Source organism: Camellia sinensis, chromosome 2 (assembly GCF_055761805.1).
Source record: "Camellia sinensis isolate YWXY chromosome 2, ASM5576180v1, whole genome shotgun sequence".
Lineage (NCBI taxonomy): Eukaryota > Viridiplantae > Streptophyta > Magnoliopsida > Ericales > Theaceae > Camellia > Camellia sinensis.
In genome coordinates, this window is record NC_138962.1 from 184,103,641 (window position 1) to 184,175,729 (window position 72,089).

A 72,089-nucleotide genomic window follows, 5' to 3' on the forward strand; every position below is an offset into this window, starting at 1 on the left:
TGGAATTATGTATAATATTGCTCTAATTTTAAGAATAATAATTAAAAAAATTCATAGTTTAATTTGATCCCAAATATCATGAAATCATAAATAATTATTTAATTCTACTTTATTTTTAAATTGAACTAATTCGAACCATGCTCACCTAAACACCCTTTTTTTTCTCTGTTTCTTTTTTATCAATAGAAATTTCCATTAAGATAGAAAAGGCAAACGACACTTGCAAAGAAATTTATCCAACAAATAAAAATTTACACTATAAAAAGAAAACATCTCAAAAGAAAACACCAAGAGATTCTTAAATATATCAAGATGCAAGAGAAAGCACCTAGGGGAGCAAAGACATTGGTAGGGAAAGAAATCACACAAGTGCATATATACGAAGAAAGTGCAAAGAAAATGCAAAGTCATCCTGCTAGTCAATAGAGAAAAAATGGAGCAACAAAAATTGTCAAACATTCCATGCAAATATTCAAGCCACTAGTCTCTAGCTAAAGTCTGATGTGATGGACAATTTTGTATATTCTGTATATATACAAAATTCTGTATATTTTTGCTCATAAAATATTATATAAAAAAATTAATGTTTAGCTCACATTTATTCTGAATATAATCCTCACGCAAGACAAAATGAATCGGATTTATATATACTCTTCGTTTGGTAATGACTTTTTTAGTTGATTTTTTAATTTTTTTGACTTTTTTAACCTGAAACTTTTTTGTTCATCTGGTATTCTTAATTGACTTTTTTGGCTTTTTAGCTTTGGAATTGTGGATTTTTTTTGTCTTTTTGTGATTTTTTGACTTTTTTTTTTTTTTTGTTCTTTTGTGATTATTTAGTCCAGCACAAAAACCAAACAACCCCTAATTTTTGTATTTTTTGCTAATGGGTTTTGTTTCTATGATGACAGTTATGTAACGTGACTAATTTGGCGATATATTATGTTTAAAAGGTGTGTATCATATGTCTTAATTATGAATTGTTTTTAAATGTTGACACATTTCTTATTTATTAAAATGATCACCAAATAATAAACTTCTGTGCAATAATCATCCAACAATTAAGGTTTCGTTTGAGATGTGGGTTGGTTTTTTGGCTATTGTAGCCTGGGGCTAAAAAATCTTGTTTGAGATAAATTTTTTGACTTTTTAAGCTTTTGTAAGAGAAAAAATGAAATAATTATGATTTTGATGTGATATTTTATCTTATTGAGTTAAAAAGCCTATTTTATTTTTTTGTGACTATCTTAATCCCAACCTACTCCCATCCATTATGCCAAACAAGTGCCATGGATTAATCCGTGAACATCAATGTTGTGATCGATATCTTACATTTTTTTAACTGTACATTCAATTTATTGTAAAGAGCCTTTTTTTGCTGGATATAGATGGTTGAGGTCATTAGGCTAAGGTTTTTTTACGTGAGAGTGATTTTGATCTCCTCTCTTTCTGGACATAGGCATATTGTTGAATCATGTATTCTTGAATTATATGCAATTTTTTTTTTAATTCTTTATAATGTTTTGTGGATTGAAACTATTCAATTTGTACAAAACAATAAAGAATGGAGAATTTTGTTATACACATTTTATACCATATACATCATTTGTTATATTGTTTTTTTTAGTTATGACCAATTTTTTTCTTTAATTATGACATTATTTTGAGATACTTAGTTATATATATATATATTTTTTCTATTTGATTATAACTTTTTTTATTATTATTATGATTCAAAAAATATGAAATTATACCGCACACCTTTACCGGGGCGTGTACCACAATCTTTCCCATAAAGAATATCTGAAACAATTCCCTTTCTTTCAACATTGAGGCTTTTGGCTAATGCTTGAACAATTTATGATGGTGTTTGAGAAGTGAGTTTTTATGTAGATTTTATTAGATGTAGGTTTTTATGAGATAAAAAATGTTTGGTGTTTGGAAAGATAGTTGGGTTTTTATGTGGTTGGATGTGATGTTTGTGAGAGAAAAAGTGAAATGATTATGGGGTTGGATGTGATAGTTTGTTTGGATGTGTTTTTTTTGGTTTTGCAAAACTTTTGTCTTTTAGTGAAAAAAATGAGAAAAAAATTTGGATGTGATAATTCATGGGTAAAGTGCACTGACCTCTCATGAGTTTCGGAAAAAATACAATAAGTTTTATAATTTTAATATAATTATTTTCAATAAAGTTAAATGAATCAAAATTAATACAAAAAGTGTGAAAATACAAGGATAAGACAAATATATATTTCAATATAAAAGAGATGACAATATTATTTTTTTATCCATTTGGCTAACAAATTATTGATAAAAAATAGTCTGCATAATATAAATTAAAACTTTAAAAAAGATCAAAAAAGTGTCCGGTGAATGGGTCATTAGTTCAATCGTTGGTAAATCGGAATTGAATCGTGATATCATTATTATGTCATAAATATATTAAAATTTATAAATATAAAAAATATATATTAAAATTACAAAAATAATAAATAATAAACAATTACAAAAAAAATTATTTCTTAGAATTTATTTTACATTTTTTGTATGTTGATTTTTAGTAAAAATAATTAAGATAATATTGAATATATAGTAAATATATTTATTACATCCTCAACAATTGTATTAATAGCTTAGTAGTTAGAGTGCTTATTTCTTATGCAACTCTCCCCGCAACATAGTTTTGGAATAATTTTCGATTTTTCAAGATTTCTTCAAACTCGGTAGATTATAATGACCCGATACCAGTTTGACTGGTTCAACCGGTGAGTTTCCCGGTTTTGACAAATAAGGTCAATTTTTGAGATCAAACGGTTTTAGACGTTCATCAAGACGGAAATTATGTCCGGTCACCGATTCAACCGGTTGGTTCGGTATAGTTTTCTAAACACTCTATTCAAAGGGTTGGACAACCACCCCACACTTTCATAAATTCACGGACTAATTTAGATTAATCACTAATTAGCTCTCCAATTAACCATAAACTTTGGAAAACTAACAACTCACTCCTAAGAACAAATAGACACTTGACCCTAGACTACAAATTTAAACAGAACACATTATTCTAAATAACTTAATTAAATTTCAGATTATTTCCAAAAGACTCTACTCTAAGGTTGTAATTCCTCTCCCAAATGTGGCAACTAGTTTTATCTACAATCTTCTTCTTCCCAACAACTTTATATTCTTCACGTGAGCTCACCAACCCACTTTAATTGGCCTCCTCTGAATTGGTAATTCACCAACTTGACTTTCCTTGCCAATCACCACACTATACCACACAAATTAGAGCAAGGATCTTCTAGAGTGATTTTTCCCTAAAGTTTTCTAAAGTGCTACAGTGTATGGTTGAGATTTACTGGCAAGTCACATCAATTTTTCTGATGTGACTTGCCAGTAAATCTCAACCACACAATATAGCACTCTAGGAGTTTTCTAAAGTGCTACAGTGTATGGTTGAGATTTACTGGCAAGTCACATCAATTTTTCTGATGTGACTTGCCAGTAAATCTCAACCACACAATATAGCACTCTAGGAAACTTTAAGAAAATTTCACTCTAGAGGATCCTTGGTGCACAAATTAACAACCAACATTTTTTTTTCCTTTTTTGATCAATAAAAACAAATCAATATTTAATTAATGATTCAAAAAACATTACAAAAGAGAGAGAGAAATTATCAAAAAGCATCAAAATATTATTTGAAAACAAATGTTTTCTGATTTTCAACTTCATAATTATCTTGTGCACCAGAGTCAAGAAAATAAATAATAAAAAAATAGGGGTAAAAAATAAAGAAAAATTTGAAGGTATATACATACATATACTAATTGGAAGTTAAGAAATGGATACAATACATCATTGCAAGGAGGAAAGCAACAAATAAATAAAATAATTCTAGAAAATATACCTAAAGTTCTCAGACAAAGGTGTGGCTATCTCATGGTCATCATTAAGAAGATTACTCATTTTTGTGAGGGTACTATGAGAAAATGAAAGAAAACAAGATAAAATACTAGTGTGTTGTTGGTGCTGAGGAAGATGATGATGATGGACTTGGCTTCTGCAAATCGGGCACGTTGGATGAGATTGCAATTTAAACCATTCATCGATGCAATCGACGTGGAAGCAGTGGTTGCATTGGGGCAGTTTTCGGTACCTCTCACCGCCAATTAGGTCATGAAGGCACACTGCACAGTAAAGGGTTTCCTTGTTTATAGGGTTAGGGTTAAAAGTGAAGATAGAAAGGTGTTTTTCACCACGAAACCGCTTGAAAAGGAGACGAATGACAAAGAAAACAATCACGAAGAAGACTGTGTAGCTGCTTATTGCAGTGATGAGTGTAGAATCAAAAAATTTGGGTATGAACTCTTGGTAATTTTCCATAGTTACGATGATGGACAAAATCTTGCGCTCTCTCTATCTCTGTCTCTCTCGAAACACCTTTGGATATGTAGAGATATGATTAGTCTTATATAGACTGGGTTGTAGTCTTTATTATCAATGTTGTTTATTTGTGGGTTGAAGAATTTCAAGCTTTTTGTTGAAGGTATAATTTAACAATACAAAGGTTGAGTCTTAACTATTATCTTTTTTTTATTATCAGTTCTTAACTATTACATGTTGTCATGTATAGCTAAACAATGAAGTGTAGTTCAAGGCAGTGTAGAATGACTGAAGGTTGGAGTTCAAGGCTGTGTAGTTCAAGGCACTGGTTTCTGCTGATGTTGCTCTGGTTTGTGGTTGTCTAAGCTGGTCTTTCCTTGCCTTTGCTCTGTTTTGTTTGCTCTGTTTGTTGGTCTCTCACCAACTAGGCGGTTGGTGCTTAATTTAGCTCCAAGCTGCTTTTTATTGATGTATTTTATTATATTTTGTATGTGTTTCATCAATAAAGTCTTATTTTTACCGATCAAAAAAAAAAAAAAACAATGATAATAAGTGAAGTCTTAAACATTGATTTATGGGCAAATCACATCGATAATTTCTATATTTTAGTTCTTGTGTCATTTTAATCCCTATAATTTTAATTAGCTTAATTTTGAGCCTGCATTTATAATTTATCTCAATTTGATCCAATTGAATACAATTGCTATTTTCATAAAAAAAATACGCATATGAACAACATGTATTATGTTTTTATAGAAAAAATTATAAATTTGGTTAATTCAGTGAATTAATCTCAACTAATTCAATGATTATTTCCCTTCAAAAATCCTAAATGGCATTATCAATTAGATCAAATTAAGACATATTCTAAAATTAAGGATTAAAATTGAATTAATTAAAATTATCGGAATCAAAATAATACAAGACAAAAAATATGGATCACCGATATAATTTGTTCTTTATTTTATTTACTTTGATGGAACGTTAGCATGGCCAAAAAGAAGACCAACAAGCATGAAATGTTGGGGGAATAAGGCTATGAGCTCACAAAAATGAGAAAACAGAAATAAAAGAATGAAGATCGAATAGGAATGGGATTTTTAGATTATCAATTTTTTTGGATTACATATCATATTTTAAGCTTAAAATGCCTATCTATTAGGAGGGGACTACTAGAATCTTATATTATCACTATGTTTGACTGGTATCACTAGACATAAACTATATGGTGTAATGATCCTAATTTGAGGTATTAGAGCAGGCTGTTGTGCTCTCTTATGAAGTGTCGTCCCGAGCCTCTTTCGATAATCTGAACTGTTCATATTGTAAAATTCGTCGAGTAGATCATCCATGCAAAAAATCAAGTTGATTGGATATCTGTAACTCTATAATCAAAGCACATTTGTTTTATAAAACTTAACAGTTAACATAACTTTCATAAATTTTTATAAACAATTAATTCCTAATCATGAAGTTATGAATATCCAATTAACTTGATTTTTTACATAAGCAATATTTTTGATGAACTCTACAATATAAACGGTTCAGATTATCGGAAAACATTCGGGACAAACTCTCACAAAGGGGCACAACAGCACCCCCAAGTCTGTATCACTAAACATAAATTGTCCTGTTACTTCCTATAGTTTAGAAGAAAAAAATTATTTTGATTTCTATAGTTTCAATTGCATCAATTTTAATTTTACACATTTATTAATATTTCAATATAGTCCTACTGTCAAAACTGTTGAAAACTTCAACAGAAAGAAAATGATACATAGACTAACGGTATAATTCACCTATATATATAATAAAAATAATCAACCATTTAAAAATGGTGGATGGTTATCCACTCAATTGATTAACTTCATAATTTGGTTGAAGCAATCCATATGTATCCCATGGTACCCTCTAAATGGGTCCATGGGTTTGTTTTTAGAAGAATAGAAAGGCTATGGCCAACTTTCAAGGCTTTTAATGCTTGCATTCTTAAACAATAACTTGCAAGCAAAAGTAAATTTGTGTGTGATGTAAATAAAACCGAAAGGGTAAGCCTCGTCTCCAGTACGGTTTTGAACTGGATTGTACTGTTGAGTTTTTTTTAATTTATCATGAAACTCATATCGATAATTTAAACCGTTAATATATTTGATTTATCGAGTACTTCATTCCTGTAAAAAATCACATTATTCGGATATCGATTGCTACTTGATCAGATCACATTTTGTTTAACAATTTTTTTTAAATCATACTAAATATCGATAGAAATATGTTCTGATCAAATGACTATCGATATTCGATCAATATAATTTTTCACAGAGATAAAATACTCGATAAGCCCTGTATATCCAACGGTTCAGATTATCGATATGAATTCCATGATGAGCTCATAAAACCTAAAAGTATGATCTAATCCGTATTACAGACTAGATACCAGCCCCACCTAAAGCAAAAATGCTTTTTACTGTACTTCTTCTTAAACAATAACTTGCAAGCAAAAGTAGGTATGTTAGGTATGTGAGGTTTATTAAGCAAAAGACCTTTTAATGTACTTCAAAATCTATGTATGACCTTTTAATGTACTTCAAAATCTATGTATGTTAGGCTTATTTTGGTGGTTTACTTACAAACTATGTTAGCCTCTAGAGAAGGAAAGTGCGCTTTTTGTAGATTTATATTATTTTAACAGGAAATTTTCTAATAATTCCACCAAATTGTTAAGGGGTTGTTTGGGATAACCTAAATAAGTGTATTTTTTGTCTTTTTATGAAAAGATGTGCAGAAAAGTAGAGAGATGATGTGATGAAAAAAAGATAAAAAGTGTATATTTATTTAGGATAGCCAAACTTAACCTAAGAAAGAAACCCAATATGAGCTATTGCTAAAGATTAATTATCAACATTCAACTACAATCCCATCTCACAAATTAGTATTTTAATTAGTTTCAAGTTTTTTCTATTAATGGAGAGATTCTTTTTGTGTGATCCTATTTTTGATTTTGGTAGTGTTTTGGTGGATAACTATACCCTTTTATTAATGTTATAGGTATGATGTGATACTCCAATGTGACAGACATTAATATAACACTTCAACGATGTGACACTCTAAAAAAAATTAAAAACTTCTTAGTGTACTTTTTCTAAATGTGACAACGTGACGGATATGATGTGACACTCCAAAACTTTTACTCAAAAAAAAATAAAAACTCCTTAGTATACTTTTCACAAATGTGACAGCGTGTCGTGTATGACGTGACATTTCAAAAAAAATAAAAACTCCTTAGTGTACTTTTCTCAAACGTAACAGCGTGGCTAGTATGATATGACACTCTAAAAAAATTAAAAACTCCTTAGTGTGCTTTTCTCAAACGTGACATGTGACACTCTAACATGGTAGGTATGATAAAACTCTTTAGTATACTTTTCCTAAATATGACAACATGGCGGGTATGATGTGACACTCCAAAACTTACTCCCAAAAAAAAAAAAATAAAAAAAATAAAAAAAATCCTTAATGTACTTTCTCAAATGTGACAATGTGGCAATGTACTTTTATCAAACGTGACAACATGACGGGTATGATGTGACACTAAAAAGAATTAAAAATTGCTTAGTGTACTTTTTCCAAACATGACATGTGGCACTCCAACGTGGCAGGTATGATGTGATACTCTGAAAAAATTAAAAACTCTTTAATATACTTTTTTCAAATGTAATACTCCAACGTGACGGATATGATGTGATACTAAAAAACTCTTTAGTGTACTTTTTTCAAATGTAATATTCTAATATGGTGAGCAAATGAGTTATTACACATCTAAAAAGCCTAAATGAGTTACAATAAAAAAATATAAGACTATATGGATTAGAAGTTCAAAATATGGGACTTATTGGTCAATCTCTCTAAATTTATGCAAGTCAAATAACAATACAATATCATGAACAAATTATACTCATAATTCTTATAATTTGCCTAGTTTCAATTGTTTTAATTAATTTTGCCTTATAATTTTTTACGTGTCAAGTACAATTGATAAAATTAGTTAAGAAATTAGGTAAAAATCAACGAAAAAATTATTTATTCAAAATGGGATGAATTATTTTAAATTAGATGTTAGCCTCTTAATTAATTTAAAGAGAGCGAATAAATTATTTTATCCCTTAATTTCAATTCAATTTCTAAAAGAGACTATCAATTAGATTAAATTGAAAATGTAAAAAAAAAAAATTTAAATTAAAAAAAATAATACTAATAAAATTAAAAGGATTAAACTAACATAAAAATCAATTACAAGAACTACCTAGGTAATTTATTCATCCCTATCAATCTGGGAAACTGGGACTGCATGATCATGTGCATGTAAGATGGATTAGTTTGTTTGTTTTTTTGGTTGGGGGGGGGTTGAAAAAAATCATCGTTTTTAACAACTTTTTCTTCAATTTTTAATGAAATAAAATTCTGATTAATACAAGTCAAGGAATGACCCCCTGGCCTTGGATTTTCACAGGGGACTCACTTGACAGAGTGCCGAGCATTGTTGGTCGTGACCTAAACTTAGAAATAACCTAGTTCATGTTATTCTACAACATTGACTATTGATAACCTAAACTTAGAAATAACCTAGTTCATGTTATTCTACAACATTGACTGTTGATAACCTAAACTTAGAAATAACCTAGTTCATGTTATTCTACAACATTGACTATTGATAACCTAAACTTAGAAATAACCTAAACGTATTTCCACAACATTGACTATTGATAACCTAAACTTAGAAATAACCTAGTTCATGTTATTCTACAACATTGACTATTTATAATCCTTTTTTGTGCAAGGATCCTCTGTTCCAAATAATTTTGTTCCCTTATTCCAATTCACTCACAATCATTGGATCATATAAGAATCCCAAGATGTAAAAATCTCAAGACATATCTAATGGTTGTGAGTGAATTGGGACAGGAAGACATGATTATTTGGGGACAGAGGATCTTTGCACCCCTTTTTCAATTAGTGTGATAAAATATATGATAAATTACAAATACACTCCATGAGGTTTGATTAAAATACGAATCGTCCCCTGTGCTTCTGGAAATTATATTCCACCCCCTGAGATTTTTAATTTCATAACAAATGGTCTCTTCTATTAATAAATCATCAAGTCAATTAATAGTTTTTAACGATGTTAGAAATATGTTTCAATTAATAATTTAAGTAATTTTATTATTGTATAAAGAGCAATTATGAATTTTATTTTTTTAGTTAATTCTGTTAAATAAAAAATTCTAACAAGGGGGTATTTGTAATTTTTCAAATTACAGGGAACAATCTGTATTTTAAGCAAACTTTAAGGGATGTATTTGTAATTTACCCTAAAATATATGTGGACAGCTCACAATTCTATACTTAAGATTTGAATCATAATATTCTTATATATATATATATATATATTAGTTCATTCAAAACATATAAAAATGTATGGTAAGTCGAAAATCAAGAAAACAATCAAATGTAGGATTTTCTAGTCTACGGATTTTGAAAATGTTCATGTTATTTTGTCCCCATTCAGGGATTAGGACTTCCATATCATTTTTTATTTTTATTTTTTTGAATTAGTCCAAAATTAGAGTCAAAGTGTCTATTGAATGAGATTATAAGCCGATCGTTGAGAGTGATTTAATCAATGGATTGTGATGAGGTATCTGTTCCCAGGTGGGTGGGTCGGACCGGCCCAGGCTCTTCAGGCTCCGGCTCAAGAAGGAGACTCCGTCAGATGACCTGCATACAAGTTCGGGGGGGAACGGGGTAGTCCCCCAGTGAACCCTCCGGTGCAAGAATTAGTAGAGCAGAGTATGAAAAACTGTATATCGAGAAATCAAGAGAGAGATCACCTTGCCTTTTTCTTTCCTCTTATCCTTGCTTATATCCTTTTGTCATCATTTTTCCTGTCTCCTGTGACGTGCTTTTTCTCGCCGAAAGCCTGTGCCATAGCCCATTTTGTTTAGGGTGATGGAGGCTCTGTTCCGGCGGGGAGTGCTGTTGTAATAAATGCTGTGATGGGTCGCATTAATGGTGATGTGTTGTGATAATAACTCTGCAGATCTTTGTCTGCTGATGTGGCCCGTGTCCCACCTGCCGTGTGCCTAAATACCGTTGGCCCTTCATGTCTAGGTGGCCTCCAGCTGTTCTGGGCCTTGTCAACCGGGTTGTGCCATTGGCCCCAAGCGATGGGTTCGGGGTGGTTTGCCGTGGGCCGTATGCCTTGTGGGCCTATCCATGTCAGTAGTCCCCCATTTCCGAGTGCAGCTTTAGACCAACGAAGGGAATAGTAAGAAGGGAGAGAAGTGTGAAACGAGTGGAGAGGCCGACCGTGAGGCGGGCCGACCACGAGGGGGGCGGGGGTGACCGGGCGGGAGGGGTCGACCAAGAGGCGTGCCGACCGTGAGGGTGACCGAGCGGGAGAGGTCGACCAAGAGGCGTGCCGACCACGAGGGTGACCGAGCGGGAGAGGTCGACCAAGAGGCGTGCCGACCACGAGGGTGACCGAGCGGGAGAGGTCGACCGTGAGACGTGCCGACCACGAGGGTAGCCGAGCGGGAGGGGTCGGCCGTGAGGTGTGCCGACCAGGGCGGCGTGGAGTTCGAAAAGGTGCTGATGTGAAAATGGAAAAGACAGGGTAAGGGGAGGGGACAGTGCATCGTGGCCACACACGTGGCAGTGTCGTGGGGGAAGATGAAGCGTTGGGGCAGGAAATGAAGCGATAGGTCACGGGGGGTTTTGAAAAGGCGGTTTTGGCGGTTGATTTGAAAGGTTTTGAAACGGGCGAAAATTAATGTGGATCCGTGGAATACGGGCAAAACCGTAGGTTTTAGGTATAATGCGTTTGAAATATCCAACTCCTTCACCGCGTGCGACATATCTGTGTAGCATTCTCTCAACTTTCTTGTGTCTGCGTCAGAAGTGTTTTGTGAGCAAGCCCTAGAAATGGCACAAGAAGGAATAGTTAACGTGAGGGTAGACCCGTTGGGGGACGATGATGGGGAGGAGTTAGCAGCGCAGTACAGGACAGAGGCATCGGCCGTGATATTGGCCCCAAAGCCATTAAACCAGGTGGAGTCGGGGCAGTGGCACACTAAGGCGGACAGATCCACACTCACGGTGGCGGATTTGGAGGCGATTAGGGAGCGATACCAGATTCCGGCGGAGGTAGATTTACGGTTGCCGACGCCAGAGGAAAGGCCGTCTATGGTGAAGCCAGGGGAGTTTTCCCTGTACGAGGAGGCGCTGAAAGGGGGGCTGAGGCTGCCATTGCCTCAAGTGGTGGTTGATGTGCTAAATCGCCTGGAGGTAGCGCCGGGGCAGTTGATGCCCAATGCGTGGAAGATTCTGATGGCTTGTGCGAGTGCGTGGCCTAAGGCGAATGGAGGAGAGGCCATGACGATCGACGAGTTCTTCTCATGTTACAAAGCGTCGGGGCAGCAAGAAACGTGGGTCACCCTACAGGCGGTGATGGGCAGGGGGTTGGTAGCAGGGCTGCCTACGTCGATCAAGGGGTGGCGGCCACGGTGGTTTTTCGTGTCAGTTAATGGGGGGATGGGTGTGCGCACCATCTGGAAGGTGCCAAATCGGTCGATGGAGTCTAGGCTGGGGGTGGTGGCGGAAGAGAGGGTGAAGAAAGTGAGGGAGTGGAGAGAGAGAGAGAAAGCCAGATGGGACGATCTTGTCCAGCCGTCTGCATTGTTTGAGGCGGGGTTGGGACCGCAGCCGAAAGGTGGAGACCTTGGCCGGGGGGAGTTGGAAGAGAGGAGAAGAGTACAGGAGATGGAGGATCGAGCCATTATGGCCAAGGCTGCGAAGTTGATAGAGGCGCAGAGGGACCGACCGGCTGAGCCGCTTTCGCGGGAGAGGATCCGACCGCGCCCTAGGCCTTTGGGGGAGAAAGACTTGGGCAGCTTTGAGCCGCTTCCGCCGCCTGTAGACCCTGTAAAGGAAAAGGCCAGAGGGGGGGTGACGGTCATGAAGAAAAAGAAGGAGAAGAGGAAGAGGGGGGCCCCAGAGGAGGCTGCAGAGGAATCTGGGGCCAAGAGGGCGAAGGTGGCCCCAACGGATGCAGAGGTCCCTGCGGCAAAGGACGCCCCAGAGGAAGTGGAGATCATCCCAACGGTGGAGGTTGTGGAGGTGGGTCCACCAGTACAAGCGGAGGCTGGGGTGGGGGAGGCGGCGCTGAGCGGGAGGGAACAGGTTCAAAGGAGGCCCGACCCCCAGGAAGGGGGGGTTCGTGTGGCCACGGCTATTTATCATGCGCGCGCGGTAGCTGGGAGGATGGAGGGAGAAGAAGGCCCAGCCAGGGCGGGAGCCGACCGCCTGGTGAAGATTGTGGACGAAGGAGCTCTGCGCGCGGCATCTGGGTATGGTGAGGCCGACCTGCTGAGGGGGTTATGCTCCGCCCAAATGGAGGTGACTACCTTGGCGGGGGCTCTTCTCAGGAAAGCTGGGGCCGCCAAGTTGAAGGCTGAGGAGGCCAGAACCCAGCTGGCCAAGTTAAGGAAGGACAGTGCCGACTGGGAGACTGCCTATGCCGACCTGCCAGCAGTTAAGTTGGAACTGGAGGACACACGCCGTAAGGTTGTGTCGCTGGAGTTCCAACTGGCTGGTGAGCAGAAAAAATTGGAAGAGTCCGAGAAGGCCTGCGCGGTGGCGGTCGAGAGGCACGAGGAGGCTATGACCAGCAATGAAGAGCTGGTCAGGCAGAAGGATGAAGCGGACTCCAGAATTGGAGACCTGCTGAAGGAGCTGAGGGAGGAGCGCACCAGAGCAGAGGAGGACAAGGGGAGGCTTCTGAGGGAATGGGAGAGGGAGAAGGCGAAGATGGCGGCGGAGCTAGAGAGTCTGAGGAAGGGGATGGAAGAGGAGAGGGCGACGGCAGCTGCTGGAAGGGTGGCTCTGCAAAGGGAGCTGGACGAGGAGAGGGCGAAGGCGGCGTCTGAAAAGGCGGCCTACCCTGATCTATGCGTCGCAGCAGTGGAGCAGTATAAAGGGTCCTCCGAATTTCAAATGGTGGTGGATGCTGCTGTCGCCAGGAGTCTGGCTGGTCAAGAGCCTGGGGGGGTGGGCCCGTCAAGGAAGACTGCTGGAGGTAGGACAGAATCAGAGGTGATTGAAAGCTTCCAGCAGTCCGACTTCTATAAGCATGAAATGGCCGAGTACTGGGACAGCGGTTGGAAAATGTTCAAGCGTAGAGCTGAGGAGCTGTTTCCAGACTTGGACCTGAGTAGTGTGACAATAGGCGAGGATGATGTGGCCCAGACCCCCCTGGACGAAGGCGTTGAAGAAGAGGATCTGGCATCCAGCGAGGAAGAGTAGCCAAGGAGAAGAAGGGCTGGGCGTGCTTTGTGGGGTTTGGTTAAGTGTACACATTGTAATTTTTGTTCATTGTTTTTTTTTTTTTTTTTTTTTTTTTTTACATTGTAATTCGATGAGTGAATGAGTAAATAAATGAAGGGTTTGGTTAAGATGAATTTGTGTACGAATGTTATTTTGTGTCTGTTGGCAGCTGACTGTTTGTGCAGCAAAAATGAATAAAAACCTTGTGCAGTAAAAATGAGTAAGAAATTTTGTGCAGTAAAAGTCCACAAATGAGGATAAAGGGTAAGTTACAGTTAAGGGTAAATTTGAAAGTGAATGTGAAAAATGTAAGTGTTATGAGGAGGTTTGGAAACGGACGAGTGAGAGTGTAAACATGAAAGTGAGAGTAAGTAAGTGTTATGGGGAAGTTTGAAAATGTGACCAAGTGTGAAAAATGTAGCCTTGTTTGGTTTTGGAGTGCTCGGTCGAGTGTTCAGTCTAGCTGGGGCTTTGAAGTGCTTGGTCTGGTCGAGGCCTTTAAGTGCTCGGTCTGGCCGAGGCTTTTGAGTGCTCGGTCTGGCCGAGGCTTTGAAGTGCTCAGTCTGGCCGAGGCTTTGAAGTGCTTGGTCTGGCCGAGGCCTTGAAGCGCTCGGTCTGGCCGAGGCTTTTGAGTGCTGGGTCTGGCCGAGGCCTTGAAGTGCTCGGTCTGGCCGAGGCTTTTGAGTGCTCGGTCTGGCCGAGGCGTTGAAGTGCTCGGTCTGGCCGAGGCTTTGAAGTGCTCGGTCTGGCCGAGGCTTTTGAGTGCTGGGTCTGGCCGAGGCCTTGACGTGCTCGGTCTGGCCGAGGCCTTTGAGTGCTCGGTCTGGCCGAGGTTTTGAAGTGCTTGGTCTGGCCGAGGCCTTGAAGTGCTCGGTCTGGCCGAGGCTTTTGAGTGCTCGGTCTGGCCGAGGCTTTTGAAGTGCTCCGGCTGGCTGAGGTTGTGAAGTTTTGAATTGCTGTCGGTGGCAATGTTATGGGATCGTCATACAAACATTTGAATTATGAAAGTGTAGATCTGCAATCGGAATTTGCGTTATATATAAAGAAAAGGGGAATACAACAATATTGGTAGTACAAAAATATGAACTTATTGATAGTAACGCTTCAAATGTTCTGCATTCCAGGGATGGGGCAGGTCTCGGCCTTCCATGTCTTGGAGTCGGTAAGTGCCTGGTCGTGGTCGGGCTTTGACGATGTAGGGGCCCTCCCATTTGGCTGCCAGTTTGCCCTCGGCTGGATTCTTTGTGGCGAGAGTCACTTCTCGTAGGACAAGATCCCCCACAGAGAACTCTCGAGGTCGGACTCGGCGGTTGTAGTGTGTTCTCATTTTCTGCTGGTAAGAAGCCAATCTGACAGCAGCGGTTTCTCTGAGCTCTTCGACTAGATCGAGGTGTGTCCGATGGAGCTCTTCAGCTGAGGCTAGATCCGGATGTAGAACCCTAGGAGTGGGGAGGCCGACCTCTACCGGGATAACCGCCTCAGCGCCATATGTTAAGCGAAAAGGGGTTTCACCGGTGGGGGTGCGAGCTGTGGTTCGGTAAGCCCAGAGTACATTGGGCAGTTCCTCGGCCCAAAGGCCTTTAGCAGCTTCGAGCTTGGTTTTGATGATTTTGAGAAGGGAGCGATTGGTGACTTCAACTTGGCCGTTTGCCTGGGGGTGACCGGGGGAGGAGAAGCACGGTTGGATCTGGAGATCTGCACAAAATTTTCTGTACTTCGCGTTATCGAATTGTTTGCCATTGTCAGAGATGATGGCTTGAGGGATGCCAAATCGGCAAATGATCGATTGCCAGATAAACCTGGTTGTGTTCCGCTCGGTGATTGTGGCAAGGGGTTCAGCTTCGACCCACTTGGTGAAGTAATCGATGGCAACGATTGCGAATTTGGTCTGACCTCGACCGGTGGGAAGGGGACCGACCAGGTCAATCCCCCATTTGGCAAACGGATAAGGACTGCAGAGTGTGATTAACTCTGTAGGAGGAGCATGAGGGATGTTGGCGAAGCGTTGGCATTTGTCGCATTTGAGCACGAAATCATTCGTATCCTGACTGAGTGTGGGCCAGAAATACCCAGTACGGAGTACCTTCTGGGCAAGGGATCTGCCTCCTGAGTGATTGCCACAAATCCCCTCATGGATCTCCTGCATTACGTAAGTTGCTTGCGCTGGATTGAGGCAGCGTAGGTATGGTCGGGAGAAACCGCGTTTGTACAATATGTCGTCGATAATGACGTAATTGGACGCTCGGGATCGGACTTTGGAAGCCTGCTGCTGGTCCTCTGGGAGTGCTCCTGTGGTCAGGAATAGGAGGATGTCGGATGCCCATGGGATAGGTTCATTATGAATGTATTGTATAGCTTGTAGACTCGGTGAAACGGCTGGGTGGTGTAGGTATTCTATGCGGACATCATGGCTGAGAGTAGGATGGTCAGCTGAAGCCAACTGAGCCATCTCGTCTGCTTTGGAGTTGTCTGCCCGAGGAATATGTCTGATGTGGAAGGTATTGAAGAGGCGAGCAAGGGGGAGTGCCAGGTCTCTGTAGGCTCGCATCGTATCGTCCTTGGCGTCAAAGTCCCCCGTCATTTGACCGACGACGAGTTGGGAGTCGCTGAAAACTCGGAGATGGCTGACCCCTATGTCCTTGGCGAGGCGGAGTCCTGCTATTAATGCCTCATACTCGGCTTCATTGTTGCTTGCTTCAAACAGGAAACGGAGGGCACATTTGAAGTGACCGCCCTCAGGAGAGGTGAGGATGATGCCGGCACCGCTTCCTTCTCTTCGGGACGACCCATCAACATTGAGAGTCCAGGAATGAGGATCTTCTGGCTCTGTTGGAGTTGGTAAGGGCGGGGGTGTGGTGGTCGGGGTCGGTTTAGTGAATTCCATGATGAAATCAGCTATAGCTTGCCCTTTGATTGCTGTCCGAGGGCGGTAAGAGATGTCAAACTGGCTGAGTTCTACTGACCACTGCATCAATCTGCCTGAGAGTTCCGGTTGCTGCATGACCTTCTTCAGGGGCTGGTCGGTGAGGACCACTATGGAGTGGGCTTGGAAGTATGGGCGGAGTCGTCTAGAGGCGATGACCAAGGCCAGGGATAGTTTTTCCAGCAAGGGGTAGTTCTGTTCCGCGCCCCTTAGGGCTCGGCTAATGTAATAGACCGGTCGTTGGACTGAGCCATCTTCTCGGAGGAGAGCCGCACTGACTGCGGTTTCTGATACTGCTAGGTAGAGAAAGAGAGGCTCACCCGTGATTGCTTGAGAGAGAAGGGGGGGGTTAGCCATGCATTGCTTTAACTGTTGGAAGGCCTCTTCGGACTCAGTTGTCCATTCAAAGGTCTGCCGAAGGACTTTGAAGAAGGGCAAGCACTTATCTGTCGCGCGGGAGATGAAGCGGTTAAGGGCCGCCACTCGGCCGGTGAGCCTCTGAACTTCTTTGACCGTCCGAGGTGACTGCATCTCGACCAAGGCTTTGATCTTCTCAGGGTTAGCTTCGATGCCGCGTTGGCTGACCATAAAGCCCAAAAATTTGCCAGATCCTACGCCGAACGCGCACTTTTCTGGGTTGAGCTTCATCTGGTACTTGCGCAGGGTGGTGAAGGTTTCTCGTAAATCAGTGAGGTGGTCGGAGGAATATTTGCTTTTGACTAGCATGTCGTCGACGTAGACTTCCATATTCCGGCCTATTTGGTGATGGAAAATGGTGTTAACCAGCCGCTGATAAGTGGCCCCAGCATTCTTCAATCCGAACGGCATTACCCGGTAATGGTAAGTACCTCGGTCGGTAATAAATGATGTGTCCTCCTGGTCGGATGTGTGCATTAGGATTTGGTTGTACCCAGAGAAGGCATCCATGAAGCTGAGCATTTGATGACCGGCGGTGGCGTCGACCAGCAGATCTATGAGAGGGAGGGGGTAACTGTCTTTAGGACATGCTCGGTTCAAGTCAGAGTAGTCGACACAGAGCCGCCATTTGCCATTGTGTTTTCGGACGAGGACCACATTGGACAACCACCTAGGATAGTCCACATTTCTGATGAATTGGGCTTCGAGGAGTTTGTTAACTTCGGCGGCTATAAGGGTGTTGCGCTCCGGATGGAAGATGCGCTGCTTTTGGCGGTGGGGTCGGAAATGGGGTTCGATGCTAAGGCGATGGGTTATGAAGGAGGGGTCGATGCCTGGCATGTCAGAATGAGTCCAGGCGAATACGTCTCTGTGCTCGGTTAAGAGGGCAGTAAGGTCGGCCTTGGCTTGAGCGGGTAATTGGCTGCCGATCTTGGCGGTTCTGATTGGATTGGTGGGATCAATGTTGACTTCAACAAGTTCCTCTACAGGTTCACCTCTGACCAGCTCGTCCTCGTCTCGGACGTCAAGCCCTTCGATGATCATGGCCTCTTTTAGCTTGACTTCTTTGAGAGAGGCGACATAACACTCCCTGGCTGTGGTTTGTTCGCCTTTGACGGTTCCGACGCCGAGGTCGGTGGAAAATTTCATGGCCAGATGGTATGTGGAAGTGATGGCTTGGAAAGTATTTAGGGCTGTGCGGCCAAGGATGATGTTGTAAGCGGAGGGGCAGTCGACCACGAGGAAGGTGAGCAGCTTAGTGGTCTGCCGCGGGTGCTCACCGATGGTGATAGGCAGATCGATGGAGCCGATGGAGGTCACTCGGTCTCCGGTGAAGCCGACCAGAGGGGTTTGGAGAGGGGACAGGCTCTCTTCCCCAACCTTGAGTTGGCAGAAGCAATTGAGGAAGATGATGTCTGAAGAGCTGCCGTTGTCTATGAGGACTCGTCTGACTTTGTAGTTGGAGAGGATGGCGGAAATGACAAGGGGGTCGTCATGTGGGTAGCGGACTCCGGCACAGTCGGTATCAGTGAAGGTGATGGGTTCGATCCATTGTTTTGACTGTTTGGGGGGTCGGTCCACCGTCGTTACTGCTTTGTCTGAGCCTTGTCTGATTTTTCTGAGTTCTGCCTTCTGGGCTGAGCGGGATGGCCCCCCGCAAGCAAGGCCTCCTGAAATGACTCTAATTTCGCCGACTGGTGGGGGGGGATTGCCCGGAGGCCGAGGCTGTGGAGGGGGGCGATGGTGGCCTTCGTTTGGTGGGGCTGGATTGCGGGGCGGTGTGCGTCGGCGATTGTTCCTGGGATGGTCAGTTCTTTGTCTCTGTGGGGGACGGGGGTCTGTGAATCGGCTGAGACGGCCCTGGCGGATGAAGGTCTCGATCTGGTCTTTGAGGTTAATGCACTCATCGGTGGTATGGCCATGGTCTTGGTGGAAACGGCAGCATTTGGACTGATCTTTCCGGATGGAAGGGTTTCGGGACGGTAGGGGCCATTTGAGGGGGTAGTCCCGCTGGATCTGGTGGAGGACGTGATCCATAGGGGAGTTGAGAGGGGTGTACCGCTCGAACCGACCGGGCGGTCTTGTCGGAATCGATCGGTCAGTTCGGGGGGGGCGGTCATTATACTGGGCGGTTCTGGGCTCGGAGTCTTTCCTCTTCTCTCTGGGAGTCGGATTTTTAGGGGTCGGCTCTTGTCGAGCGGCCAGGGAATCTTCTGCATTCATGTATTTCTGAGCTTTGGACAGTAGGGCTGCCATGGTGGTTGGGGGGTTTTTGGAGAGGGAGAAGAGGAAGTCAGACGACCGCAGGCCGGCCATAAAGGCGGTGAGGATGACCTTGTCGTCATTTTCCGCTACTTGAAGGGCTTCGGTATTGAAACGGGTGACAAAGCTGCGGAGCGACTCCCCCTCAGTCTGACGAATGTTAAGGAGCTGGGTGGCCGGGCGCCTCTGACGCTGGGCTCCAATAAAATGGCTCAGGAAGGAGTCACTGAGGTGTTGAAAGGCGGAGACGGATTCCGCCGGTAGCTGGCTAAACCACAGCCGAGCTGATCCCTTTAGTGTCACTGGAAAAGCTCGGCACATGATCTCATCAGGGAAGGCATGGAGGACCATGAGGGTGCGGTAGGTTTCCAGATGGTCGACTGGGTCCGTCGTGCCATCGAAGGAGTCAATGGTAGGCATCTTGAACTTGGCAGGCAATGGTTTGTCGCGGATGGAGGCAACAAAAGGTGAGTTGGCGGTGGCCGAGGGCTTGTGCTGGATGTTCTGCATGACCCCTTGTAGTTGGAGTTTCATAGCTCGGATTTCAGCGTCCCAGAGGGGGGTGTTGTCGCCATGGTCGGCCAATGGAGGCTGGACGCTGCTAGCTTCCCCCTCAGGAGGCAGTACTGCAACCGGCGGGCGTGGAGGTGGTATGTTTTCATGTTGGGGAGGAAGGTGCTGCGAACCTTCTGGGTTAGGTGGAGGGGGCTGTGGAGCGAGATGGTCTGGGGCTGTTCCTTGGTTGGGTGGAACGTTTGGAGGTAGAACGGGGGGGTTTGTTTGGAGTAACGCATTGATCAGGGCTTGGTTTTGCTCGGCCATGCGGTTAATGCTGTTGGTGAGCTCAATGATGTATTGTGGTGGATTGATTGGGTGGGAGGGGTCTGTTTGGTGACCGGAGGCGTTGTGGTGAGAAGCCATGGACCTAGTCGTGACCATACACCTAGATGGGCAAAAAGGAGAGGTGATAGTGAGGAGGGAGGGCTCCGGCGGTAGTGAACACAACTACCGCGCGAATAAACCAGTACCTTCCCACAGACGGCGCCAACTGATGAGGTATCTGTTCCCAGGTGGGTGGGTCGGACCGGCCCAGGCTCTTCAGGCTCCGGCTCAAGAAGGAGACTCCGTCAGATGACCTGCATACAAGTTCGGGGGGGAACGGGGTAGTCCCCCAGTGAACCCTCCGGTGCAAGAATTAGTAGAGCAGAGTATGAAAAACTGTATATCGAGAAATCAAGAGAGAGATCACCTTGCCTTTTTCTTTCCTCTTATCCTTGCTTATATCCTTTTGTCATCATTTTTCCTGTCTCCTGTGACGTGCTTTTTCTCGCCGAAAGCCTGTGCCATAGCCCATTTTGTTTAGGGTGATGGAGGCTCTGTTCCGGCGGGGAGTGCTGTTGTAATAAATGCTGTGATGGGTTGCATTAATGGTGATGTGTTGTGATAATAACTCTGCAGATCTTTGTCTGCTGATGTGGCCCGTGTCCCACCTGCCGTGTGCCTAAATGCCGTTGGCCCTTCATGTCTAGGTGGCCTCCAGCTGTTCTGGGCCTTGTCAACCGGGTTGTGCCATTGGCCCCAAGCGATGGGTTCGGGGTGGTTTGCCGTGGGCCGTATGCCTTGTGGGCCTATCCATGTCAGATTGAATATGTCTAGCCCATATTGCATGGCTTACAAGAAATTATTTGGTGGTACTGGGTATGGCTATGTGATTTTTCAATTGTGTTGTGATTGATAGAAGTGAGATTTATAATTTTATATTGAGTGATTAAAAAATATAAGAGCATATGATAATTTATAATTAACCAAAAATATGGCCATGTGATACTTAGACCAACAAATAATTTTTCATGGGTTACCCACTAGTATGTAGCACTGGTTAAACAAGAATAAATGTTGGGCTCCACATGTTTATTAGTCTAATCTCTTTCTAATTTTTTCAAATAAGCATGGTGTAAATTGAAGGATCTATAATAAATTACAAAATAATTTTAGTCATACACATTAATTCTAAGCCCACAATTAAAAAGATTATGTTACTCATATTGTTCGGTTGTTTTTTAGAAATTTGGTATCCCTAAAAAAAATTATCTTTGGAGAAGGATGTTACAATTGATTTTAATGTCTAAGGTTTTTAGTTCAATATTTTTTGAAATCTAAAATGAAAGGACCTAATTTGGGATAGCGCTAAATGTACCTGAATAATTTGGTTGGATATCTCATTCCTTTGTACACCTCAAGTGAAATTTGTAATTTTTTCTTCTTTTGTTGAACACCTCATTTAATTCCAACCTTACTCACTTGTCACTAGAACTCTTATCGGGTGGGCCGGTGAGAGTTGGGAGAGAGGTGATGACGACGACGAGAAGAGCATTGGGAAATGCTTGCCAACGCTGGGAGGGTTACCGGAGTTGAAGAAGGGATGCCGGAGTTAGAGTTAAGATTTGAATATTTTAATAATTTAATTGAGAAATAAAATGGTATTAAAAAAAATTGAAGTTGAGGTGTCCAACCAAAAAGATGGGGTGCATTTAGAACCACCGCTAATTTATGCATGCGTTAAAGTTGTCGACCATTTTACCCTTACAAATGTTGGCACTAGTGTGCTTCAACGATGATGAGTGACCGAGAAAAAAAATAGAACATCAAAATCTATGATTGTCTTCTCTCTCTCCCCATGTTGTTGACAATCCCATCATCTTATTCTCTCTTTTCCCTCTTATGCAACCACAATCACAATTCCTCTATGTATAGGTCCCCATCTACTCTGGTTTCTTGTTCGTCTTTGTCCCTCCTTTCATGGTGCCGTCACTCATTCTTGAGTAATAAAGACAACTCTAATAAGGATTATAAAACTAATCAAATTGTACAACTACGACTCACATTCAACTGGTTAAAAACTCATTTAAATTTGACTTGTTATATAAATATGTCAAAATTAAATACATTTTAAAATCAAGCTTACACAATTTATTAGTAAGCTCGACTCATATATATTAAAATTGAAAATACTTAAGCTCAACTTGGTTAAAGTTGGTATATTAGAAAAGTAAATAATTAACGTTTAGACACACTTTAAAATTTATTAAATTTAAAATCAAGCTCAAACAATCTTAGGCCATGTTTGGGAAGAGAGATTTTTAGTCAAAAAATTATTATAAATTGTCAATTATTTTCTTTATTTTTTTACATATATATTTTTTTTTTATAAAAAATGTATATAAAAAAAAAAAACAATCTAATCTATTAATATCCGATCAACATAATGTTTTGCAGAGATGAAGTACTCGACGAGTCTTATATATTGAATGATTCAAATTATCGATATAAGTTCTGTGATAAACCCATGAGACCTAAAAATACGATCTAATTCCTATTACAGACTAGACACAAGCCACACCAAGCAAAAATGCTTTTTACCGTACTTCTTCTTCAACAATAACTTGCAAGCAAGAGTTGGTATGTGACGTTTATTACGCAAAAGACCTTTTAACGTACTTCGGAATCTATGTATGTTAGTCTTATTTTGGTGGTTTACTAAGGGGTTGTTTGGGGTGTCCTAAATAAGTGTACTTTTTGTCTTTTTGGACTAAAAAGTTGAGGAAAAAAATATGGATGTTTGGGTTAACTTTTTGACTTTTATGAAAAAATGTGTAATAAAAAAATGTAAAAATTGATTTGTAGGGAAAAATTAGGATTGGGAGTTGTGCAGCTGTAATTGTTGACTTTTGGTGAATAGTGTTAACTTTTTAACTTTTTGAATAACTTTTTGACTTTTTAGATTTTTTCATACTACCCAAACTTGGCCTAAGTTTCAAACTATGTTAGCCTCCAGAGATGGAAAGTGCGCTTTTTGTAGATTTAGGCCTCGTTTGGGAACAGGTTAATTTAGTAATTTTTTGACTAATTGGCTAAAAAGGTAGGTAAAAAAAACTTGTATGTTTGGGATGACTTTTTGACTAATTACAAAAAGCTGTGCAAAAAGTAGAGAGAAGCCGTAATTGTTGACTTTTTGGTATGACTAATTGGCTAATTGGCTAATTTAGTAACATCCCAAACGAGGCCTTATATTATTTTAACAGGAAATTTTCTAATAATTCCACCAAATAGTTAAGAAAGAAACACAATACGAGTTATTGCTAAAGATTAATTATCAACATTCAAGTAGAATAAATTTATGCAAGTCAAATAACAATACAATATTATGAACAAATTATACTCATAATTCCTGTAATTTGCCTAGTTTTAATTGTTTTAATTAATTTTGCCTTATAATTTTTTACATATCAATTTAGTACAATTGATAAAATGAGTTAAGAAATTGGATAAAAATCAACGACAAAATTATTTATTCGAAATGGGATGAATTATTTTAAATAAATGTTAGCCTCTTAATTTATTTAAAGAGAGCGAATAAATTATTTTATCCCTTAATTTCAATTGAATTTCTAAAAGAGACTATCAATTAGATTAAATTTAAATTGTAAAAAAAATATAAAAAAATAATACTAATAAAATTGAAAGGATGAAACTAACATAAAAATCAATTACAAGAACTACCTAGGTAATTTATTCATCACTATCAATCTGGGAAACTGGGACTGCACGATCATGTGCATGTAAGATGGATTAGTGTGTATTTTTTTGTTGGGGATTACTTCAAAAAAATCATCTTTTTTAACAACTCTTTCTTCAATTTTTAATGAAATAAAATTCTGATTAATACAAGTCAAGGAATGACCCCCGGGCCTCGGATTTCCATAGGGTGGGAGAAGGGGACTCACTTGACAGAGTGCCGAGCATTGTCGGTCGTGCAGAAAATAACGTATTTCTACAGCATTGACTATCGATAACCTAAAATTAGAGGAGTTGTTTGGCATTGATTAATATAGTCAATTTTTTTAGTTTAGTTTTTTTAGTCTCATTTGATTTTTGTTTTGAGACTTTTTAACTTTTATGAGAGAAAAAATGTAATGATTAGAGGTAAAAAGTGATATTTTATCTTATTAACTTATATAACTTATTTTGTCTTTTTATGCTTTTTTTTAATTCCAAAATCTTAACCAAATGAGCACAGAAACAACCTAGTTCATGTTATTCTACAACATTGATTATTGATCACCCTTTTTTAATTAGCGTGATAAAATATATGGCAAATTATAAATAGACTTTTGAGATTTGATTAAAATATAAATCGTTCCATGTGATTTTAAAAATTACATTCCACCCTTGAGCTTTCTAATTTTATAATAAATCGCCTCTTCTATTAATAAATCATCAAGTCAATTAACAGTTTTTAACGATGTTAGAAATATGTTTCAATTAATACTTTAGGTAATTTTATTATTATATAAGAGAATAATTATGAATTTTATTTTTTTAATTAATTTTGTTAAATAAAAAATTCTAATAAGGGAGTATTTATAATTTTTTAAACTATAAGGGACAATTTATATTTTAAGCAAACCTCAATGGATGTATTTGTAATTTATCCTAAAATATATGTGGACAGCACACAATTCTATATTTAAGATTTGAATCATAATATTCTTAATTTATACATACATACATACATACATATATATATATATATATATATAATAGTTCATTCAAAACATATAAAAATGTATGGTATGTCTAAAATCAGGAAAACAATCAAACGTAGGATTTTCTAGTCTACAGATTTTGATAATGTTCACGTTATTTTGTCCCCATGCAGGTATTAGGACTTCCATATCATTTTTTATTTTTATTTGAATTAGTCCAAAATTAGAGTCAAAGTACCTCTATTGAATGAGATTATAAGCCCATGGTTGAGAGTGATTTAATCAATTGATTGAACATGCCTAGCCCATATTGCATGGCTTACGAGAAATTATTTGGTGGTACTGGATATGGCTATGTGATTCTTTAGTTGTGTTGTAATTAATAGGAGTGAGATTCATAATATTATATTGAGTGATTGAAAAATATAATAAAATATAATAATTTATAATTAACCAAGAACATGGCCATGTGATACCTAGACCAACAATAATTTTTCATGGGTTAGCCACTAGTATGTAGCACTAGTCAAACAAGAATAAATGTTGGGCGCCACATGTCTATTAGTCTAATCGCTTTCTAACTTTTTCAAATAAACATGGTGTAAATTGAAGGATCTATAATAAATAACAAAATAATTTTAGTCATACACATTAATTCTAAGCCCACAATTAAAAAGATTATGTTACTCATATTGCTCAGTTGTTTTTTAGAAATTTGGTATCCCTAAAAAAAATTATCTTTGGAGAAGGTTTTTAGTTCAATGTTTTTTGAAATCTAAAATGAAAGGACCTAATTTGGGGTAGCGCTAAATATACCTGAATAATTTGGTTGGACACCATATCCACTTGTCATTAGAACTCTCATCGGATGGGCCACTAAGAGTTGGGATAGAGGTGACGACAACGATGAGAAGAGGGTTGGAAAATGCTTGCCAACGCTAGGAGGACTACCGTAGCTAGAGAGGGGATGCCAGAGTTAGAGTTAAGATTTGAATATTTTAATAATTTAATTGAGAAATAAAATGATATTAAAAAAAATTGAAAGTAGAGGTGTCCAACTAAAAAGATGGGGTGCATTTAGAACCACCCCCTGATTTATGCATGAGTTAAAGTTGTGGACCATTTTACTCTTACAAATGTTGACACTAGTGTGCTTCAACGATGATGAGTGACCAAGAAAAAAAATAGAACATCAAAATCTGTAATTTAAGCATACTTCATGGTTATATTTGTAATTTACCTTAAAATATATGTGGACAGCTCACAATTCTATACTTAAGATTTGAATCATAATATTCTTAATTTATACATATACATATATATATATATATATATAGGGTATGGCTTTTGTCTAGTCCGGGATCGGATTGGACCGTGCTGTTGGGCTCGTAGGGGCCCATCACGGGTCCTATTTTGATAATCTGAACCGTTCAAAATGTAGAACTCGTCGAGTACTATATGCCTGTAAAAAATCACGTTGATCGGATATCGATAGCTATATGATCAAATCAATTTCGTATTAAAAAAATTGGACGGTGAATAAATTAACGGTTGACAAAAAATTATTTGATCACATAGCTATCGATATCCGATCAACGTGATTTTTTATAGCCATATAATACTCGACGATTTCTACACATTCAACGATTTAGATTATCAAAACGAAACCCGTGGTGGGCCTCCACAGGTCTAACAACACGGTCCAATCCGATCCCGGACTAGACGGAAGCCATACCTATATATATATATAAAATAGTTCATTCAAGGCATATGAAAATGTATGGTTATGTCGAAAATCAGGAAAACAATCAAATGTAGGATTTTCTAGTCTACGGATTTTGAAAAGGTTCATGTTATTTTGTCCCCATGCAGGGATTAGGACTTCCAAATCATTTTTTTATTTTTATTTTTTTGAATTAGTCCAAAATTAGAGTCAAAGTACCTCTATTGAATGAGATTATAAGCCGATGGTTGAGAGTGATTCGGGACCATAAAAAAAATATCATGAAATATATTATGAAATTTTTTCATCATTTGATTAGTACATGGTATTTTATTATATGTGTAATTTAAAGGTGAAATATCTTTCATGACTATTTTTATAATATTTTTTTCATGATTCCTAACATTAATATGTCTAGCCCATATTGCATGGCTTACAAAAAATTATTTGGTGGTACTGGGTATGGCTATGTGATTTTTAAATTGTGTTGTGATTGATAGGAGTAAGATTCATAATTTTATATTGACTAATTAAAAAATATAAGAAAATATTATAATTTATAATTAACCAAAAATATGGTTCCGTGATACCTAGATCAACAAATAATTTTTCATGGGTTACCCACTAGTATGCAGCACTTGTCAAACAAGAATAAATGTTGGGCTCCACATGTTTACTAGTCTAATCACTTTCTAATTTTTTCAAACAAATATGTTGTAAATTGAAGGATCTAGAATAAATTACAAAATAATTCTAGTCATACACATTAATTCTAAGCCCACAATTAAAAAGATTATGTTACTCATATTGTGTCAGTTGTTTTTTAGAAATTTGGTATCCCTAAAAAAAAATATCATTGGAGAAGGATGTTACAATTGATTTTAATGTCTAAGGTTTTTAGTATAATGTTTTTTGAAATCTAAAATGAAAGGACCTAATTTGGGGTAGCACTAAATGTACCTGAATAATTTGGTTGGACACCTCATTCCTTTGTACACCCCAACTGAAATTTTTAATTTTTTTTCTTCTTTTGTTAAACACCTCATTTAATTCCAACCTTACCCACTTGTCGCCAGAACTCTCATCGGATGGGCCAGTGGGAGTTGAGAGAGTGGTGATAACGACGATGACGAGAGGAGGGTTGGGAAATGCTTGCCAACGCTGGGAGGACTACCCGAGCTAGAGAGAAGATGCCGAAGTTAGAGTTAAGATTTGAATATTTTAATAATTTAATTGAGAAATAAAATGGTATTAAAAAAAAAAATTTTGAAAGTTGGGGTGTCCAACCAAAAAGATGGGGTGCATTTAGAACCACCCCCTAATTTATGCATGAGTTAAAGTTAGGGACGATTTTACCCTTACAAATGTTGGCACTAGTGTGCTTCAACGATGAGTAGTGACCAAGAAAAAAAACTAGAATGTCAAAATTTATGATTGCCTTCTCTCTCTTCTCCATGTTGTCGAAAATCCCATCATCTTATTCTCTCTTTTCCCTCTTATGCAACCACAATCACAATTCCTTTATGCATAGGTCCCGATCAACTCTGGTTTCTTGTTCTTCTTTGTCCCTCCTTTCATGTTGCGGTCACTAATTCTTGAGCAATAAAGACGACTCTAATAAGGATTATAAAATTAATCAAATTATTCAACTACGATTCATAGGTCCCGTTTAATAGAATTGTGAAAAAGTTTCAACTTGTTAAAAACTCATTTGAGTTTGACTTGTTATATAAATATGTCAAAATTAAATACATTTTAAAATCAAGCTTACACAATTTATTATTAAGCTCGACTCATATATATTAAAATTGAAAATACTTAAGTTTGACTTAATTAAAATTCGTATATTAGAAAAGTAAATAAGTAATGTTTAGACACACTTTAAAATTTATTAAATTTAAAATCAAGCTCCAACAATCTTAGGCCATGTTTGGGAAGAGAATTTTTAGTCAAAAAAAATTATAAATTGTTGATTATTTTCTTTATTTTTTTACATATTTTTTTATTAAAAAAAATTCAAAAATCTCTCTCTCTCTCTCTCTCATCACAAGAACAGAGATGGCAACCTGCATATCTTCACCACCACCATCCCTGTTTCTACTCTCTTCTGGCTTGTTTGGAAATCGGCAAGCCAAACCCACTTCGATTAGATCAAATTGAAAATGTAAAAATATATATATATATATATATATTAAAAAAAGAAGAAGAAGAAGAAGAAGTTAATACTATTAAAATTTAAAGAATTAAACAAACATAAAAATCAAATTACAAGAACTACCTAGGTAACTTATTCATCACTATCAATCTGAGAAACTGGGACTTCATGATCATGTGCATGTAAGAAGCATTAGTGTGTATTTGTTGTTGGGAATTTCCTGGAAAAAATGTTGTGTCTTCCTCCGATTTCTTATAAGAAATAGGCCAATTTAACAACTTTTTCTTCAATTTTTAATGGAGTAAAATTCTGATTAATACAAGTCAAGGGGGGGTAGAGGATGAGGGTTCACTTGATAGAGTGCCGAGCATTGTTCGTAGTACAAAATTGACTTTGATAACGCAAAATTAGGAATAAGCTAGTTCATGTTATTCTACAACATTGACTATTGATAACCCTTTTTCAATTATTGTGATAAAATATTTGTGGATGGCTCACAATTCTATACTTAAGATTTAAGTCATGATATTCTTCATTTTTATATATATAAAATAGTTCATTCAGAACATATAAAAATGTATGGAATGCCCAAAACCAGGAAAACAATCAAATGCAGGATTTTGTAGTCTATAGATTTTTAAAATGTGCCTGTTATTTTGTCCCAATGCAGGGATTAGGAATTCAATATCAATTTTTTTTTTTTTTTGGGTTGAATTAGTCCAATATCAGAGTGAAAGTACCTCTATTATGAATGATTATATGCCTAGTTAGATTGAGACTGGCCTCGTTTGGGAACAGACTAATTTAGTAATTTTTTGATTATTTAGCTAAAATATGAGTTAAAAAAAATTAGTATGTTTGTGATAATTTTTTAGTTTTTTACGAAAAGATGTGCAAAAAGTAGAAAGAAAAGAGAATTTTTGACTTTTTGGTATGGATTGTTGGTTTTTTGGTTTTTTTAGTGACTTTTTGGCTAAAAAAGTCACTTGCCAAACGAGAGTTGTTTTGGAAAGTTGATTAAAAATTAACTTTTTAATTTTTTTAAACTTTTTTTCTAAAAAAAACGTATAAAAAAGTAGAAAAATGATGTAATCCAAAATAGATTGAAAGCCAAAAAGTAACTTTTAGTTAACTTTTCAAAACAATGCATCACTAGTCAAACAACAATAAGCTTCGTTTGGGATGTGGGCTGACTTTTTAACTTTTTGGCTATTTTAGCTTGAAGCTAAAAAAATCTCATTTGAGATAAGCTTTTTGAACTTTTTGACTTTTGTGGAAAAAAAAATAAAATAATTATGATTTAAATGTGACATTTTGTCTTATTGACTTTTTAACTTATTTTGTCTTTTTGTGATTATTTTAGCCAAAAAGCCTCAAACTTCTTTATGCCAAACGAAGACTAAATATTACGCTCCACATGTTTACTTATCTAGTCTCTTTGTAGTGTTTTAGAAACTTGGTTCAAAGTTAATTTTTGACTTTTAACTTATTTTAAGTCACATCATCTTTCTATTTTTTTACACGTTTTTTCAAAAAAAAACTTAAATCAATTTTTAACCAATTTACCAAAACAAGCCAAACATGGTGTAGGTTTAAGGATCTAAAACAAATCACAAAATCGTTTTAGCCAAACACATTATATTCCCACAATTAAAAAGATTGTTTACTCATATTGTGTCAGTTGTTTTTTTAGAAATTTGTCCCTAAAAAAAATTATCCTTAGAGAAGGACATTACAATTGATTTTAATGTTTAAGGTCCTTGGTTCAATGTTTTTTTTTTTAATTTGAAATTAAAGTACCTAATTTTGTGCATCAAATCTACCATTGTCTCCACTTTCTCTGCCCGTGTTGGCGAAATTCCATCATTCTCAAATCTTATCTTATTTTTTTCCTTTTCCTCTTGCATAACCACAACTTGAGATTTGGTCAAAATTTTTTCATAATAAAATTTTAATACAATAAGAATAAGTATAAAAAAAATAAAAATAAAAAATTTAACACATATCATTATTATCAAAATATCAAATTTTAAAATAATATAACTTTTGATTTAGATGTCAGTTTTTAATAAAATTAGTATTTTTAGAATTCTCTCATTAAGATTTATCAAATAAGATCCATCTTGATTATAAAACTTTAAAAAAAAAAATTATTACCGTCAAAATTGATGTGAACAATAATAGTAACATGTTACTCTGTTTGACAGTAACATATTACTCTATCTCACAGTAACATGTTACTGTATTTGACTGTAACGTATTACTCTCATTCACAGTAACATTTTACTCAGACAATATTATTCACACAAAAAAATGAAAATATTTTATTTTGTTCTTACTCAATTATGTATTTTCTCCTTAAGAAGTTTATGAAGTAAAATAAATTTAGCTACTCTTTTTACCAAATAAGGATTCAATGGAGAAGTTTTGCCTAAATTTCTCTAATTACAATCTCTCTATGTATAGATCCCCATCTACTCCAATTTCGTATTCTTCTTTGTCCCTCTTTTTACAGCTTATTATAAGATAAAAGCTAATAATCAGAAAGCAGAAATCAAAAACACCTATTCTCAGCTTCTAAATAATCAATTTTTCTCAACTTAATTAAGCTATTTCTGCCTAAAAAATTATAAGCAGAAACTGTATCAAACAGTCTGGCACAGATTCCTAAATTAAAATAAGCTATAATCACCCTCTATAATCCACACTAAACACCCCCATTATTGAGCACCAACGAAAAAAAAAAAAAAAAAAAAAAAAAGAACTCTAATAAGGATTGTAAAAGGAATCAAATTATTCAAGTATAATTCATATTCAATTTGTTAAAAACTTATTTAAATTTGACTCATTATATAAATATTTCAAAATTAAATACATTTTAAAATCAAGTTTAAACAATTATTAGTCCATTCAACTCAATTATATACACCAGTAAAATTCAACAACTTGACTAAAGTTGGTATAAAATGTAAATAAGTAATATTTAAACACACTTTTAAAAATTATTAAATTTAAAATCAAGCTTAAACAATCTTAAGCTTTGTTTGGGAAAAGAGATTTTTAGTCCAAAAAAATTACTATAAATTGTCAATTGTTTTTCTTTACTTTTTTTACATGTCTTTTCATAAAAAATTTAAAAAATGAGATTTTTTTTTTTAAAATCCTTGATATTAAGATTTTATAAAATAAATGACATACAATATTTTCATAGTAATTGGGATTCCTCAACATTTTCAAAGAAAAAAATCGACATAGAGAAATTTCGTCCGATATAAAAATTTTAATTTTCATAGAAAAACTTCTCTGATTTCATAAAAAAAAAAATTTAAAATTTCTTTAATATGATTATAGAAATTTTTTTTTTTTTTTTTTGATATAATCATAAAAAAATGTCATCAAGTGACTTTAATTAATAAAAAAATATATATTATATCTCTCCTGCCATCCAAAATTAGATAGGGTGTTTCACCAAAAATATCTATCGTTCCCAAACAATTTATTAGTGCATAAAAAGTTTAGGAGGACAAAAAAAATCCTATGAGATGTATCACACTGGTGAATCAGGATTCCTCGCATTCTCTTCTTGTATTTCTTCCATATATTTCTTACTTACAAGTTTATTGGGCCCACTTTTAGGCCCAATTTTGATAATCTGAACCGTTGATATTTTAAAATTTGTTCAGTATATCATACTTATAAAAAATCAAATTGATCGGATATCAGAAAACATGTGTTCGAAAAACTAAAACTAAAAATTATTTTTTAAAAGAATTTAATAAATAGTTTTCCAAACACATGCTTTCTGATATTCGATCAACTTGATTTTTTTCATGTATGATATACTGAACAAATTTTAAAATATGAACGATTCGAATTATCAAAATTAGCTTCTAAGATGGGCCAAATGGGCTTGTAAGTAGGAAATACAAAATGGAGGTCTTGATTCCACACTGGTATGGCAAAACCATTTAGCTCTCTCTCTCTCTCTTAACTCATCACAAGAACAGAGATGGCAGCCTGCATATCTTCACCACCACCATCCCTATTTCAACTCTCTTCTGACTTGTTCGGAAATCGGCAAGCCAAACCCACTTCGATTTCATGGTCTTCTTCTCTTCCTCAGCTCAATTTATCCATCAATTCACTCTCAAACCCTTCAAATCCCAAATTCAACAAGGTATGGAAAAAAACTACCCATTTCCTCATTCTCTCTCTTTATCATTCTTCTTTTACTAGGTTTGATAAATCAGTATTTATCTGGAAAACCCATTTCTATGACTTTGCAATGTCGTTAGAAATTATGTATGTGTATGCGATTCTGGAATAATATGTAAATGGTCTGATTCATTTGTGATTGATAGGAATGAGATTCATAATTTTATATTGAGTGATTGAAAAATATAAAAAATTATTATAATTTATAATTAACCAAAAATATGACCACGTGATACCTAGATCAACAAATAATTTTTCATAGGTTACCCACTAGTATGCAGCACTAGTCAAACAAGAATAAATGTTGGGAGTCTAATCTCTTTCTAATTTTTTCAAACAAATATGATGTAAATTGAAGGATCTAGAATAAATTACAAAATAATTATAGTCATACACATTAATTCTAAGCCCACAATTAAAAAGATTGTGTTACTCATATTGTGTCAGTTGTTTTTTAGAAATTTGGTATCCCTAAAAAAAATATCATTGGAGAAGGATGTTACAATTGATTTTAATGTCTAAGGTTTTTAGTTTAATGTTTTTTGAAATCTAAAATGAAAGGACCTAATTTGGGGTAGCACTAAATGTACCTGAATAATTTGGTTGGACACCTTATTCCTTTGTACAACCCAACTGAAATTTTTAATTTTTTTTCTTCTTTTGTTGAACACCTCATTTAATTCCAACTTTACCCACTTGTCACCAAAACTCTCATCAGATGGGCCAGTGGGAGTTGAGAGAGTGGTGACGATGACGATGACGAGAGGAGGGTTGGGAAATGCTGGCTAATGCTGGGAGGACTACCGGAGCTAGAGAGGGGATGCCGAAGTTAGAGTTAAGATTTGAATATTTTAATAATTTAATTGAGAAATAAAATGGTATTAAAAAAAAAAATTGAAAGTTGAGGTGTCCAACCAAAAAAATGGGGTGCATTTAGAACCACCCCCTAATTTATGCATGAGTTAAAGTTGGGGACGATTTTACCCTTACAAATGTTGGCACTAGTGTGCTTCAACGATGATGAGTGACCAAGAAAAAAAACTAGAATGTCAAAATCTATGATTGCCTTCTCTCTCTTCTCCATGTTGTCGAAAATCCCATCATCTTATTCTCTCTTTTCCCTCTTATGCAACCACAATCACAATTCCTTTCTGCATAGGTCCCAATCAACTCTGGTTTCTTGTTCTTCTGTGTCCCTCCTTTCATGTTGTGGTCACTTATTCTTGAGCAATAAAGACGACTCTAATAAGAATTATAAAATTAATCAAATTGTTCAACTACGATTCATATTTAACTTTTTAAAAACTTATTTGAGTTTGACTTGTTATATAAATATGTCAAAATTAAATACATTTTAAAATCAAGCTTACACAATTTATTATTAAGCTCGACTCATATATATTAATGATAAAATTCAATGTATTATTGATTGTTGTGTATATTACAAGATTGATTTGTGTATATTGATTACAACTCCTATATATAGAAGAGAAGGTAGCAGATTGTGGTGGTGCTGGTAGGGGGTGAAGTGGAGGTAGTAGGTAGAGTGGGTTAGGTTTAGTGGAGTTGAGTGGGTGTAGTGGGTTAGGTTTAGTGGTACATTAACAGCCCCCCTCAAACTCAAGGAGGATAGGCACTAGCCAACTTGAGTTTGGAGAGAGTCACAAAACAGAAAAATAAACTGATAAATAAAACAGGATAGGAGACACGGTATGGTCGTGTCAGACCGATGTAGCAGACAGTTTATGGGGTCATGTCGGACCGTTGTAGCAGACAGTTTACGGGGTCATGTCGGACCGTTGTAGCAGACACTGTGTGGTCGTGCCAGACCGATGTAGAAGACAGTTTACGGGGTCATGTCGGACCGTTGTAGCAGGACAGTTTATGGGGTCATGTCGGACCGTTGTAGAAGACAGTTTACGGGGTCATGTCTGACCGATGTAGCAGGACAGTTTACGGGGTCATGTCGGACCGTTGTAGAAGACAGTTTACGGGGTCATGTCGGACCGATGTAGCAGGACAGTTTACGGGGTCATGTCGGACCGTTGTAGAAGACAGTTTACGGGGTCATGTCGGACCGATGTAGCAGGATAGTTTACGGGGTCATGTCGGACCGTTGTAGCAGACAGTTTACGGGGTCATGTCGGACCGTTGTAGCAGGACAGTTTACGAGGTCATGTCGGACCGATGTAGCAGGACACTGTGTGGTCGTGTCAGACCGTTGTTGAAGACAGTTTATGGGGTCATGTCGGACCGTTGGAGCAGACAGTTTACGGGGTCATGTCGGACCGTTGTAGAGGCTTGTGGTGGTGCACCAAGGGGGCGACTTAGGGAGTGCGCCATGGGGTGACTTGAACATGATACTGTGTATAACCCCCCCTCAAACTCAAATAGGTGTGAAGATAGAAACCTATTTGAGGTTGAAACAAAGGGATTGATAAAGCTGACCGTTGTACAAGACACTGTATGAGTGTGTATATAGGCTGCCCAAAAGATATACATGGATGTAGATATCGAGCCCTCAAAAGTCGTGCCCTCAAAAGGTGTGCCCAATCTGTCAAAAGGCGTGCCATCAAAAGGCGTGCCCGATGCATCAAAAGGCGTGCCAGAAATGATGGCGAGGCACGTGAGTGCCTTGGCTGGCGTGCCCGTTTGTCTGGCGTCAAGAGGCGCGCGATGCGCGTGGCTGGCCTTGGCTATTTAAACAAGACGAAGGCAGAGGCAGAGGCTGAGGCAGAGGCGGAGACAAAAAACCTCTGAAAAAAAAACTTCGTTGTGCTGAGAGAGAGAGTCTGAAAAACTCAGTTGCCCAGACAATGGCCTCGTCGTCCTCCTCTTCCCGTGGTCTGCTGACGCTCTTTCCCGAACTGAACGAGTCAACAAGAGAGAGAACTGGTGCGGAGACCAGTGAACCTCAACCAAACACCTCCGTGTTTGCTCCGTTGAACTTTCCGATGCGGTCGGTGGAGCAAAAAATGGCGGTGCAGTCGGATGTGGAGGCCAATCAGTATACTTTGAAGGCATGTGTGGAAAGCATGACGGCGGTCACAAATTTGTCGAACCGGCTGCAGAGTAGGACAAATGAGGTGCAGCATTTAAACTCCCAGCTGGCTCTGCTCCAACGCATGTATAAGGATGCGCGAGCAGAGATAAGCGTGCTAAGGGCAGAAAACAAGGAGCTGAAGCGGAAGGCCACCGTGATGTTCCGATTTGGAGGGCCGCCATATGCTGCAGTGGAGGAGCAGGGAGTAGTGATCGTGCCCAGTGGAGTGGGAAACACGGAGGCAACACCGGCAAGGGCCGCCCTGGACGGAGGCAAGAAGAAAAGACCGGCGGCAGAGTAGAGAAGGGAAATCCCACCTGTGGATGAGGTTGTTGTGTGTGGGTTTGTTTTTGTTTTTGTTTTTGTTTTTTTTTTTTTTTTTTTTTTTTTTTTTTGTTGTAGAAAATTGTGATCGGGGTGAGCCCTGAGATGAATAAAATATGGGTTGTTGTGCAAATTGGAAATGTTTGTGTTGTGTTTTTTTTTTTTTTTTTTTTTTTTTTTTTTTTTTTTTTTTTTTTTAAGCATGGTGATGATGAATAGATAAAGATGAATAAAAATAAGAAAGGTGGGAGTGGGGAACAGGGTGAATCAAGAGCACCAAATAAGCGTGATAGTAAAAAATAAAGTTATAATAAAAAATAAAGGTTGGGCGGTGGATGATGGATTGGTTTGTTTGTTTTTTTTTTTTTTTTTTTTTTTTGGTGGGAAGAATAATAAGAATAAAAAAAAAAATAATAAGAAAAAGGTATTAATGGGAAAGCATGCGCTGGTGGGTGGAATAAAAAAAAAATGGGTGGAATAAAGAATCATAAAGTGCATGTGGGGTGGTGGGTTGGAAAGAGAGGGTTTAAAGTGTAAGAATAAAAAAAAAATAATAAGCAAAAGGCATTAATGGGAAAGCATGTGTTAATGGTGTCCCTCCCTAACCCGTGTGCATGTGTATCCGAGAGTCATGAGTCTCGTGGCATAGAGAGAGAGATTGGTTCCTTGTTGATGTCTTTATCTCCGAACCAACTCATGCGAGAGAGAGAGAGAGAGAGAGAGACCAGGTTGGGAGAGAGAACAACTCCCTCGAGAGAGAGAGCCGCTCCTCGCTTTTCCTGTGTTGTGTGCTGTGTTCTCTCCTCTGTCTCAGTGTGGTGTGTTGAATCTGGGATGTCCAGCTCTTCTTCTCCCCAAGCCGAGAAAGGGAGTGGGCTTTGTATTCGGCATGGTGTAAGGTCGAAGGCTGCATAAGGCTCTGGAGATTGACGATGGAGGTGGGGATTGGACCGGAGAGGACATTGTCGGCGACGTTGAGAACAGTGAGTCGACTCAGTCGACCGATATCGGCCGGAAGTTTGCCGGAGATTTTGTTTCCAATGACGTTGAGGATCCGGAGATGGGAGAGAGAAGTGATGCACTTCGGAATCTCGCCAGTGATGCCTTTTCAGTCGGCGACGATGAGGGTGGTGAGGCGGTCGAGAGTGCAGATGGAAGGGGAGATTGAACCAGTCATGAACCCTGTCCGGCCGGCTTTTTCGAAGATGAGGTCTTCGGACTCGCCGCGGAGGGAGACGTCGACGACCCAGCTGGGCGTAGGGTCGCAGTGAGTGAGCTTGTTGTATGTGTCTGTTAGTGTTTTTATTGATGAGAATGGAGCAAGGTGAGTTTCGAGCTAGAAAAGCCATGGAGGTTGGTTGAACTTGCAGAGAGAGAGTAGAGGTCCGGCGGGCGGTCAAGGCGAGGCTGCCGCCCGCCGGTGAAGCAGAATTACTAGCTTCTTAACCTAGCTCTGATACCATGATAAAATTCAATGTATTATTGATTGTTGTGTATATTACAAGATTGATTTGTGTATATTGATTACAACTCCTATATATAGAAGAGAAGGTAGCAGATTGTGGTGGTGCTGGTAGGGGGTGAAGTGGAGGTAGTAGGTAGAGTGGGTTAGGTTTAGTGGAGTTGAGTGGGTGTAGTGGGTTAGGTTTAGTGGTACATTAACAATTAAAATTGAAAATACTTAAATTTGACTTAATTAAAATTCGTATATAAGAAAAGTAAATAAGTGAGGTTTAGACACACTTTAAAATTTATTAAATTTAAAATCAAGCTCAAACAATCTTAGGCCATGTTTGGGAAGAGAGATTTTTAGTCAAAAAAATATTATAAATTGTTGATTATTTTCTTTATTTTTTTACATATTTTTTTATTAAAAAAAATTCAAAAATCTCTCTCTCTCTCTCTCTCTCATCACAAGAACAGAGATGGCAACCTGCATATCTTCACCACCACCATCCCTGTTTCTACTCTCTTCTGGCTTGTTCGGGAAGCGGCAAGCCAAACCCACTTCGATTAGATCAAATTGAAAATGTTAAAAAAAAAAATATATATATATATATATATTAAAAGAAGAAGAAGAAGAAGAAGTTAATACTATTAAAATTTAAAGGATTAAACTAATATAAAAATCAAATTACAAGAACTACCTAGGTAATTTATTCATCACTATCAATCTGAGAAACTGGGACTTCATGATCATGTGCATGAAAGAAGCATTAGTGTGTATTTGTTGTTGGGAATTTCCTGGAAAAAATGTTGTGTCATCCTCCGATTTCTTATAAGAAATAGGCCAATTTAACTACTTTTTCTTCAATTTTTAATGGAGTAAAATTCTGATTAATACAAGTCAAGGGAGGGTAGGGTAGAGGATGAGGGTTCACTTGACAGAGTGCCGAGCATTGTTCGTAGTACAAAATTGACTTTGATAACGCAAAATTAGGAATAAGCTAGTTCATGTTATTCTACAACATTGACTATTGATAACCCTTTTTCAATTATTGTGATAAAATATTTGTGGATGGCTCACAATTCTATACTTAAGATTTAAGTCATGATATTCTTCATTTTTATATATATAAAATAGTTCATTCAAAACATATAAAAATGTATGGAATGCCCAAAACCAGAGAAAACAATCAAATGCAGGATTTTGTAGTCTATAGATTTTTAAAATGTGCATGTTATTTTGTCCCAATGCAGGGATTAGGAATTCAATATCATTTTTTTTTTTTTTGGGGGTTGAATTAGTCCAAAATCAGAGTGAAAGTACCTCTATTATGAATGATTATATGCCTAGTTAGATTGGGGCTGGCCTCGTTTGGGAACAGATTAATTTAGTAATTTTTTGGTTATTTAGTTAAAATATGAGTTAAAAAAAATTAGTATGTTTGGGATAACTTTTTAATTTTTTACGAAAAGATGTGCAAAAAGTAGAAAGAAAAGAGAATCTTTGACTTTTTAGTATGGATTGTTGATTTTTTGGTTTTTTTAGTGACTTTTTGGCTAAAAAAGTCACTTGCCAAACGAGAGTTGTTTTGGGAAGTTGGTTAAAAATTAACTTTTTAATTTTTTTAAACTTTTTTTCTAAAAAAAACGTATAAAAAAGTAGAGAAATGATGTAATCCAAAATAGATTGAAAGCCAAAAAGTAACTTTTAGCTAACTTTTCAAAACAATGCATCACTAGTCAAACAACAATAAGCTTCGTTTGGGATGTGGGCTGACTTTTTAACTTTTTGGCTATTTTAGCTTGAAGCTAAAAAATCTCATTTGAGATAAACTCTTTGAACTTTTTGACTTTTGTGGAAAAAAAATAAAATAATTATGATTTAAATGTGACATTTTGTCTTATTGACTTTTTAACTTATTTTGTCTTTTTGTGATTATTTTAGCCAAAAAGCCTCAAACTTTTTCATGCCAAACGAAGACTAAGGCCAAGTTTGGCATCTACTAAATAATACAAAAAGTCAAAAAGTCACTATCCTATTTAAGTCACATCATCTTGTTTAAATCACATTACATTTCTAACACATCACATCAAACCCAACCCAAACCCAACCCATATAAGCCAATAAGTCAAAAAGTACACTTTTTTAGAACATCTCAAACCAACCCTAAATATTACGCTCCACATGTTTACTTGTCCAGTCTCTTTGTAGTGTTTTAGAAACTTGGCTAAAAGTTAATTTTTGACTTAGTTTGGGAAGACTAAATAAGTGCACTTTTTAACTTTTTATGAAATATGGGTTGGGTTTGAGTTGGGTTTGAAGTGATGTATTAGAGAGATGATGTGACTTAAATAGGATAGTGACTTTAATAGGATAGTGACTTTTTGACTTTTTGTCTTTTTTCAATCTTTCCAAACTAGGCCTTATTTTAAGTCACATCATCTTTCTATTTTTTTACACGTTTTTTCAAAAAAAAACTTAAAAAAAAAAATAATAAATCAATTTTTAACCAATTTACCAAAACAAGCCAAACATGGTGTGGCTTTAAGGATCTAAAACGAATCACAAAATCATTTTAGCCATACACATTATATTCCGACAATTAAAAAGATTGTTTACTCATATTGTGTCAGTTGTTTTTTTAGAAATTTGGTGTCCCTAAAAAAAATTATCCTTAGAGAAGGACATTACAATTGATTTTAATGTTTAAGGTCCTTGGTTCAATGTTTTTTTTTAATTTGAAATTAAAGTACCTAATTTTGTGCATCAAATCTACCATCGTCTTCACTTTCTCTGCCCGTGTTGGCGAAATTCCATCATTCTCAAATCTTATCTTATTTTTTTCTTTTCCCTCTTGCATAACCACAACTTCAGATTTGATCAAAAAATTTTCATAATAAAATTTTAATGCAATAAGTATAAGTATAAAAAAAATAAAAATAAAAATAAAAAATTCAACACATACCATTATTATTAAAATATCAAACTTTAAAATAATATAACTTTTGATTTAAATGCCAGTTTTTAATAAAATTATTTTTAGAATTCTCTCATCAAGATTTATCAAATAGGATCCATCTTGATTATGAAACTTTAAAAAAAAAATTATTACCATCAAAATTGATGTGAACAATAATAATAACATGTTATTCTGTTTGACAGTAACATGTTACTCTATCTCACAGTAACATCTTACTGTATTTGACTGTAACGTATTACTCTCATTCACAGTAACATTTTACTCAGACAATATTATCCACACAAAAAAAATGAAAATATTTTATTTTGTTCTTACTCAATTATGTATTTTATCCTTAGGAGGTTTATGAAGTAAAATAAATTTAGCTACTCTTTTCACCAAATAAGGATTCAATGGAAAAGTTTTGCCTAAATTTCTCTAATTACAATCTCTCTATGTATAGATCCCCATCTACTTCAATTTCGTATTCTTCTTTATCCCTCTTTTTACAGCTTATTATAAGATAAAAGCTAATAATCAGAAAGCAGAAATCAAAAACACCCATTCTTAGTTTCTAAATAATCAATTTTTCTCAACTAAATTAAGCTATTTCTGCTTAAAAAATTGTAAGCAGAAACTGTATCAAACAGTCTGGTACAGATTCCCAAATTAAAATAAGTTATAATCACCCTCTATAATTCACACTAAACACCCCCATTATTGAGCACCAACGGAAAAAAAAAAAAAAGAAAAAAAAAAACAACTCTAATAAGGATTGTAAAAGGAATCAAATTATTCAAGTATAATTCATATTCAATTTGTTAAAAACTTATTTGAATTTGACTCATTATATAAATATTTTAAAATTAAATACATTTTAAAATCAAGTTTAAACAATTATTAGTCCATTCAACTCAATTATATACACCAGTAAAATTCAACAACTTGACTAAAGTTGGTATAAAATGTAAATAAGTAATATTTAAACACACTTTTAAAAATTATTAAATTTAAAATCAAGCATAAACAATCTTAAGCTTTGTTTGGGAAAAGAGATTTTTAGTCCAAAAAAATTACTATAAATTGTCAATTGTTTTTCTTTACTTTTTTTACATGTCTTTTCATAAAAAGTTTAAAAAATGAGATTATTTTTTTAAAATCTTTGATATTAAGATTTTATAAAATAAATGACATTTATTTTCATAGTAATTGGGATTCCTCAACATTTTCAAAGAAAAAAATCGACATAGAGAAATTTCGTCCGATATAAAAATTTTAATTTTCATAAAAAAATTTCTCTGATTTCATAAAAAAAATTTAAAATTTCTTTAATATGATTATAGAAAACTTTTAATTTTTTTGTTGTTGATATAATCATAGAAAAATGTCATCAAGTGACTTTAATTAATAAAAAAATATATATTATATCTCTCCTGCCATCCAAAATTAGATAGGGTGTTTCACCAAAAATATCTATCGTTCCCAAACAATTTATTAGTGCATAAAAACTTTAGGAGGACAAAAAAAATCCTATGAGATGTATCACGCTGGTGAATCAGGATTCCTCGCATTCTCTTCTTGTATTTCTTCCATATATTTCTTACTTACAAGTTTATTGGGCCCATTTTAGGCCCAATTTGATAATCTGAACCGTTGATATTTTAAAATTTGTTCAGTATATCATACTTGTAAAAAATTAAATTGATCGGATATCAGGAAACATGTGTTCGAAAAACTCAAACTAAAAATCATTTTTTTAAAGAATTTAATAAACAGTTTTCCGAACACATGCTTTCTGATATTCGATCAACTTAATTTTTTACATGTATGATATACTGAACAAATTTTAAAATATGAACGGTTCGAATTATCAAAATTAGCTTCTAAAATGGGCCAAATGGGCTTGTAAGTAGGAAATACAAAAAGGAGATCTTGATTCCACACTGGTATGGCAAAACAATTTAGCTCTCTCTCTCTCTCTCTCTCTCTCTCTCTCTCTCTTAACTCATCACAAGAACAGAGATGGCAGCCTGCATATCTTCACCACCACCATTCCTATTTCAACTCTCTTCTGATTTGTTCGGAAATCGGCAAGCCAAACCCACTTCGATTTCATGGTCTTCTTCTCTTCCTCAGCTCAATTTATCCATCAATTCACTCTCAAACCCTTCAAACCCCAAACTCAACAAGGTATGGAAAAAAACTACCCATTTCCTCATTCTCTCTCTTTATCATTCTTCTTTTACTAGGTTTGATAAATCAGTATTTATCTGGAAAACCCATTTCTATGACTTTGCAATGTTGTTAGAAATTATGTATGCATATGCGATTCTGGAATAATTTGTAAATGGTCTGAATCAGTGTGTAATAGAAATCCCATTACTTCATTTGGAACAGAACCTAAAATGTAATTCAAAATAGATTATACAAACCCAATTTGGAAATTCATATTATAAAGTGTTTCTTATCTGTGTGTAAGTCATTGGACTGTAATTTAATTGTTTTTGACAGACATTGGATTGCAAAAATATTTTCAATAATGGGTTCATATTTAAATATAATGATTCTATTGTATAATATGGCACTAGTTTGTTTAACCAATCTTAATCATTAATATTTACACATTGTGATATTGATCTAAGTTTGGCATTACGAGTCACAGCAAAATAGTGAGATAAATATAAAAAAGGAACAATTACAATTCAGTGTGGGTTTTTAAAAATAATTTCAGATCAGTGGTAAACTTTATGAACATTAATAATTAAACTCTTAAACTTTTCCATGAATTTGTAATTATTTTGTGAAAACACCACTGAATTGTAATTTTCTCTATAAAAAAATTTATAAGTGGCAGCAGTATCTCGGTACTATTTATGTGTTTTGGTACATTTGGTGCAGAATGAGGGACTGATAAGAGTTGTGTTTGAGAATTATCGAAATGTTCTGAATCTAGCACTTGCCTATCTTATTTGAATTCAAAATTGTGCTTGTTGGAAACCAGAATGAATTGGTTATGAATCATTAACTCATTCAAGCAGACATGATGAATTTGACTGGTTTTGAATAGAACTTGTATCTAATTCAATTAAGGCACATCCAGAGATAAAATAAATATGATATTAAATGCTTGATGCTTTTATGGAACCATGTTTTAGATCAGATTTAGTTGTAATGCTTAATGCATTGAAGTAAAACCATTCTCTCTTTGATGTTTGGAATGAGATAAATGGCATGTAGTCTATCTTCTAAACTAGTAATGGAGGATTCTAAGAATGATCTGTTTCATGACCTTTGCCCTCATTCTTCGGTGGGTCATAAACTTTTTTCCGCATATATTCCTTTTCTTTTTCACCAAAAGCCAATAAGTGAATGATCAAACCTGGATATTTGTAGGGATGCATGTGCAATCAAAATTGAGCCTCTTGAAGATAAATAGTCAAACCTAGAAAATATTAACATCTCAAATTTATTGACATAGTGGGAAAAATCATTTTTTTTTTGGAGGAAGAGCTTATAAGAATGTTCCCTTTGAGGTCTGCATTCTCTAATCAATAATTTATTTATGTTGGCTTTCTTTTACCAGTTACATTAAAATCATTTCATTCAATTTTCTGTATGAAACAATCAATAATTCCTTGTGTTTCTTCTTCGTAAAAACTTAAAAATAGCCTTGTTTTAGGTTTTAAAGAATTATATACTTGAAGTTACACTTGAGCTTCCCTTTTGCCTTCAAATTGTGCTTTTGCCTTGGCAAAATGTTTGCTTCTTTGAAGTTACACTTGAATTTCATTTCAGTTGGGCCACTACAGGTGAGGTCTTGTTTTTCATGCAACTTTTTTAATTGACCATATACATGATTTCCATTTAAATTGCACAAGATTCCTACTTTTTCCCTCTTAAATTCTTGCCGCTGAGCAAGGAGCAGCCACCATTTTTAAGATATCACTACCACATTTATGAAAACCTCCAACGAAATTGCGTAGATGGTCTGCGCATGATGTTCAATCAAATTGCTATATTCTAATGGCAATTAGAAGCCAGTACTCTTCCTGAAAATTACTTTGACTGTGTTCCTTGTCCCATCCCTCGTTCTTGTGGTCAACTCTAAGAAGCACAGACACTTCAGCAGAGGAAATGTGTTGTGCCCGACATTTCTTCACCATGTCTTGATTTAAAAATGAAATTCATAATATCAGACACTTAATCGACACTTTACAGACATTTAGGCAGCACTTCTTGAACCCTCCGAACACGTCTTATGTGATAATGTTCTTCATAATAACAATATTACGCATTCTTCAGTACACAACTTATGCACTCTTAATATGTTTTGAAACTTGTATAAGTATTACAATATTCTATAATTATTTTGCATTCTTCCGTATGTAATTATTACATGAATGATATTTTAATGTTCAAATTATGAAATAAATAACTTTTTAAATGTAATTATTATGTTACACATTTTTCATTATCTTTGAATAAATTATTCATATATGTAACATATAATAACCTTGCAAAAATATATAATTTTAACATGTCCCAAGCATGTTTTGCATTTTTTAAAAACTTGCATGTCGGCATGTCTGTATCGGTGTTGCGTGTCACAGTTAACATACACTAGATTGTTCAATTTTGTGCTTACACCCATTTTCTGAATAATTAGACATCAATTTTTAAGCAGACTCGTGGTCTCAACATAGCGAACCAAACTTTCAATCACGAATGGTTTGTCAATCGATGTTTGTTTCAGTCAAGATAGTTTCAATTCAATCAAGTAAGAAAAATTTTATGTTGCAGGAATTTATTGTTCAAGCAGCCTGGACACGAAGGTCTCGAGGTGAAGCTGCAAAAAGACCTAACCGGAAATCATGGAAACAGAGGACAGATATGTATATGAGACCATTTCTACTAAACGTTTTCTTTTCAAAGCGATTCATCCATGCCAAAGTGATGCATCGGGGAACCAGCAAAGTGATATCAGTTGCAACTACAAATGCCAAGGATCTCAGGAACACATTGCCTTCGCTCACTGATGTCAATGCCTGCAGAGTTGTAGGGAAGCTGATTGCTGAGCGATCGAAGGAAGCCGATGTATTTGCAATGGCTTATGAGCCAAAGAAGAATGAGAGAATTGAAGGGAAACTTGGAATTGTTATTGATACCATTAAGGAGAATGGCATTATATTTGTTTAAATTTTTCTTTAGTTTTTGGTCTTTTCCTGTTAATTGCTTCATCTTTTTTCCTTGGCAAGGTATTACTTTCTTTATTATTCTAGCTTAAGTGTTGTAGATGTATGTGTGTGAGAGAGGGAGAGAGAGATGCTCGTGCCTTCTTAATTTTCTCTTTGTGAATTGATGGTTTAGATTTTGTCTGTTCAATATTAGGTTTGTGAGTGGATAGACAAATTTAAATCTTATAATTTTTAGAAAGTGTCCATGTGACACAATTTAAAAGCTCCAACTAGACTATCCATTTTATACTCAAACAGGAGAGAAGTCAAACTCTTTCTCTGTCCTCTTTGGCCTTTTATATCTTGTAGATATACAGTCTTGTTCAATTGGTACATACTGTAAAAATGCTAGGAACTTGCTTCTTCCACTCTTGTTTCCAAGAGATTGACCTTTTGTATTTGTGACATAGCTAGGGTAAAAAGGTCCCAGCTGGCAATGCTATTCTTGTGAAATTGGTTTTATAGCCCCTCAAATATTTGTCCGTTAGCATTAGGGTTAATTGCACTTAACACCCTTGCATTTCATATAATTTATAATTTGGGTTACGGAGAAATTGTGTATTGCATGATGGCAAGAATACCATAGATGTGCCGATCCTTCTGCATTATGAGGGATTGAAGAAGCAAATTTTTATATCAAGATCTGCTTAGGGATGAAAATTAGATCACACAGATGTTAGTATATTAAATTTGTTCGGTCCTCGTGTTTTAAAAAACTCTTGGCAATTATTGATGCATGTAAAAATCTCGATACGAAAATCTCAACACATAATCCAACGATGCATGTATATTAAAATAAGAGGACAGAAATTTAAAACAAAAAATCTCACGCATCCTCCAAAGTATATAAACCTGTTTTCAACTCGTAAAAAGAAATTTTACAAATTCTCTTTCAGATGCTTGCATTGGAATAACTACAGAGATCTCTAAGTTTGGAAGTTTTGTGCACCTGGCATTATTTAACTCATATCCTCACAGCCAGAGAGAGAGAGAGAGAGAGAGAGAGAGCATTATATAACTACTAATTTCAATTATTGTCTTCTTATTAAAAATGTAATTGCAATAACAAGATTTAAAGAGGAAAATACCTCAACACATTAACTATAACCTTTTGTTTAACCACACAATAATAATAGTGATAATAAACTTCATCTATGGTATAACAACATGAGACCACAAATGGTGCATGTTGTACAATAATATGCAGCCAAAAAAATATAACCACCTGAGGGGGGGAAAAAGAAAGAAATTAGGTTGGAAGCAATGAAGATTTATAAATACAACAAAAGGAAAATCTTGAAAATAAAAGGGCCCTTCATAATCCATAACAGTACAGCCTCTAAGGAATTTCTAAATATTAAAAATGATGAAGCTTTTTTTGAATTATGGTTTACAAATAATCCAAGAGGGTCTTCAAACTGCCATTGGAGCAATTTTGATAAAGTATTTTAAAATCTTAATCATTTCATAAACAACTGTTGAAATCAAGCATTTGTTTGTTGCCACTAGCTAGTGAAGTTTCACAGCTATAGTAAAATGTTTGGAAATGTAACTGAAACATATGCATTTTGAATGAAATCAAGAAAAGCTAGTACTTCTGTTCAAAATTTCAATAATAATAATCCTCACAAGTGCAAGAGAAATTACTTCCAAACAATTAACCTAATTCACAGAGGTATTGATCAATTTGTTTACCTCAAATTAGATCTGGTTCAATATCTTGGGTAGAGTTGCAACAACTAGGCAGTCTGCAAAACACACCAACAAAGCATGTTGTATAAGATTTAGTGTAATATTTTTAGGCAGATGTTGAAATGGCTGATCAATCATTTGAGCATGAATCTACAAGAATTTATTCCTGACATAATTATTGAAGTTAACAATCATGGCATGCCTACAAAGAAATATCTAGTCATTTCCTGATATACAAGAAAGAAATGAAGTCCTTGTTAATATAATGCAAACTATAAGAAGCTCAATGAAAATTAAATTTAAATACGTGGAAATATTTGAAGTTGGCATGCTTTCTTTCAAGGAAGATGTTAATCTGGATCAGTTTCCCATACGTTTCTAGTGTTTTGTAGGGTAGGGGCATTTTGGTAATTTGAAATATTTCAAGACACTGGTTGTACTCGAGTCATCATATGGTTTAAATCACGTAAAAGAGTTTTTGTGTATGGGTCTTATTTAGGTTTAGACAGGTTTCTGAAGTGGAAGAGTCTTTAGTTTCTAAGTAGAAAGTCAAAATCCTATTCGGAGTAGGAGCTCTCTAATGTTTCCAAAACCTGTGGATGAGTTTCAGAGAACTTGACGAAGCTTTTGAAGCTCACATGTGAATTATGTGATGCAATTCTAGCCCCATGTATGATGCCTTCGAAAATCTAGATGTGATGCCTAGTTTTTTTAATTCTCTTTATTTTTATGCATTTTTAGCCTCTGAAACCACAAAACCATATCTGTATATTAACCCCTGTTCAACACACATCGTCAATTAATCAACCCTGGATTGCAAAAGATCACAAAACCAGCAAGATGGTTGTTCACCGATACCACTCGTAGTGCCTATTAAGTCCCTAAAACCTCATATTTTTATTCTCATATCCTTGGCATTTGCTACCCCATATAAATCCTTTAAAAAATCCTAATTTTTTACTAGCCATTCAGCCACAAAACCCAATGAAAACCAGCAACCCAAAAACCTACTTTTCAGCTGCTATACATCCAAGTTGGGTTCACTAAAAGTGTATCCGCACTCGATCACACATCAAATAGGCTCCTGCTAACTGAAAATCAGCATATGCAGCAGATGAAATTCCTGCAAGTGCCAATTCCAATATGGAGAAAGCCTGGTGCTACTTGACCAAAGAATTCTTTACACCTCAAATGAAGGTTTTGTCGAGATAATAGTGATCCCGCTTGATATGATTGCTAGTGCAACCAAACCAAACCAAATTAAGTCTTGTGTCCCAATCAAGTGGATTGGTTAAGAGGGTGACCCAGTGCATGAGGCTCCCTCTAAAACGACTGGAGAGGGCAAAATGTATATACATCCTTACCCCCATTTCTGGAGAGGTTGTTTTTGTGACTCAAAACCTAGGCCACCAGGGATGTTAAAATTACGGTTGGGCCAAGCCGCTCTTTTCCATTTCTGGTGCAAATATTTAAAAAGATCATGAAATTGTAAAATGCAGTAATAATAGTTTACTTTGAATTACTTCAATATCAATCTAACTACCTTAAATCTAGAAGTGTCGCAGGTTATTTTAAATTTCCTAATCTCCCAAACATAACATAAGTTCATTGTCGAATTCTACTAAATTCATCCTCTAACAGTTTTGAATTACTTCAAGTCCCAATTATTGGCTGCAGTTGATAATCCTTCATATCCTTTATTTTTCACCATGTTAACAGTGGTGGAGGACACTGACTAAAGCATGTTTTCTTGTTATAAGCCCATAACGACAATGCCAAAGCACGATCGATAATATAAGACTAGTTCTAAAAAATGCAAAAACATTTTACTAATACTCCGTTGCTGAATACACAACATTAAGCATTTAACTCCAAAATTAATTTATAGAAGCATATGTAGCTATCTATTATCAGGAAAATAAACCCCTTATCCTATATCATTGAGGCACCCCTTGCCCAGATTTTATTCTCCATAGAAACCAACAGGCTCTAAACTGATTAAAACTCCATGGAATGTTACAATGGTGCTTTACCTTCTCATGCGATGGGATGAAAACTGCTTTCACAGCTTCAAAAACCTCTTCAACAGGCTTTACTGCATCAATCTGACAATGGAAGCAAAATCAGTGATTTCAATAAAAGGCAATAACACTGTCAGAAAGGAGCACAAAAAATCATTAATGGTAATTTATTTATTTTTTAAAAAAATATTACCTTTCTGACCTTCCCCTTAGAGTCATAATACTGAATCACGGGGAGACTAGATTCCATGTAAACATTAAACCGCTTCCTTATTGTATCAATGTTATCATCTTCTCTTCCCTTCAATTTTCCAGGAAAGAAGATTAAAACCAAAATGGTAAAAGAAACAGAAATAACATAAGAAACCTTCCGGCAAGAATCAATTATTTGTCTAACCTGGTTCCGACCCAAAAGGCGCTTCTCCATCTCTTCTTCTGAGCAATCAAAAAAGAGTACAAACTCTGGCACAATTCCGGTCTACATAAAATCAGAGTATGGCAATTAGCACAACATATTCTGGAGTAGAATTTTGAATGATACAAGTAACAATGGACGGGCTATTCTTAACTGGCTATCCCAGTCCATAAGTTTGAATTTGCAACTATTTTGAATAAGATGTTGTACTAGGGACTTACAACAGACTCAAATGCGGCACGGTTTTCCTCATTACGAGGAAAGCCATCAATCAGAAATTTGTCATTAGCATTTTCCTGCATTGCTCGTTGAAGAAGCTTAATTGTTACCTCTGAAGGTACAATTTTTCCTTCCTTAATCATGTTCTGAATCATGGTCCTATAAAATGTTAGAGAACCGAGTTTTAAGAATCAAGTGGTGGCATAAAAGAACTAAAATTTATTTAACTATTACAACCCTATAGTCCCAAACACTAGAAGAAAGAATGAGATTTGGGTCAGTAGATCAAACAAAAATGAATTAAATAACTTGTCCAATATGGGATGTGTACTTGGTCAGAAGTCAACCAAAAAGAAAGACACTAACCCATTGGCACATGTAATCAGTGGACAAGCCTTATAGGAACATACTGTAACAAAGGTATGGTTTTAAATAACGGTATCGGGATATGTAACAGCATTGGTGACAGTGTCATATATCAGCCGATATCAAAGAGTAACAGACAGTATCTGCCGATATATCAATGAATAACAGTATCGGAAAGCCAAAAACCCGTCATGTAACGGCCAATACAATACGTAGCGGACGATATTTAAAGCCCTGAACAAAGGTCCATTTGTTACAAAATGAATAATGCAACTTTCCTGCAAATAGGAACTAATACTAGTACCTTCAGCATGAATTCTGTCAGTTATTTACATTAAAATAAGTAGAAACAATTTGCAATGTATTTAAATTAAAAATCAAATTTCATCTTAAAAAGGGTAGGATAAAATGACCAAATAAGAACAATCTAAGCTAATTTTTCACAAAACCCTTTTTTTTTTTCTTTTTTTTTTTTACAAAAACTTGCGTAAAGGCATAAATGGATGAAAGAAAAAAAGACAACCTCGAAGAAAAATGGCACATCCAACTTAAAGGCCTCAAGTTGCCCCCTTTTTTCTTTTTTTTTTTGATAAATAAAAGGTAACAATGGGACATGAAATGTAAACCAAAAGAGAAAAGGCAAATAACACTAAAGATAGAAGCTTGGAAGGCCATTAAGCATCCCTAGCCAAGTAATCCTTTTAAAGAGACTTACCCATTTTCAGAACCAGATTTTATTTCTGCTCGGAGAAGATCACCAGCACTCAGATGGGTGTACCCAAAGTGTTCTACAATATTTGCACACTGAGTGCCCTTTCCACTGCCCGGGCCACCTGTTCAATTTATTAAGGGTGGGGGCAAAGAATCAGCAAATAAACTCAGAAGTCAAAAATGCCACTAAATCCTCAAGAAAAGAAAACAGACGAGGAAAGAACACCCTAACAAAAAGGCTTGCTAGGGAGAGAGAAAGGGGGGAAGAAAAAGTAACGCTATTCAAACAAAAATTATCCCATGTGATGTGGCTCATTGTGGTTTCATAATGTCAAAATAAAAGACCCAGACCCATTCAATTGGACTCAAATTTTTTAAAAACAAAACCACCACATCATTTTTGGATCAAAATTGTACATGACCTCCGGAAAGGTGTCCATGCTACATAGGCGGTGTTTGGGAACAAATTTTTTAGGTTTTTTTTTGTTTTTTTTCACTAAAAGACAAATTGGTTACAAAACCAAAAAAAACACATTCAAACAAAATATCACATCAAACCCCATAATCATTTCACTTTTTCTCTCACAAACATTGTAAGATAAATTGATAGAGAGAGATACAGACAGAATGAATTATGTATATTGATTTATGTATTGAATGTGTTTTTTGATTGATCTATTGTATGTACATTATATAGGAGATGTAGATGTGAAGTGGAGGTGGAGTGGTGGAGTAGGTGAAGTGGAGTGTGTAGTGGAGTAGGTGAAGTGGAGGTGGAGTGGTGTAGTGGGTTAGGTTAGTGGAGTAGGTTTAGGTGTACCTTAACAGCCCCCCTCAAACTCAAGGAGGATAGGAACTAACCAACTTGAGTTTGAAGAGAGTAACAAAACAGGAAAGTAAACTGATAAATAAAATAAAACAGGATAGGAGACACGGTATGGTCGTGTCAGACCGATGTAGCAGACAGTTTATAGGATCATGTCGGACCGTTGTAGCAGACACTGTGTGGTCGTGTCAGACCGATGTAGAAGACAGTTTATGGGGTCATGTCGGACCGATGTAGAAGACAGTTTACGAGGTCATGTCGGACCGTTGTAGCAGACACTGTGTGGTCGTGTCAGACCGATGTAGAAGACAGTTTACGGGGTCATGTCGGACCGATGTTGAAGCTGACCGGAATCAATGTCGGGACAGTTTACGGGGTCATGCCGGACCGTTGTAGAAGCTGACTGGAATCAATGTCGGGACAGTTTATGGGGTCATGTCGGACCGTTGTAGAAGCTGACCGGAATCAATGTCGGGACAGTTTACGGGGTCATGCCGGACCGTTGTAGAAGCTTGTGGTGGTGCACCAAGGGGGCGACTTAGGGAGTGCGCCATGGGGTGGCTTAGGTGGTTCCCATGGTGTGTAACCATGCTCACCATGATACATGATATATGTATAACCCCCCCCTCAAACTCAAATAGGTGTGAAGATAGAAACCTATTTGAGGTTGAAACAAAGGGATTGATAAAAGTTGACCGTTGTAGAAGACACTGGATGAGTGTGTATATAGGCTGCCCAAAAGATATTTGTGTGTGTGTGTAAAATTGTAATCGGGGTTGATCCCGGAGATGAATAAAATATGAGTTGTTGTGCAAATTTGTAAATTGTTGTGGGTTTTTTTTTTTTTTTTTTTTTTTTTTTTGGAACCGGGGTTGATCCCCGGCATGAAGAAAGGACAAGTTTGTGGAATGGTGGTGGTGTTATTTTGTGTTGTTGTTTTGTTTAATAAAACAAAATAAAATAAAATAAAACAATGGAGAAAGAAAATAGATAAAAAATATTTGTGGATGGGTCATATGAAAAAATCGCGCATTTTTTTTTTTTTTTTTTGTTATAAAAAATATATATATATATATTCTATATACTCGAGTGGGATGAAAGATGGGTTGTATGAAAAGATGGGAACAAGCCCATGTGGGTTAGGGAATGACGATGATAATGTTTTGTGGGTGGTGGAAAAAGTAAAGTGAGAGAGAAAATCTGTTTCCCGGATGTGAGAGAGAGAGAGAGAGAGTGAAAGAGAGATGGTCATAACCCGCGTGAATCTGTGATGAGAGAGAGCATCGAAAAATGTGAGTGGGTTGTGTGTGTATTAAGCTCTGTGTGTATGCTCAGCTTCCCCTTGCAAAATGCAACCCGAGAGAGAGAGAAGAGAGAGAGTGTGGGTTGATTCGGAGATGAAAGTGGAAATATGAGAGAGATAGAGATAGATTCGGAGATGAGGCTGAGAGAGAGAGCTCTCCTCCTGGATAACAGCACAAAGCTCCTTGATAATAGACTAGAGAGAGATAGATGTGCGTGGTGGTTCGTCCTGCGGCACCACTAGAGAGAGATAAATTGTGGCGTTGTGGCTGTATAACACCTTTAGCAGTGAAAAATGAAGAAGAAAAGGAGGTTGTCTACCACCACCATAGCTGCTGTGTATATGGGGCTACTATCGTTGATCGGTTGAAGAACGGTTGTCCACCCTGTGTGCTGATGTTGAGGTGCATGGCAAGGTGCTTGTGGGGCGGGACATCACGGTCCAAGTGTATGAAGAAATGTGACTACAGCAGTGACGGCGGGTACCTGAGGCTAGCGGATTGCAAGAAATGGAGGGTGGTTGGAGGAATTGGACCTGCCACCGTCGCTGGGCGATGATGATGGAAGAAGGGTAGCTTCCGAAGCTACCGTTGCCGACTCGGGTGACGCTGATGGGTGGGTCTGTGAATTGATTGAGTGATGATCATGGTAGTGTGTTTCAATGAATTGGTTGAGATCCGGCGGGCGGTCAAGGCAAGGTTGCCGCCCGCCGGAAGGCGAAGAACACCAAGATCTTTAACCTATAGCTCTGATACCATGTAAGATAAATTGATAGAGAGAGATACAGACAGAATGAATTATGTATATTGATTTATGTATTGAATGTGTTTTTTGATTGATCTATTGTATGTACATTATATAGGAGATGTAGATGTGAAGTGGAGGTGGAGTGGTGGAGTAGGTGAAGTGGAGTGTGTAGTGGAGTAGGTGAAGTGGAGGTGGAGTGGCGTAGTGGGTTAGGTTTAGTGGAGTAGGTTTAGGTGTACATTAACAAACATCACATCCAATCACAAAAAAACCCAACTATCTTCCCAAACACAATAAAAAACTTCTCCAACAATATCCTACAACTAAAAAAACCTACAAAAAAACGCACTTCCCAAACACCCACATACTCATTGATCAGAGAAAAAAATTCCATAATACATCATCATGGAACTGTTACTTGAAACGAACCAAGTTCAAATTATTTGTTCTTCATTATAATTAAACATTTTTTTTCTGACTATATGTTTGTAGAAGTTCCAACTACGAATGTTCATGGAAACAACAAATACAACCTAGCCAGATTATCTTTACAGCTTACTTAAAAAAGGCAAAAGGTTAGTAAACCACTAGAAAGTTCTACTTCCAATCCAAATTATATACTTATCACAGATTTTTTAAGCTTTCAATTAAAAAAAATTGAAAAATTAACTGCTGCATGCCATCTAAATAACTTAAATATATGGAATAAACAATTTTTTGAGTTTTCAATTAATATGATGTATTACAGATTAAGCTTCGACAATTAAGAATAGCAGTAACTGGACAAGTTAACTTGTGGAGATCAACTAATATGGTGTAGTACAGATTAAGCTTCAACAATTAGGAATGGCAGCAACAGTTCAGGCAAAGATTCTATAAACCATGCTTAGTTGTAGAAGAATTAAAGATTAGTAACAGAAACCAATGCACTCACCCAATACAAAAACAACTGTAAGCTTCTTTTTGCTAAGTGAGCTTCCATTTACTTCCTGCAGTCAGGTATATTTGTCAGATTCTAACTCAGGATCAAATATGTGTGCAATCTGATCACACTTATCCGCAAAAAGAAGAAAAAAAATGGTGTGTGCATCTACACACGTGTATTAGTGTTTAGAATCACTTGTAAGAAAAGCATCCATAGCTAGTGGGATGGTCTAGACGAATTTGGTGGCCAAGATCAGTGATATTCTATTGCCTTTTAGATAGAGAAATATTAACACCACATATTTTAATGTTAGCTTACGGCTTGATCAGCGGTATAACTTCTTTAACAACTTTATGAAAGTATTACACACGCTGGTAGAGCTAATATAGTCTGGTTCATTGACCGTGGCCAAGAATACTGCGAACATCACACTTCATGTTCTATGACAAGGACAGAAGTAAAGTACTCAATATGCTTTGATATTCAGGTCTTGATCAAAGTTTGAAGCACATGTTTATAATTTAGCTGCATAACATACTGTCAGCTTGTGTTGAAACAAATTTTCCAAAGAACTTACTAGACATTAATGTGAAAAAGGGAGAAAAGGGGGGCAAAATACCTTTGCAGTGTCAACGGCAGTCCCCATGAGTGCCAACTAAATTGTAAAATATATTCTGTGACAACAACCAAGCATTAAGATTAAATGCGATAAATGAAAGATCAGACATTCATTTAGGGACTAATTGATGCACTTTTGAAGTTTGTTTTGTGTTTTTATGGAAAGTAGCAACAAACAAAAAAGTCATGCTATATCTTTGGAGTACAAGAACATCTCAAAAAGAAACTGTTGTCCAACATAAACAGATGTCAAAATCATTGAAAAGCTTCACGTGAGCCAAAGAATGGAACCAGGCCTTTGATACGATTGCAATACAAAGTTTCATCCTGGTCATAGATGCAAAGTCTAAACATTGTTTCTTTTGGATGGTCCACATTGTGATGATGTAGGGGAATATCAACACATCAACCTTGCGAACAAGGTTGATTTAAGGGGGGCTATACATGCAATTTAATATGTATAAATATTTTTAATAGGTAGTTAGGCGATATTTGATAACCCAATTCAGTACTTAAAACTGAATGTATTAACTCAAAATAAATTAAGTCCATTTGATAGCCATAATAATTCATATCATTTAAAATTTTAGTACACCTCTTAAATATGGGCTAAAATTTTAAGATACAAACTTTTCGCTTAATGGTGAATGTTGAATGTTGGATTTTCTACTGCTTGTGTTTATGCCATCGTTAAGGTGTATCACCACCACCATTGTCACTCTATTACCACCACCATCACTGTTGCCACCACCACAACCACCACCCCTCCACCTTCACCGCTAATATCATTACTACAACCGCCACCACATAATCACCTCAACCTAACATTACCACAATCACCATACAACCACCACCCCAACAGCTACCATTAACATGCAACCACCACCACCCAACATCATTTTTGTCGCCACACCACCACTCAACTACCACTATCCACAACATTACCACCACCACCTTCACACCATCATCACCCCCCATACCACCAATGTCACCAACACCATGCCCACTTTACAACCCCACAACCACCTCCACTCCAATATCATCGCCAACATCATCACGCCATTATTATTGTCATCACCATCACTCCAATATCATCGTTGCCACCACCACTAACAGTTGCTATAACACCACCATCGCCTGACACTACTATCCAAGGTTTTAAAAAGCGGCCGCAACCGTTACGTAACGCCGTTACGTAACGGTTTTTGTGGTTACCGCCACCCGTTATGGCCGCTTTTGCAGTGTGATTGAGATTCACAGGTGTGTCGGCCGTAGCGGCTGCCGTAGCAGTCGTAATGGTGCCATAATAGTCGTAACGGCCTGTTATGCACTGTTACGTAACGGTTTTTTGTATAATATAAAGTCATTAATTATTAAAATAAAATGTAAAAAACTCAGTTTATAGTGATTTAAAAATATGAAATATATTAGATTATATTTAAAAATTTACAAAAATTGATTAATATTTATTTTAAACTCAATATATATGATCATGGGAAAAAAATATGCGTATCAGTAAATTTTTTTCAAATTGTGCGAAAAATAAAAAAATTCACGGTTCTGGTTACCGCAACCGTTACGCTACAACCTTTACACCCCGCAACCGCAACCGTGCCACCGCCACCGTTACGGCGACCGCAACCGCTTTTCAGAACCTTTCTACTATCACTCCATTACTAGCGTCCACTTCACCAACCCACCACCACCACCACCACCTTGACCACCCAAAGCACAATCACGACCATTCACCGTCACAGCGCAACCATTGCCACCCAACACCACAATATAAAAAGTGAAAGAAAAAGAAAAATATATAATTATCAAATTTCAAACATCATTTTCAGGATATCAAACAACTTGATTAAATTCAAGACATGCGTTTTTGTACATACCAACAACATTTCATATTAAAAAATCCAACATTCAATTTTCAATACTTTTTTCTATTCCAATTTTATCAAATAGCGCCTAGTAATGTGTGGGATTTGAGAAATTATCTCATAAGTCCGATCTATAGGGCACATGGTGTGCTTGCTCAGGCAAGGTGGTCTCATGACATACCCCTAAAATTAGGCGAGTGCACGACCATGTGGTGTGTTAAACCTACCAAATAACTTCTCATGGTATTGTGGGTGTTGTAATGTAAAAGTGGAAATGTGCATTGTGTGTTGATGATTGAATCTTCCAAAACCCAAAAAACAAGCCAAATAAACAAATTAGATCCTAAATACACCCCATGTATGTAAATGTTCCATTGTTTTGTGGAATAGACGGGGAATCTCTAAATCTAACTTGGATTCTCTTAGGAGAATTACGAGGCAATAGTCCCCTCAAGTAGGCCATTTTATTCACAAATCAAAATTGCTTCTAAAAAGAAAAACCCAACTTACCATATTCCAAAGTAATATATATAGCATTGAACATGAAAGATGATAGTAGTATTACCAAATAACTGAAGAAGAATTAAAATATGGTCATTGACACTCTTTAAAAAACTACTGACGATAACAAATGGGCATGATTTCACAAGGCCACAGGAACACAATGAACTCTTATCAAACCACATGTTAGGACCACCAAAACAAAATATAGAGATCAACTGTTAATATATTGGATTAGAAAACGGACAGTCCATATATCCAAGACAATATAGAGATCAAAATTTCAGAGATATATGATATACAAAGATGTCAAACTCGAAAAGAAAAGAAGTCCAATTCGCAAATGATTGTATAAAAGCCAATAAATCATCAAAATTGCACGAGATCTGATTCAGGAAAAACCAGAAAATGAAATTCAACAGAGATCAATGTAATAACTATCAGATCAAAGCGAATTAAAGAACATTTTAATAAGCACTAGCTTGAAATTGAAAAAAAAAATTGAAGTACCTGAGGCTAATGTGAGGGAACAGAGAATACAAAAGAGATTGTCAACAGATCAGAGACAATTACAGATTAGTGAGAAGAAGATCTGAGGCTCACCTTGAAAAGAGGAAGCTTGTTCGAATGTGAATCAGAGAGGGAGAGAATGGGAGGGAAATCAGATCTGAGCAAAGAGACAAAGTGGGGAGAGGAGGGTCGTGGTGTGCCTCATTTATAAGCAGGTTTTTTTTTTTTTTTTTGGTTTTTGGTTTCTCTCTCTAGGAAGGAAGGAATGAGCGTTGGCGATCGATCGGTAGGGGGAAAGGAAAGGAGAGCGAACGAGGAGTTGGCGTAATCCTAACGGCTAAGCCCTTCATCTTCATGACATTAATTTCTGCCATTATATTAATATCTGTTTTTAGAGAGGGTTGATAAATGTTCTTATTTTTTTACTTAGAACTTTTATTTTTATTTTAGAGGGTTGGACCTCACTCTCTTTCATTTTTTTTAATTTTAATTTTGTCGAAAGATAAAATTTTATTTATACCCTCATCTCTAACTCTAGTTTCCAAAATCATAACCTTAATTTCATTACTTTTGGCTTTACTCCCAACACCGGTCATCAAACCACTGCCATCATTGTAGTTAGGGCTGTGCAGCGGATCCACCGACCTGCCACACCCGACCAACCCGACCCGACCAGCAACGGATGGATGCATGCCACGTGGCGGGCAAGTGCGGGCCTAGTTTTTTACATTTTTTGGGTTCGGGTCGGGTGGCGGGTAATCCACCATTTTAGTCAGCATACCCAACCCGACCACCATTGGTTATTTATTTATTTATTTTTGGCTGATATGTGCCTCATTTTCCCCCTTTTTCCTTTCTGTTTCTGATATGCATAACTCATTTTGTCCTAATTTTCGACATTCTCATTCTCTCTCTCTCTCTCTCTCTCTCTCTACCCTACCCATCGTCGAACGATCTACCCGACGTCGGCGATTATCTACACGGCGTCGGCGATCGATCTACACTACTGACTGAGGTATCTCTCTCTCTCTCTCTGCTTTCCTCTTCTTCTCATCTTCTTCTGCTTTCCTCTATTTCTCTTTTCTTCTCTTCTTCTGATCTGAGTCTAATCTTTTTTTTTTTTTTTGTTCCAGTTCTAAAACGAAATAGATGGTTTAGATTGATCGATCTACAGTCTACTACACTGACTGTAACTGAGATACCTCTCTCTCTCTCTCTCTATCCTTCTTCTTCTTGACTGGTTTTTTTTTTTATTATTTGGTTCCAGTTCTAAACTTGTAATCTTTTAGAGTCTAATCTATTATTATTATTATTTTGTTTTGTTCCAGTTCTAAAACTAGAGACGTGGTTAGATTGATTGACACAGTGTTAACTGTTAAGGGTTCTACACATAAAGAAAGGAACACAGAGAGAAAACCACAGAGAGGTTTGGTTTATTTTTTTGTTATTTGCTTCTGCAGTGGATTTTGTGAGGGACTTCATAGAATTTGTTTTGATTCAAAATCTATTTTAATCTGTTCACAATCTGGAATCTGTTTTGAGTCTAATCTTTTAAAGCCTAATCTGTTTTGATTCATCTTCTGTTTTGAACAATCTATTTTGTTATTATCAGATAACAAATTATGATAATATATTAGTCAGTGAACTAAATTTGTTATTATGAATCAAATTATGATAATTTATTACTTAGTTTGTTTAAAGATTAAACTTTAATCTATTATTATTATGAATCAAATTATGATAATATATTAGTTCTGTTCTGTAATTTAGTCAGTGAACTAAATTTTTTTAAAGATTAAACTTTGATTCATAATATATTAGTGAGCTGTGAACATTAAACTTAGGTCTGTTCTATTCTGTAAAATTTGATTCATAATATATTAGTGAACATTTAAACTAATCTCATTAGTCAGTGAACATTAGTCAGTGAACTAATCTTACTTAGTGAACATTAGTTAGTTTAAACTCACTGATTCATCTTAGTTTAAAATCTCATTAGTCAGTGAATTAATCTTACTTAGTGAACATTAGTCAGTTTAAACTTACTGATTCATCTTACTTAGTTTAAACTAATCTCATTAGTCAGTGAACATTAAACTCTGTCCATTTAATGTCCTTCTTTTATCTTCATATGCCATTTAACATGTTCAAACATAGACAGAGTCTGATGGTTGTTTTTCGAAAAGAGCATGGATTTGAAAAGCATATTTTGAATGATTTTTTATTGGTTGTTGGCAGTTTATTTGATAATCTTTTGGTCATGGATCCTCCAAGTGAAGGAACTTTTTTTGTGAGTCCTAATGTTGAGCCCGAATCATCTTCTATTGACCCCTCTACCCAATCTAAAGCTCCCCCTCATAGACCACCCTTGGCCAAAACTTGTAGTAGTGGGAGAACAACATCAAAGGCTTGGGATCATTTTGAAAAGATTAAGGGTATTGATGGGAAAGATAGGGCTATATGCAAGTATTGTAAGAAAGAATATATGGCAGGCTCTAAGAGTCACGGAACAAGCAATTTGTTAAGTTATTTAAAAAATTGTACAAAGTATCCATATAGGGACACTCATGGGCAACAAACATTGGGATTTCAACCTAGAGAAGTTGACAGTGATGGTGAGGGTGTTGTTGATGTTGTAGTTACGCCATTTTTCCATAGAAGTTGCTAGGAGGCATCTTGCCGAGATGATATTAATTGATGAATTGCCCTTTAGATTTGTGGATGGGGTTGGTTTTAAGAGGTTTTGTAATGTCATGTAACCCAAGTTCAAGATCCCATCTTGATATACTGTTGCTAGGGACATTGTAGACATATACACTAATGAAAGAGAAAGGTTGAAGAAAATTGTGAAGGGGTGTAGAATTTGCTTTACCACAGACACATGGACTTTCATATAAAATTTGTGTTATATGTGTCTAACTGCACATTTCATTGATGATGATTGGAAGTTACAAAAGAAAATCATAAATTTTTGTCAAGTTGAAGACCACAAAGGAGAAACACTTGGTAAAAAAATTAAGGCACTCTTAAAAGAGTGGGACATTGATGGCCTTTTCACCTTAACTGTTGATAATGCGAATTCCAATAATCTAACCATTAGATTCTTGAAACGAACCACAAAATTGTGGAAGGGAACTGTCTTGGGCCATGAATTTTTGCATATGCGTTGTTGTGCGTATATTCTAAATCTCATTGTTAGTGATGGATTGAAGGAACTTGAGTCTTGTATAGCGAATGTGAGGCATGCAATGAGGTATGTGAGGTCTTCTCTAAACTGCCTTGGCTCTTTTAAAAAGTATGTGGAAAGTTTGAAAATTAAGAGTAAGAGTCTCTTGTGCCTAGATGTGCCAACACGGTGGAATTCTACATATCTTATGTTGGAGGTGGCAGAAAAATTTGAAAGTGCTTTTCAAAGAATGGGTGAGAAAGACTACAATTATGAACACTACTTTTTGGATAATGAAGGGGGTGAGAGAAGAGAGATGCCTACTGCCGAGGATTGGGATAATTGTAGGGTGTTTTTGAAATTTCTTAGAATGTCCTACAATGCAACAAAGATATTTTCTGGCTCTTTATTTGTTACTTCAAATACATTCTACACTAAAATTTTTGTCATTGAAAATATGATTGGACAATTAATCAAAGACAATGATCCTATTTTGTCTTCAATGGCAAAGAAAATGAAAGAGAAGTTTGACAAGTATTGGGAAAATGGGGATAAAATCAATATCTTTTTGTACATTGCGGTTGTTCTTGACCTTCGAAGAAAAATGACATACTTGCTATTTTGTTTTTCAACAATTTTTGGTGGAGATGTTGTGAAAGTGAAAGAAATGTTAGAGAAGGTGAAAAATTGTTTGAGTAAATTGTATGATCATTATGCCGCGCTTGATTCAACAAATGTGCATGCCTCCAATGTATATGAAACAATAGATATGGTGATAGATGAAAATGACCCACATTCTCTTGTGAACTCTCAATTTAACTCATTTTTTGAGGGGCAATTTTCTAGTAGTGGGAGTATGTCGGAATTGGACAAGTACTTGGGTGATATTGAGAAAGGTGAGAAGAATGCTCAATTTGACATCTTGGAGTGGTGGAAGGTTAATGCAGCAAAGTATAGAGTATTATCACTCATAGCACGAGATGTGTTGGCAATGCTTGTTTCCACTGTTGCTTCTGAGTCGGCTTTTAGTACAGGAGGTCGTATACTTGATCCATTTCGGAGTTCACTTGCTCCAAAGATGGTGGAGGTTCTTGTTTGTGCACAAAATTGGCTCCGAAGTAACATTCCAATATGCCTTCGACAAGTAATGAATGATATTGAAGAATTTGAACAACAATATGATTCGGGTAATACATTCAATGATTTATTTTGTTTTAAATTTCATTTATTTTGTATTATTCAAAATTCATTATTTTCACTTCACATGTTTTTCTTGTGTTATGTTTTATGTATAGTTGTTTCAGAACCAAGTTCTTGTTCAAGCCCAAGTCCCGAACCTAATTTTATTGAAGTTTAATATCATGGTAAAATACCCCTCCCCTTTGCTAAATGTTGTTAACATATGTTTATTTGTTTTAAGTTTAAGACTTTTTAGTGTTTTCCTTATTAAATAATTTCATTTTTTTGTTATGCAGGTTTAGATGGCTCATGGTTTGGCTCAAGCAAATTAATGACTTTTTTGCTTCTTTTTGGATGACTGTATTTTTTTTTTTTTTTTAAACTTTGGATGATTTTCAACTTCAACTTTGGATGACTGTAATGAATTATGTTTTTGCATTGCCCACTAGAACATTGAACTTTGGATGCCCAGCTTGTTTTTTGCATTGCCTACTGGAATCAATAAAAATGAATTATGTTGAAGTTGCCCCAGGTTGTTGTGAATTGCCTAGCTTATTTTAATTGCCCAGGTTGAACTTTGAATTGTCTAGGTTGAACTTTGAACTTTGAATGCAATGCTTATTTTTTAGAAAGTTGCCCAGGTTATTATGAATTTGAATTGCACACTTGAAATGCACAGGTTATGTACACTTGAAAGTTGAAATGCCCAGGTTATGTACACTTGAAATGCACAGGTTAAGAAGGCAAAAAAAATGAATATGTTTTGATTGATGTGTATGGTCCTCTAGGCAATTTTTGATCTCATGATCATAAATATTAAATGTACAGGCGACTTTGGACTTGTAAAGCTGCTCTACAATTTATTTCCTAATCATACTTTGTCAATTTATATATATTCAAATGAAACAAACTTGTATTCTACAATTGAATTTGAATTAATCAAATACAACACTTGCATTCCATCAGTCCATTGATCTTTTTTCTAAGGTCCAATCTAATATTACATTCAGATACTCAGATTCTCTCCTAGTATTGGCTTCAGTCAATAAGTTTTGTATGCTGTTAGTGCTTGAGAAGAAATGGCACCAGCTTATGTCTATATATTAATGGTGCCGCCTCACATCTTATGCAGGTGGTGAGAACTTCATGGCATGACTCATCCATGAATGACATGTTGCTACTGTCTCAACGTGATGTATGTTTGAAATAGTTGCACACCAACCTAGTTTATATTATCGCATTTTTCGGGTTCGGGTGGGGTGGCGGGTTTTTTTTTTTGTTTTTTGTTGAAAATTTGTAAAATTTTAAACCGCCAAACCGATTCGTATCCATCCGCCAATCCGCCAAATCCGCATCCTCCGAATTGGCAGACGGATGGCGGATTTGAGGTTTCGTGGCCGCAACCGATCCGCACCTACCCCTAATTGTAGTACTGTTATCACCCCCAACCACCACCATCATCACAATGCCACCGTCCATTATCTTCCTTCTTCTTTCTCCTTCTCTTCCCAACTTATCACTCCATTGCCATCGTCATCACTTTCCCAACCCCAACACTTCAACAATCATTCCCATCAACCCACCAAACAAGATGATAGAGACAGGAGAGAAGAGTTGGGTTTGTGATTTAGAAGTTGTTGTTTAACAACAAGGAGAGGGATACGAAGAACTTCCTTGGCGTCGCCGAAATGAAGGACCGGTCGAATATTGTGCTTGTTGAGAATCCATCTACAATGAGAGAAGGTACCTTAAGATGCAAAAGAATCCTATGATGGAGAAGGATTCGAAATTGATCTCTTTCACTCTCCTTCTTCTTCATTTTCTTTTTCTTCTTCTTCTAGATCTAGTGTCTTTCTCTATCTCTTTGCCTCTCTCTATCTCGTTGGTCGTTCATCTTCTTTTATCTCTACCCTAGCCGCCGTAATCTTTACTAGAAAGGGTTTGCAATGGGAGGGACAAATGAGAAGGGGGTCACCTGTGGGGAAATGGAATCGACGCGGTATGGTGCCTAAGGTTATGGCAGCAAAGTGATGGAGCCAATGGGTGGAGGGTATTAGTGGTGAGGGCTGTTGGCAAAAGAAAAGTTTGGTCCAAAAGAAATGGGGCATAATTGGAATTAAGGTGGGAGTTCGAAGAGAAAATAGAAGGGACTCGTTTAGTTGGGTGGAGATTCAAAGAAGTAGAGGGTCCAAAGAAATAAGGTAGTTGTTAATATCAATTCTCTTTATTCTATTTTATTTTTTGTTATTACAATTTTATCCTAACATCAAATTTTAATTTTGTTCTCATTCCTATCTTCCCAAGTCTAACCCTAACCATAATCCCACCATCATTTCGATTCCCAGCAACGACTAACTCACCGCTACTTTCACTTCTGCTGACAGCCTCCAGAACCACCATTTCTACTTCTCACCGTCACGAGACCCAGCCCCCATGACCCCAACTATTGCGATCTTCATCCTCACCAACAACTCATATCCGAAACCAGATCTTTTCTTTCTTTCATACGTGACTCTCTTTCTCTCTCCCTGTCAATTTCTCTCTCTACCTCACATTTTGTTCGATTTATGTCATGACTCAAACTTGTCCCTAAGGGTTTAGCGTTATAACCGGCCAGTAATCCATGATTACCAAAGGTCTTCTTAACAGTAATGACAATAATACAATAATAGGGGCCGACGGAAGCTTGTAAATAATAAAATATAATGTCTAAAGAGTTGTGAAGACTTAAATGAACAAACAAACTTGTATATACAGATACTCACATAAGTCCATGTCTAAGCATATGTACAAACATGCCATAACTTAAGGAATTAAGTCCCAATAACAAAACGGTCAAAACAAAAGTCTGAAACAAAAACTTCATAACATATAATCATAGCTACAAGTGGGCAAAGTAGAAACATCCAAGAGCCTTGACACGTATCGGTTCGGAACCTCGTAGTGAGGCATAGTAGTTGGCTTGACAAAACAGGGTTCGAGTTGACGCCGCTAAGACCGATCCGGTGCTTGATCACCTACATACATATATTAAACAGTGAACTAGAGTCCAGTGAATAACAATTGTGTAAAGGGGTTATGAATGATGTCCTCACAATCATTAAAAACAATCAGTTTTAGTAGTGATTCAATTTACAAAGCAGTATCTCATACATTGAATGAAATCATATCAGTCATACATGGTACATCCAATAGCAGAATAGTATAGTAGGTCTTAAAGACCGAATAGTCATTTGATGGCCATCAATACAGTAAACAGTAGTTCCAAGAATTGGAATTGACAGAGATCTCTATAACAGTAGCAGTATGCTATGGATGCCACGAATACAGTTCATAAATTGGGACAATCATTCATTTAATAAACAGCATCATTTCAAATATATAACTTAGCAATATCATCCAAAAAATAATTAACACTTGAACATAGCTTTACAACATTATTACTCACAGTGAACTCCCTGACTTGTGTGTTTAAGATGCGGCGTCTGACCTAAACAAGCAAATTCAAGCACAGTTCATTTACAATCATGTCATTCATCGTTCAGTCATTATATTCAGTTCATTTACTTCTTATTTGGTTTCTATTCCTTGCTTAACCGTTCGGTTATAACTTTTTGTTCTTTATTTCATTCGTGTTCATGAGATGTGAATGTACATGAAAAACACTTAAAAACCATGCAAACGGAGGCTTGAAAGGTAAAAAAATGGAGCGAAAACGAAATTGGAACCAACCTGAAAACCGCACATACGGGGGCACTGGCCATACGTGCTGAGCCACCACCGCACGTGTGCCTTGCACGTGCAATTAATGTAGTAGGTGTGGCTTGCTATGCCCTGTTTTCTGAATGTGTAGGGCCCCAAGTTGCACATGCAGTTCTGCTTCAAAACAATCCAAAAATGTGCTCTTGTTTTGGACCTTCCTTTCTTCAAAATCTAACTTCATGTTCATGCAATTCAAGGTCCAAAACTCACACAAACATGGTGAACTAACAATTTCTATCTTCAAATAAAAACCACGGCCTCAAATCAAACTAAGGTTTACATGCAAAAGCTTCAAGTCTTGAATTGAAATGTAAATTCATAAAATTTACATGCTTGAGTTTCAAATCCTCAAATCACTTAGAATTTCCCCTCAATTTTGAAAATTCATGCAAGACTACAATGTATGATCAAGAATTCCATGATCTTATGCCATGCATGTTGCTAATTTGGGAACAAACTCCTTTAATTCTTTCCTACACTAGCTTGTATGTTCTAACTTGCAATTACAACAACAAAACTCCAATTTAACCATGAATTCATCCTAATTAACCTTATATCTTAGAAGATGATGAGTGTAGGAGTTTCAATTTCAATAAATTTGAATAAAAGGCTTACCTTAAGTTGATGAATTGTGAAGAATTGAGGTTAGCTTTAATGTTCTTCCTCTTCCTTTCTTTTCTCCTTCTTGAACTCTATCTAGGAGCCTCTCTTTCTAGTCTCTACAAAATACACTTAGTCTCTCTCCTAGGTTCCCTTTCTTTATTCAATTGATGAGTAGAATTTAAGATGCTAACAAATTTTCTAATATTAACTTAAATTAAACTATATTAATTTCACCCCAATTAATTTAAGTCTCATCATAATCTAACTAAATTAGACTAAACTTAATTATACCAATGTGGGTTAGGCTCTAATTTCCTATCCAATTATTTACTTTTAACTTGTTTAAATTACTGAAGCCGACAGGTTCATTCATATCTAAACATATCTGTCACAATAACAATACAATATTTATATATATATATATATATATATATATCACAAATGGCACATAATTCATAATTAACACATAATCACATGATCATTACAAATCGCACAATTAATTTAATTAATTAAGGAGGTGGTTGTCATAATTTCCTTTCATTTGGTTACCCAGACTTGAACTTGTTGAATTTGTTCGGTGTTCCACAACCGAACATATGCCTTTTGTTCGGAACTAGTTCCGAATGGTAGCGAGAGTGATTGTGAAGGAAAAAAAAAAGGTTGGGATGCCTGCCGAAATGCGAGAGAGGTCCTAGAAGTGTAAGAGTGAAGATCGGAAGGAAGAGTAGAGGGTCGTTAGAGTGGGATGTGGAATAGAGGAGGAAGGAATAAGGAGTTGCAAGTGGAAGGTGTAGGAGTGGGGTTCAAAGGTATATTTGGAATTATGATAGGGGTCTAAAGAAAAATAGAGGGGGAAGCAATTTCAGTAGTGAGGAGCCAAAGAAGTGGGGGGTCCAAAGTAGAAAAGTAGGGACATTTACCAGCTCTCTTTTTAAAATATATTGTATTTGATTTTTAGGATAAATTACAAATACACCTCTTGAGAGTTACTTAAAATGTAAATTATTCCATGTGATTTAAAAAATTACAAATATTTCATCGTCAGAAAAAAAAAAAATTAACAAAATTAATTGAAAAAATAAAAGTTATAACTATTCCCCTATACAATAATAAAATTACTTAAATTATTAATTAAAATAATTTTCACACATCGTTAAAAACTGTTAATTTACTTAATAATTTATTAATAAAAGAGGTTATGTGTTATGAAATTAGAAACTTTAGAAGTCGTGATATAATTTCTAGAATCACATAAGCTAATTCGTATTTTAAAAAAACCTTGAGGGTGTATTTATAATTTACCCTGATTTTTATTAGTAATTATTTAATTTCATTATAGTATGATATATTAATAAAATAGGGTAAATTTAAAATATATTTCTTGAGATTTACTTAAAATACAGATTGTATTATGTGATTTAAAAAATTACAAATATCTTTTTGTCATAATTTTTTATTTAACATAATTAAAAAAAATGAATTATTAACTACTCTCCTATACAATAATAAAATTATTTGAATTATTAATTGAAATATATTTCTGACATTACTAAAAACTATTAATTAATTTAATGATTTGCTAATAAAATGGGCCAATTGTTATGAAATTAGAAATTTCAATGCGCGAAATGTAATTTCCTAAATCACATAGAGCAATTCGTATTTTAAACAAATTTTATTAATTGTATTTGTAATTTATCCATAAAAAAAGTAAAACTATCTAGTAATATAGTATGATATATTTCATTATAATAATTTATTGATCTTCATTATATTAATATCTTTTTGATAAAATAAATTAGGAAAATAAAACGAAACAGAATGAATACATCTAAGAAAAACTATATAATATAAATATTTATATATCTTTTATGATTGACAATGTGGTTATATATCTATAAAATTAGTATGATATTCCTCTAAAAAATGTCCATTTTTTTCCAAATTTTTATAGTGTGTGTTTTTTTAATTTGTGTTACATTTTTTTACTTTTTCGGTTTAGCTAATATAAAAGAATTAATTTTTTTTTAAAAAGAAAAAAATAACTTAAACAAAGTAGTAAAAAAATAATTATTTTTTGCTTTTTTTGATGTTTTGTGTCTAGTCGAGTAGAATCTAAAAAAATTTAAAAACAATTCACTAAAAATGAAAAAAAAAAAATCAAAACAAAACAAAACAAAAAATTCAATCCCAAACAAATAGAGAAGACCACATATTGTGAGTGCTTTGCTTTCGGTTCTTAGGAAGTTGGTTAATGAAATGGTTGGTTCTGTGCCTCTCTTTTTGCTTGTCGGACAATTGGATAAGATTATATATACGTTGCGATTAAGTGAAAAAATTATTATTATGGTGATATCAAGTTTGATATAAGATAAATTATATTTATTTGTGCAGTAAGTTCGTAAAAAATTGACTTTTGATTTTTTTAACCAAAAAAACTAACTTTTTGAGTAGTGACTTGGGTAAAAAAGCTAAAAGCTAACTTTTTGCTAGCTTTCCAAAGTGAAAAGTATATTTATTATTTCAAAAATGTTTCAGGCCCCCTTTTTTCCGCCCCCTTTTTTCCACCCCTTTGACCCCCTCTTTCTCTTATTGGTTACAATTTTTTTTTCTTTTTCTTTTTTTTTCTACTTCTCCAATCACCACCTGCCACGTGTATATAGGGTGGTAGGGATAGTGATTGGAGGGGGTCTTTATCATGGCTCTTATTATTTTTGTGGCATAATTTATACAAGATCTATCAAATTATTAATTCAATCCCACGTCGGACTAATAAAACATGTTGTTAAGAAGTTCGGTTAAAGAAATGACTTGGACATGAAAGCAGTTAACCAATCCAAGGCAGAGGCTTAGGAAAGTATCAAAGCTAAAAGTGCTTTCAATTCTTAACTAGTACTAAACCCCACACACGAACAATTTAAGGGTCAAGATTCTCTGCAAATTCATATTCTCATCACCTGACACACTTTCAACAATCCAACCTGATAATAACATTAACGGCCCTCTATCCCCAATCTAAAATAAGTAAATAATACATCCAATTATTGAATGATTATAGATATATTAAGGCCACATTTGGATAGAGGTTATTTTAGTAATTTTTAAATTTTTTGACTAAAATATAAGGTAAAAAAACTAATATATTTGGGATATATTTGATTTTTTACGAAAAGATGTGCAAAAAATAGAGAAAAAAGAAAATTTTTGAATTTTTAGTATAGGTTGTTAGTTTTGTGATTTTTTTAATAATTTTTTGACTTTTAAATTAAAAAGTGATGTTACCAAACGAGGCCTAAAACAGATTGACAAGAGAATTTGATAACATAAAATCCCATGACATGTGGTGAAAATGTTTATGAATTTTGAATTTTTTTATTTTATTAATATATGATAATATAATGCAGCCTCATAAATTAGAATCATAATCAAAATACAATACAACAAATAATTAATACGAAGAAACAAACTCTCAAAATGGAAAAATCATCTAATAAGTTTGACTTATATCTTATGTGGTATGTCTTTCCAATTGTACAAAATTATGTAACTAATTTATTTTACTTTTTCTTGTATGTTCTAAATAAGGGAAATTTATTGGAAAGTCATATTTTGGGAACTTCTGTACTATTTGGTTCCATGTTTTAAATAGTTGATTGAGGAGTCGGGAAATTCTATTTCCACACACCTGATTATCTCAGGGCACACACTTAATGAAAAATTAATTTAATGACAATTATATCCTAAATAAAAATTATTATTTTTATTTAATATATTTTACGAAAAAAATAAAGTATTTACTAAAAAAAACAGGGGAGCACTTTTGGCGACTAAATATGAATTTTAGTCGCCAATTCTATGCTTTTTGGCTACTAAATGCAATTTTGTCGCTAAATGCAGAATTTCCGCCCAAAAAAAACAACTTTCGGCGACTAAACTGATTTTTAGTCGCCAAAAGCTCCACTTTTGCCGACTAAACTCAGTTTTAGTCGCCATTTGTCCACTTTTAGCTACTAAATTTTTTTTAGTAGCCAAAAACCTTTACTTTTGGCTACAAAAAATTTGTTTGTCGGTAAAACAACTATATTCGGCGACTAAAGTAGTTTTTAGTCGCCAAAACCTATAGTTTTAGTCGCCAAAAACCATGCCTTTTAGCTTCTAAAATTTTTTCAGTCGCTGAAACTCCTATATTCGGCGACTAAACTGACTTTTAGTCGCTAAAAGGCCTATATTCGGCGACTAAAGTGCTTTAGTCGGCAAAAGTGCTCAGGTTTGGCGACAAAACTGATTTTAGTCGCCATTGGTACTACTTTCAGCGACGAAAATACTTATTTTGGTCGCCAATTCTGCATTTTCTTGTAGTGAATAGACATCCATCCACACCCATAATATGATATAGAAAAAGTCTCTGTGCACATCTTTTAGGAACAAAAAAATCTCAATATACACCTTTTGAATGAAAAAGATTAAACCCTAATTTTTTTATTATTGTTACTTTGCTTGTTACACACTATACTCCTCCATTGCTTACAAAGATCAATACTCTCAAAACATCTCTCATATTGCTTTAATCTTTAGGTTTATACTTGATTATTTATATCGTTTAATTTTTAGTTTCACAATTTTTACTTGAT

General features: G+C 36.1%; 2 protein-coding genes and 1 long non-coding RNA gene across 5 annotated transcripts; 2 read left to right on the forward strand and 1 right to left on the reverse strand.

Moving 5' to 3' along the window:
• Positions 1–3,719: 3,719 nt before the first annotated feature.
• LOC145820496 (uncharacterized) lies at positions 3,720–5,006 on the forward strand. The gene is made up of 2 exons (XR_014362194.1): positions 3,720–4,549; positions 4,637–5,006. It is a non-coding gene; the product is annotated as an uncharacterized LOC145820496 (long non-coding RNA).
• Positions 5,007–32,730: 27,724 nt separating this feature from the next.
• Positions 32,731–46,245, forward strand: LOC114322325 (uncharacterized). Of its 2 annotated transcripts, none has more exons than XM_028269600.2 (2): positions 32,731–32,970; positions 45,582–46,245. In XM_028269600.2, the coding sequence occupies exons 1-2, from the start codon at positions 32,803–32,805 to the stop codon at positions 45,975–45,977; spliced, it is 564 nt and encodes a 187-aa protein (XP_028125401.2). In that variant the 5' UTR covers positions 32,731–32,802; the 3' UTR covers positions 45,978–46,245. The 2 variants fall into 2 exon arrangements, with proteins under 2 accessions (XP_028125401.2, XP_082772482.1); XM_082916356.1 differs by lacking the exon at positions 32,731–32,970 and adding an exon at positions 42,316–42,971.
• A 780-nt stretch (positions 46,246–47,025) lies between these two features.
• Positions 47,026–59,164, reverse strand: LOC114322324 (UMP-CMP kinase 3). 2 transcript variants are annotated; one of them, XM_082916354.1, is made up of 10 exons: positions 58,842–59,164; positions 55,859–55,913; positions 55,249–55,303; positions 51,444–51,561; positions 50,365–50,521; positions 50,126–50,206; positions 49,922–50,029; positions 49,741–49,812; positions 47,711–47,763; positions 47,026–47,240 (listed from the first exon to the last, which is right to left on the reverse strand). In XM_082916354.1, exons 2-9 carry the CDS (start codon positions 55,883–55,885, stop codon positions 47,755–47,757), a joined length of 627 nt encoding a protein of 208 aa, XP_082772480.1. In that variant the 5' UTR covers positions 55,886–55,913; positions 58,842–59,164; the 3' UTR covers positions 47,026–47,240; positions 47,711–47,754. The 2 variants fall into 2 exon arrangements, with proteins under 2 accessions (XP_082772480.1, XP_082772481.1); XM_082916355.1 differs by having other exon boundaries at positions 58,749–59,156.
• Between the last annotated feature and the right edge of the window lie 12,925 nt (positions 59,165–72,089).

Coding starts and splice junctions, on each gene's coding strand:
- LOC114322325 (XM_028269600.2), top strand. CDS start 32,803: ATGGCAGCCTGCATATCTTCACCACCACCATCCCTATTTCAACTCTCT. Junction 32,971..45,581: donor CAAATCCCAAATTCAACAAG/GTATGGAAAAAA, acceptor TTTATGTTGCAG/GAATTTATTGTTCAAGCAGC.
- LOC114322324 (XM_082916354.1), bottom strand. CDS start 55,885: ATGGGGACTGCCGTTGACACTGCAAAG. Junction 55,304..55,858: donor CTGCCGTTGACACTGCAAAG/GTATTTTGCCCC, acceptor ACCTGACTGCAG/GAAGTAAATGGAAGCTCACT. Junction 49,813..49,921: donor CTAAGGGGAAGGTCAGAAAG/GTAATATTTTTT, acceptor TTCCATTGTCAG/ATTGATGCAGTAAAGCCTGT.